Genomic DNA, 71,030 nt, shown 5'->3' with positions numbered 1-71,030 from the left:
ACAATGGATGGGAACCGAGCAGAGCTGAGTGGCCAAACTGTGGTATTAGGCCAAAACTATTGGCTGGGTTAGATGCAGAAAAAAATTATATTCAATTTGCAACCTGATGGAGGTCAGTATAGATGGACTAATACAACAAGTCCCACACACAGCTAGAAGCCCAATATTTTTTCAGAGGTAGATGCAGAAAAAAATATATTCAGTTTGCAACCTGATGGAGGTCTGTATAGATGGATTAATAGAACAAGACCCACACACAGCTAGAAGCCCAATATTTTTTCAGAGGTAGATGCAGAAAAAATTATATTCAGTTTGCAACCTTATGGAGGTCAGTATAGATGGACTAATAGAACAAGTCCCACACACAGCTAGAAGGCCAAATATTTTTTCAGAGGTAGATGCAGAAAAAAATTATATTCAGTTTGCAACCTTATGGAGGTCAGTATAGATGGACTAATAGAACAAGTCCCACACACAGCTAGAAGGCCAAATATTTTTTCAGAGGTAGATGCAGAAAAAAATTATATTCAGTTTGCAACCTTATGGAGGTCAGTATAGATGGACTAATAGAACAAGTCCCACACACAGCTAGAAGGCCAAATATTTTTTCAGAGGTAGATGCAGAAAAAAATTATATTCAGTTTGCAACCTTATGGAGGTCAGTATAGATGGACTAATAGAACAAGTCCCACACACAGCTAGAAGCCCAAATATTTTTTCAGAGGTAGATGCAGAAAAAAATTATATTCAGTTTGCAACCTTATGGAGGTCAGTATAGATGGACTAATAGAACAAGTCCCACACACAGCTAAAAGGCCAAATATTTTTTCAGAGCTAGATGCAGAAAAAAATTATATTCAATTTGCAACCTGCTGGAGGTCAGTATAGATGGACTAATAGAAGAAGTCCCACACACAGCTAGAAGCCCAATATTTTTTCAGAGGTAGATGCAGAAAAAAATATATTCAGTTTGCAACCTGATGGAGGTCTGTATAGATGGACTAATAGAACAAGTCCCACACACAGCTAGAAGGCCAAATATTTTTTCAGAGGTAGATGCAGAAAAAAATATATTCAGTTTGCAACCTGATGGAGGTCAGTATAGATGGACTAGTACAACAAGTCCCACACACTGCTAGAAGCCCAATATTTTTTTCAGAGCTAGATGCAGAAAAAAATTATATTCAATTTGCAACCTGATGGAGGTCAGTATAGATGGACTAATAGAATGATGCTATGCCCAAAAGATTTTACTTCACTAGGTGCAGTAAAAAAATTGGTATTCTATACACAGGTGGTATATCTTGCAACACAGATAGGCTACTCCACTGACTAACACACTCTGCAATAGGCCAAAAAGGATTAGCTTTGCTAGATTCAGCCAAATGCTGTGAAAAAAACTTGCACAGCACTGGCACAGACCTGCCTGGCAAAAACTGATAGGAACTCATGTAACCTAGTCCTGAAAAGGACTCCAATTACAATTAGTCTTTACTCCCACAACCTATCTATTTAAGAGCACAGACCTGCCTGATAAAAGTCGTAGGAAATGCTGTAACCTAGTCCTTAAAAGGACTGCAATCACAACTATTCCCTACTCCCAAGCTATCTGTAGATTTGTGCGAAAATTGGCTTGAAATTAACAAGGTATAGCGCACACAGCAACAGCGGTGCCGTCTAACACGCAGCTGCAGCAGTGAGAAAATGGTGGCGACGGGGAAAATGGCTTGGTCTTATAGGGCAAGGACATGTGACATACACTGCCAATCACACATGCCCTTGCTTGTGTGAAAAAAAGCACTTCGCTCCGTGTGTGCGCTGCTGATAGGCTGACAGATTGCACCTCCCCACTGCAAATGCGGGAAAGAGAAAAAAAAAATAGAGCTCTTCATTGTTCCTGCAGAGATCCATCCCCTGCCCCTCCCCCCGCCCCGCTGTACACTCAAACTGCGTATTAACATTAATTTTCATCATTACTGAGAAAAAATCCAGTTATGATTTTGGTGCACGAACAGTTATCGAACATAACCTCGAACAGCCGAATTTTTCTCAAATTGTTCGTGTTCGCCGAACGGCTCGAACACCGCCCAAAACAGCTCGAATTTGAGATTGGCGAACAGTTCGAGTAGAACAACGCTCATCTCTAGTCATATATTATGATATATATATATAGATATATAATATATATATATATATACACATACATACAGTACAGACCAAAAGTTTGGACACACCTCATTTAAAGATTTTTCTGTATTTTCATGACTATGAAAACTGTACATTCACACTGAAGGCATCAAAACTATGAATTACCACATGTGGAATTATATACTTAACAAAAAAGTGTGAAACAACTGAAAATATGTCTTATATTCTAGGTTCTTCAAAGTAGCCACCTTTTGCTTTCATGACTGCTTTGCACACTCTTGGCATTCTCTTGATGAGCTTCAAGAGGTAGTCACCGGAAATGGTCTTCCAACAATCTTGAAGGAGTTCCCAGAGATGCTTAGCACTTGTTGGCCCTTTTGCCTTCACTCTGCGGTCCAGCTCACCCCAAACCATCTCAATTGGGTTCAGGTCTGGTGACTGTGGAGGCCAGTTCATCTGGCGTAGCACCCATCACTCTCCTTCTTGGTCAAATAGCCCTTACACAGCCTGGAGGTGTGTTTGAGGTCATTGTCCTGTTGAAAAATAAATGATGGTCCAACTAAACGCAAACCGGATGGAATAGCATGCCGCTGCAAGATGCTGTGGTAGCCATGCTGGTTCACTATGCCTTCAATTTTGAATAAATCCCCAACAGTGTCACCAGCAAAGCACCCCCACACCATCACACCTCCTCCTCCATGCTTCACGGTGGGAACCAGGCATGTAGAGTCCATCCGTTCACCTTTTCTGCGTCACACAAAGACACGGTGGTTGGAACCAAAGATCTCAAATTTGGACTCATCAGACCAAAGGACAGATTTCCACTGGTCTAATGTCCATTCCTTGTGTTCTTTAGCCCAAACAAGTCTCTTCTGCTTGTTGCCTGTCCTTAGCAGTGGTTTCCTAGCAGCTATTTTACCATGAAGGCCTGCTGCACAAAGTCTCCTCTTAACAGTTGTTGTAGAGATGTGTCTGCTGCTAGAACTCGTGTGGCATTGGCCTGGTCTCTAATCTGAGCTGCTGTTAACCTGCGATTTCTGAGGCTGGGGACTCGGATGAACTTATCCTCGGAAGCAGAGGTGACTCTTGGTCTTCCTTTCCTGGGGAGGCCCTCATGTGAGCCAGTTTCTTTGTAGCGCTTGATGATTTTTGCAACTGCACTTGGGGACACTTTCAAAGTTTTCCCAATTTTTCGGACTGAATGATCTTCATTTCTTAAAGTAATGATGGCCACTCGTTTTTCTTTACTTAGCTGCTTTTTTCTTGCCATAATACAAATTCTAAGTAAAGAAAAACGAGTGGCCATCATTACTTTAAGAAATGAAGGTCAGTCAGTGCAAAAAATTGGGCAAACTTTGAAAGCGTCCTCAAGTGCAGTTGCAAAAACCATCAAGCGCTACAAAGAAACTGGCTCACATGAGGACCGCCCCAGGAAAGGAAGACCAAGAGTCACCTCTGCTTCTGAGGATCAGTTCATCCGAGTCACCAGTCTCAGAAATCGCAGGTTAACAGCAGCTCAGATTAGAGACCAGGTCAATGCCACACAGAGTTCTAGCAGCAGACACATCTCTTCAACAACTGTTAAGAGGAGACTTTGTGCAGCAGGCCTTCATGGTAAAATAGCTGCTAGGAAACCACTGCTAAGGACAGGCAACAAGCAGAAGAGACTTTTTTGGGCTAAAGAACACAAGGAATGGACATTAGACCAGTGGAAATCGGTGCTTTTGTCTGATGAGTCCAAATTTGAGATCTTTGGTTCCAACCACCGTGTCTTTGTGCGATGCAGAAAAGGTGAACGGATGGACTCTACATGCCTGGTTCCCACTGTGAAGCATGGAGGAGGAGGTATGATAGTGTGGGGGTGCTTTGCTGGTGACACTGTTGGGGATTTATTCAAAATTGAAGGCATACTGAACCAACATGACTACCACAGCATCTTGCAGCGGCATGCTATTCCATCCGGTTTGCGTTTAGTTGGACCATCATTTATTTTTTAACAGGACAATCTCCTCAAGCACACCTCCAGGCTGTGTAAGGGCTATTTGACCAAGAAGGAGAGTGATGGGGGGCTACGCCAGATGAGCTGGCCTCCACAGTCACCAGACCTGAACCCAATCGAGATGGTTTGGGGTGAGCTGGACCGCAGAGTGAAGGCAAAAGGGCCAATAAGTGCTAAGTATCTCTGGGAACTCCTTCAAGATTGTTGGAAGACCATTTCCGGTGACTACCTCTTGAAGTTCATCAAGAGAATGCCAAGAGTGTGCAAAGTAGTCATCAAAGCAAAAGGTGGCTACTTTGAAGAACCTAGAATGTAAGACATATTTTCCGTTGTTTCACACTTTTTTGTTAAGTATATAATTCCACATGTGTTAATTCATGGTTTTGATGCCTTCAGTGTGAATGTACAATTATCATAGTCATGAAAAAACTGAAAAATCTTTAAATGAGAAGGTGTGTCCAAACTTTTGGTCTGTACTGTATATATATATATACACACGATCATATATCTCCTTAGGTACCACACTATCAATAGCAAGTATCTCAATCAAGGACGATTACAATTATCGATGTCTGTTGTATTAAATTCAATAGTAGTTTTAAGATGTATACAATACGAGTAGTATCAAAATATAGTAAATTAATAAAGACTAAATGAATAATACATTATACGTAACCATAATTGTATTCACTGATATCAATATCTGTTAGTTCTCAAGTGCATACAGTACCTTTAAATCTCAATGCCATCCATTGATAGTACTAAGAGTAGAGATGCAAGTGGTAGTATATACCTTGCTATGTGTAGCACGTTTGTCCTAAGCATTGAGGAATTTAAATCATATCATATAAATCTCACATTTCAGTGGTGTATATGGTACTTATGGAAGGAGCTTAGCTTACCCTGTGTATGTCTGGGAGCCCCAAAGCGTTTCACCCTGCTTCCTCTGGGGCGTGTGTGTGGGGTGGGGAGAGCTGGGGGTTAAAGTTCTCTATAGCAGTCAATAAGGAGAAGGAAGAAAATAGAATTAGACTTACCGATAATTCGGTTTCTAATAACCCTTCACGACAGCACCAAAGGAGGAGGATGTCACCCCACCCTAATATGGACAGGAAACACAGAGGTCAAATAGCCCCTCCCTCATCGTTTTTATAAAGGACCACACAAGTATGAATGCTTCAAATTATATTTATTATTATTCAAATTAAACGATTTTTTGGCTAACCAAGCCAGGGATGGAATTACCCGTGCTGTCGTGGAAGGTTATTAGAAACCGAATTACCGGTAAGTCTAATTCTATTTTTTCCAATAACCCCCCACGACAGCACCAAAGGAGGAGTACCAAAGACTCATGTTTAGGGAGAAACAACGGCCTGAAGCACTTTCCGCCCAAGGGCCAAGTCTTTAATGGAAATTAAATGAAGTTTGTAATACTTGGTGAAGGTATGGACTGAGGACCAGGTAGCTGCTCTACATATCTGCTCGAGGGAAGCGTTAGCCTTATCTGCCCAGGAGACGGACATGGCTCTAGTAGAGTGCGCTTTCAGCTTCTCTAGTGGTGAGAGATTTTGGATCTGATATGATTCTACAATTGCTTTCTTGATCCAACTAGCAATGGTACTATTCGAGACTTTCTTTCCTCTGTTCTGACCAGATGGCTGAATAAAGAGGTTTTGATCCTTCCTCCAGGCCTCTGTTTTTTGGAGGTAGTGAAGAACGACCCGCCTTACATCCAAAGAATGGAATTCTTCTTCTCTTTTATTTTTTGGGTTCTGACAGAAGGAGGGCAGGATTATCTCCTGTGATCTATGAAAGTCTGAGACCACTTTTGGTAAGAAAGATGGGTCCAGTTGTAGAATAATCTTATCATCCAGAATTCTCAAATACGGGTCATTCACTGAGAAAGCCTGGATTTCTACCACTCTCCTGGCAGTGGTAATCGCTACTAAAAAAGTTCATTTCCAAGCTAACTTATCCAGCTCTATTGAGGCAAAAGGTTCAAACGGTGGTAGTGTTAGACCTTTAAGGACGATATTAAGATTCCAGGAGGGAACGTGGCTGATTAATCTGGGATACAGACGAGTAGCTGCTGTCATGAACCTATTTTGGCGTCTTGCAAAAAGGTCCACCTCCGGGCGACCTCATCTTCTGATCAGCATGTGGAAAATGTCTGAGTTCAGTTCCCATTCCCCCGGATGGATATTCCTTCTCTCAGAAAATCTGGATGTTGTCTGAGCCTTTTATGTGCAGACCGATAAGGAACGAAGATGTCTTTCTGCCCAAAAGAATATTCTTGTTGAGATACCTTTTAGATTCTCGTACCTTGTACTCCCTTGATGGGAAAGGTGAGCTACGGTAGTCATGTTGTCTGACTAGATCTTTAAGTGTCTGCCAGCAATGACTGGAGCCAATATTTTGAGTGCCTAGTCCACTGCATTTAATTCGTGGAAGTTGGAGGATTGTCAGCTGGTCTCTTCTGTCCAGACCCCTTGGAAGGGGGTCTGGGCGACGACGGCTCCCCATCCAGTCTTGCTGGCATCTACCATGACTGTTATCAGAGGGAACTGAGCCCATGGAACCTCTGTTCCATGGGCTCAGTTCAGGGATGTCTTCACATAATGAGGGATCATGATCTTCCTGTTTAGGGAGTCTGGCGATCCGTCCCACTGTGCGAGAATATAGGTTTGCAACACCCTGGTGTGAGCTTGAGCCCAGGCTACGGACTGGATGCAGGCTGTCATGGAGCTGAGGGCTGACATGGCCAATCTTAGGGATACCTTGTTCCGGGTCTTCAGATTCGTTATCTTGGATCTCAAAAGTATCTGTTTGTCCTTTGGTAGGAAAGAGGTTTATCTGGCGGAGTCCAATAGAACACCTAGGAACGTTTTTTCTGTGGCAGGGACCAGGTCTGATTTTTGATGATTTATCAACCACCCTAGGGTGGTCAGGATTTGGATCGTCCTTTGCAGATCTTCCTGGAGTGATACCACCAAGGGACCTACTAGTAAGAAGTCGTCGAGGTAGGGAATGATGCAGATTTTCTCCTTCCTGATAGAAGCCACTACCTCCGACATATTTTTGGTAAAAATTCTTAGTGCCGAGGATATCCGGAACGGCAATACATTGAATTGGAGATGTAGCGTCTGATCCCCTTGAACCACTGCAAATCTTAGAAATTTTCGGTATGTTGGATGTATAGGGACGTGGTAGTATGCATCCTGTAAGTCGATGGTTGCCATCACATATTCTTGTCCTATCAAGGAGAACTGCTGATTTGATGGACTCCATCTTGAATCTTCGGTAGATGATGTATTGGTTTAAGGGTTTCAGATTTATTAATATTCTGTAAGTGCCGTTTGTTTTTTTTTATCATAAACAGGCGTGAATAGTGGCGTGTGCGTCTTTCTGTTTTTGGGACCGGTGAAATAGCTCCCAAGGATAGCAGATTTCTTAGGCCGGACATCAGGGCGGTTTTTAATCTCGGGGAGGCTAGACGAGTTATTCTTACTTTCCTTGGCGGATATGAGGAGAATTTGATCTTCACCCCTTCTTGAATTGCTTTCAAGACCCATTAACTGGAGCAAATCTTTCACCATTGGGGGAGGTATTTTGTGATTCGTCCCCCTACTGCTCTGGCGTCACCGCTTTTGTTGTCGCTGTCCTTTTGAGAAAAAAAATATTTGTATCTTTCCCCCCTTTGGGGTAGCTCCATCGACCGGACTTCCCTTTCCCCTTGTACTGAGGATTCTGCTCCCAAGGGGGGCGAAAGGGGGTCTTTTTGTAGTGTCTGGGTTCTGGCAAGGATTTCTTTTTATCAGCCGCCTTCTCCAGGAGGTCGTCAAGGGCCTGGCCAAACATATATTATCCCCGGAAGGGAATAGAACAGAGTTTTATTTTGGAGGCCATATCACCGTTCCAAGATTTCAGCCATAGTGCTCGCCTTGTGGAGCTTGATAGGACTGCTGCCCTGGCAGTTACTCTCACAGATTCCGCTGAAGCATCTGCCAGAAAGTCAGTGGCCTTCTGAAGTAAAGGTAGGGAAGCTTGTATCTCTTCTCTGGATGTGCCCATAGCCAGGTGCTCTTCAAGTTGGTTAAGCCATCTTGACATGGATCGTGCAATACACGTGGAGACTACGTTTGTGTTCAGAAGGGCTGCTGTTTCCCAGGATTTTTTGAGAAGGCTGTCCTTCTTGCGGTCCAGAGGATACTTCAGTTGTGAAGAATCCTCGAATGGCAATGTTGTCTTTTTAGCGACTCTTGCACTTGAATATCAACATTAGGTATCTCGGTCCAACATTTTGAGGTTTCTTCATCTACCGGAAACCGATATTTTAATTCTGTTGGTATATTCAGTCGTCTTTCCGGATTTTCTCATTCGTCCAGGATTAAGTCCTGAATGTTTTTATGTATTGGGAAGACCATCTTTTTCTTTGAACGGAGAACCACCAAACATCTCTTCTTGGACCGATCTAGTGGGCCTCTCTTCTTCCTCCTCCATTGTTCTTCTTATCGCTGTGAGGAGGTCTTCCATAAATTCTACTGAGAAATAATATTTCTTATTTTCCAGACCTTCCTCAGCTGGGCTAAGTTCACCTTCCTCTATGAGGTCTTCTGGAAGGGATATCTAGTCCTGGGAGTCCGAGTCTCTTTTTTCTTCCAGGGAAATCTTCCTCTTCTTAACCTTTGGAGGGGAATAAGTGGATCAGGAGAAGGAGGCCAATGAGGATTGAACCTCTTGACGGACTTTCCCTTTGATTTCGTCTATGAAAGACAGCTGCTCTTCCCTAATAATATTCTCCGTACATTTTTGCCATAGATATTTTTTGTTTGAAGAAGATAGCTTTTTTGCACATATAGCACACTTCCGGCTAGACTTATTTCCTCGTGCAGGATCCTTATCCCCCTAAAAAAGAGGGAGAAAGGTAATTAATTGTATAAATTTTAACCTGCACATAGGAAAGGACCCACAGTGCCAGAACTTACTGGGACTGGAATTGCGCTGGGCTCCGCAGACATGGAGAAGATAGATTCTCGACCATCCAGTGTATAATATACAAAATGGATTAGGTCCTACCTTAAGATGTCTTCTGTCCAGGGCTCTTATATAGGCGACTGGACTCAGTGCTCTCCCTTCTTCCCCTGGGGAGGGGGGCGGGGAAGCTCCTCCCCCTTGGTCCAAGTGTGAAGCAGGAACACCTGCGATCACCTGCAGTTTTCTCCCTTTATTTTAATTTTTCTATAGCCTTACGTGTGTGCACGCAGTAAACGGACCGGAAGTAACCTAAGGGACCCTGTTCCGGCATCCCATGTCACTTTCCAGCCATTCCTAGGCTCTTGCGTTCCAGGGTGGAACGCAGACCGGAAGTAACTTAATCCAGCGGTCCGCGTCACTTTTAGGATCCGGAGCGCGTCTCCTCCGCCATGGAGATAGTCTGCGCCACTCCGGAGGCCGCCTGAGAGGGGGGAGGAGCTGGGCAGGAGAGCTCGAGGAGGCCTCCAGCACGACATCCACCGGACCTTACCCGCAGGTGCGGACTTGGTAGGGAGGGGGGTCCCGAGTCCCGGTGGAGACGGGAGAAGCTTACAGGGAGGGGGAGAAGACCGCTCGGTCCCAGCTGCCCGGCTTAAAGGTATGGTTAGGTGTCTGCCGCCGGCACAGAGCACCCTGGATGACCTCTTCATCCCAATAGGGTCAGGAAAAACACTGGAGGGAGGATGAGGGAGGGGCTGTTTGACCTCTTTGTGTTTCCTGTCCCTATTAGGGTGGGGTGACATCCTCCTCCTTTGGTGCTGTCGTGGGGGGTTATTGGAGAAATTAGTTATCAGCAATGATTTATTTGTGCTGGATCACATGTGAAGTGCATGTCACGCCGGCTCCCGGGTAGATGAAGTGTCCGCTCTGGGGAAAAGGGGTCCAGACATTTGTTGGAGAGTGATATAGTGATTATTTGCCTCTAAAGTAAATATGATAATTGGCATAAAGAGAGTGTTTACCATACATGGAGCAATTCTGAAATATAATGTCAGGGTTCTTTGAACCAGGGAACAGTCCCAAACTTTTGATAAGAGGGCCCGTATCATTTATTCGCATATCGCAAGGATTTCTCTGAGAGTTAATGAATAAAAAAAAGAAAGTGAAAAAAAATAAACCATAAAAATAAATAAATACACTTACTGCCAATATAAACCCCTGAATGCTACAGATGGATTAGTTCAGAAAGTCACCTTATCGGAGTATACGTCTAGAATGGACCATTGGAAGCGTTAATATGTGAGGAAATAGTCCGAGGATCTATGGATCCGTCGCTAAAAGTTCTAAATTAAAGACTTGTAAAGTGCAGACGCGATCTGACGTATCCTTCTAAATTATTCCGGTTCCCTGGAGTCCACATCGATTAGTCATGTTAAATTATGCTCTTCCTAGGTTTAATCTCTTCGAAACTAGTAATACTGTTTCATAACAAAACACAAAGATTCTTCAAACAGGCTCAGTCATTACTGAAAAAACTTTCATCATAGATATAATTGTTCTCCAGGATCTTTTCCTAAAGGTCCCCTTCACATAGATTGAACCACCTCCAGAAATCGCTCCGTCAATGATACTGTAATGATTGAATGTAATATTTTAATATTGTGTATTTAATGCAATGTTCAGGGCATCATAAAATCAAACATGATATATAATATATTATTATATCCCCCACTAACTCCTCACACTATAAAGAAGTTAGGAAAAATGTTGAAAGCAATTCAAATCAGAATATTATAAATATAAATTTAAAATACCCACAGGTTTTTAGAGAAAAGCCTCAAAGCCAAAGTGCTCACTTAGTCCTGTAGGTGTTACTGTGCCCAATCTAAAAAATCCACCTGCTTTCGAGTTGTGCCAGTTGTGCAAGGTTTTAAAGTGTCTCGGGAGCATCTTGAGGGATTCTTCGTTGGTGGCTGTTTTTGCTTTAATTGATGTCCCTGATATGTTGCCTCACTCTGATTTTCAATTCCCTTGAGGTGAGGCCAACATAGTACATGCCAAGTGAATAACACTCTCCAGGAAGTAGGTATTTCACTACCTAAGTCTACCATAAAGAGAAGAAGACTTCACAAGAGCAAATGCAGAGGTTTCACCACAAGGTGCAAACCATTAATCAGCCTTAAAAATAGAAAGGCCAGATTAGACTTTGCCAAAAAAAAACACCTAAAGAAGCCGCCCAGTTCTAGAAAAGCATTCATGGGACAGATGAGACTAAGATCAACCTGTACCAGAATGATGGGAAGAAGAAAGTATGGAGAAGGCTTGGAACGGCTCATAATCCAAAGCACACCACACCCTCTGTAAAACATGGTGGAGTCAGTGTGATGGAATGAGCAAGCATGGCTTCCTATGGCACTGTGTCACTAGTGTTTATTGAGAAGCAGCCGGATTAATTCTGAAGTGTATAGGGCAATAGTTTCTGCTCAGATCCAACAAAATGCAGCAAGGTTGATTGGACGGCGCTTTACAGTAAGATGGACAGAGACCCAAAACATACTGCGAAAGCAACTCAGGAGACAAAGAAGTGGAATATTTTGCACTGACCGAGTCATCACAAGATCTAAACCCCATCGAGAAGCATTTAACATACTTAGGACAAAATTTAAAAGGACTTGTCAGCACAGAATGACTGTTCAAACTAAGTCACACCGCTCAATGCTTCACGGCGCGGCCAGTCATTTCTATACACAATCCCACCTGCTTGTTGTCCTTCAACCTCTACCCCACCCCTTCTTCGATAGACAGTTCTGGCTTCATAGAGGCAGAGAAGGGTGGAGATAGAGGGAAACCAACCAAGATGGAAACCATACATTTTATTTATGGTATAGTTAATTTGTCCAATTACTTTTGAGCCCGAGTTGAGGAGGCTTTGCAGAAAAATGGTTGCAATTACTGAACGTTTCACGGGATATTTTTGTTCAACCCCTTTAATTAAACCTGAAAGTCTGCACTTAAATTGCATCTCAGTGGTTTCATTTTAGATCCAAAATTGTGACCTGCAGAGCTGAAATCACGAAGATTCGGCCACTGTCCAAAGATTTCTGGACCTAACTGTATGTGCAGCTTGGAAAGAAGCTGTGTCAGTCTAATCAGGGTCAAGGGTGGAAACTAAGGAGTTATCCTCCTACTAATGAACTTCAGAAGTGTTTTCTGCTAAGGGTATGGTCACATGCATTTGTTTGTTTTTTTACACAATTTTTGGTGCATATTCTGTGCCAAAATCCATAAAAAAAAATTTGTTCGCAACCAGCCTCTTATTTAGAAAAAGCATCTGTGTACTGCAAATGTTGCGTTTTTTTTTTAAGTCTTTTAGAAGTGCGTCATGTCTATTATGCATTTCTTGCAAATAAATTTAAGTAAATCTTGTGTTTTTTGGGCTTTTTATAGTGGAAATGCGTCAAAAAAACATTCCATATTGTAATTTACAAAGCATAAAAAAACACAAAAAATGTGTCAAAAACTGCATCAAAACAATGTTAAAAACCATATTTGCTTTTTTTTTAAAAAAAAAAAAAAGCCCACGTCTTTTACAATATTCCCACAGGTGATTTTTTTAGACAAGTTTTTGGAGCAGATTAAATTCTCATAAAATAAAGAATAAATCTGCTTGTAACAAGCAGTCCCGTTTATGTGAGAAACAACGCCTATAGTGCAAATGTGGCATTTTTTACCCGTGATGGGGAATGGTCGCATGGAGGTTTTTTATAACAATGATTGTGAAGCAGATCCACATCAAAATACTCTGCGTGAATAGAAAAAGGCAATACACGTTTTTTTGTGCATTTTTCCACAAGCTCCAAAAACTAATTGCTGCACCCCATATAATAATCTAAAAGGCATCAAAACAGCACCATAAACTTCGTGTTCTTGCAATATTATGCCATAAATCACATCTTTTAGAAGTGGATTTTTTGGCAATATTTTTATTTTTTACTACAAATAACGAAATTTATACTCTCAAAACACACAAAAATTATGCCCTATAAGTGTTTTCATATTCAAATGAACAGGAAGCTTATGGTGAGCAGATTTGAAGCATTCTCTTAATCTGGAAATTTGGTGCTGAATCTGCACCTAAAACCAAGGGAAAAAAAATTATGTGAACATGTCCTTAGGGACGTTCTTTTCAGGCGTTTTTTGAACTGTTTTGCTCCGAAAAACTCTTGAAAGATTCTATTCCTAAGGGAGGTATAAAGGATACCCCTGAAGAAGCCACTTGATTGTGAAACGCGTGGACATTCCTCTCTCTCCCTTATACCTTTTTTAGGGTTTACTTTCTATAGGTCACACGCTTATTTTTTGATCTGGTATTTATATATATATCCACCTTTATCTGCCTGTGACCTGCAGATTTATCACAGCCATTACATATTGTCCTTTGAACTTATGCTTTAGTCTTTGTATATGTTATATTTGGCTTTTTATTTTAGAACCGTCTTATTCTTATTAATTTGTTCAGCCTTATTCTTGGCTTATGGGGAGTTTGTCTTTATCACTATACAGTGCCTACAAGTAGTATTCAGCCCCCTGCAGATTTAGCTGGTTGACACATGCGGAATTAACTTGGCATTGTGACATTTGTACTGCAGATCAGCCTGGAAGTGGGAAATGCACTGCAGCAATTTTTTTTTTTTTTTAAAAAACGTTAAAAGTTAATTCAGAGTGTCATTTATTATTCAACCCCTCAAACCACAAGAATTCTGTTTGGTCCCCCTAAAGTATTAAGAAGTAGTTCAGGCACCAAGAATAATGAGCTTCACATGTGTGGATTAAAGATCTCTTTTGCCAGCCTTTTCTGACTATTTAAGACCCTCCCCAAACTTGTGAACAGCACTCAGACATGGTCAACATGGGAAAGACAAAGGAGCATTCCAAGGCCATCAGAGACAAGATCGTGGAGGGTCACAAGGCTGGCAAGGGGTACAAAACCCTTTCCAAGGAGTTGGGCCTACCTGTCTCCACTGTTGGGAGCATCATCCGTAAGTGGAAGGCTTATGGAACTACTGTTAGCCTTCCACGGCCAGGACAGCCTTTGAAAGTGTCCTCCCGTGCCGAGGCCAGGCTTGTCCGAAGAGTCAAGGCTAACCCAAGGACAACAAGGAAGGAGCTCCGGGAAGATCTCATGGCAGTGGGGACATTGGTTTCAGTCAATACCATAAGTAACGTACTCCACCGCAATGGTCTCCGTTCCAGACGAGCCTGTATGGTACCTTTACTTTCAAAGCGTCATGTCAAGGCTCATCTACAGTTTGCTCATGATCACTTGGAATACTCTGAGACAGACTGGTTCAAGGTTCTATGGTCTGATGAGACCAAGATCGAGATCTTTGGTGCCAACCACACACGTGACGTTTGGAGACTGGATGACACTGCATACGACCCCAAGAATACCATCCCTACAGTCAAGCATGGTGGTGGCAGCATCATGCTGTGGGGCTGTTTCTCAGCCAAGGGGCCTGGCCATCTGGTCCGCATCCATGGGAAGATGGATAGCACGGCCTACCTGGAGATTTTGGCCAAGAACCTCCGCTCCTCCATCAAGGATCTTAAGATGGGTCGTAATTTCATCTTCCAATAAGACAACGACCCAAAGCACACAGCCAAGAAAACCAAGGCCTGGTTCAAGAGGGAAAAAGTCAAGGTGTTGGAGTGGCGTAGTCAGTCTCCTGACCTTAACCCAATTGAAAACTTGTGGAAGGAGCTCAAGAATAAAGTCCACATGAGACACCCAAAGAACCTAGATAACTTGGAGAAGATCTGCATGGAGGAGTGGGCCAAGATAACTCCACAGACCTGTGCCGGCCTGATCAGGTCTTATAAAAGACGATTATTAGCTGTAATTGCAAACAAGGGTTATTCCACAAAATATTAAACATAGGGGTTGTATAATAATTGACCCACACTTTTATGTTTAAAATTTATTAAAATTCAACTGAGCAACATAACTTTTTGGTTTGTAAGATTTATGCTTCTGTTCATAAAACCTACTCTCGTTTGCAGTTTGAAGGCTCTAACTTATTTGCATCTTATCAAACCAGCTAAATCTGCAGGGGGTTGAATACTACTTGTAGGCACTGTACATACTTCTCTATGGGGATTTGTTCTTGTGCAAAAAAAAAATATATATATACCCTTTTTTTGCATGCAGACTGTCATATTTTCATTTATTTGGGGTTACTGTTTGCCCCAATTCTGTTCTTAGTACTACCAATTTTGATCTGAGTGTCACCAATGCAAGTCTATCGATCAGTGAAAAAAATCCCTCCAAAAAAAACAAAAAACAGACAGATGCCATTTGTTTTTCACAGATTGTTGAGAAACCTCTATCAGTTTTTGTTTTTTTTCATCAGAAAAAAAACTAAAAGAAACTCATAGTAAAAACTGACACTGGCCATACTCAAAAACACCGATAAAATAAAATAAAAAAAAGCAGTTTAGACGCAGGTCTGCTCAAAAAAAAAAAAAGCATGTCACTTCTTTGTGGCAACTACTGGTGTAATCCGCTGCCTGCGTAAATGCTTCAGTTGTTGTTTAAAAAAAAAAAAACACTACAGAGAATGAAAAACTCCTCCAAAAACTCCTGGAAGAAGGAGCGTTTTCATTAGAAAAAGTGTCATTTTTGACAGCCTCAAGAAAAGTTAATATGACCATACCCTTAGTTATCACTATCCAGCAGCATTTATGCAGAGAGGGGGTCCCTTCCACTGGTGATCAGTCCCCCTACCCGCACTGCATTTACATGGAGTCTATAGTGTCGTAATGGCAGTTTGAACCCCACTCCTGTGGCTGGGGGGAACTTCATACAAAATTGTCAATTTTACAATAGACTGTAATTCTACAGTACTCCAGTGTATTGTATAAATAACTATTTATCCAATACTAATAATAAAAGATATAAATAATATTTATTATTTATACAGTACACAACTTTTTTTTATATTTTAAATGTTTTTTTGATATTTTTATTAGTCTGTCTAGGAGACTTGAACCTGCGATCGCCTGGATTATATAATCCAGGCGATCGCAGGTTCAAGTCCCCTAGACCATATACTGTATATACTCGAGTATAAGCCGACCCGAATATAAGCAGAGGCACCTAATTTTACCACAAAAAACTGGGAAAACGTATTGACTCGAGTATAAGCCTAGGGTGGGAAATGCAGCAGCTACTGGTAAATTGGAGCCCCATATAATGCTCCATACATAAAAAAATAAAATACTCACCTTTCCTCGCTGCTCCGGATACCTCCGCATCGCCGTCTTCTCGCTCTCTGCACTGTGACTGCTCAGCAGAGGGCGCGTTGGAAAGACGTCATCGCACCCTCTGCCCTGAGATGTCACAGTCAGAAGACGCGGAAGAGACAGAACCTGCGGAGGAACAGGGAGAGGTCAGTATTGTGCCGGGGCCCTGAGCAAGCGGAGGGGGAGGGGCCCACTCGAGGGCGCTGGACTCCCCCACTCACAAGCCCCATAGCGCACCGGGGTGTCCGACGGAAAGTGGGCCCCCCCGCGCCTGCTCACTTGCCTGGGTGCTGATGCCGGCCCTGGGTAAGTGGGACCCTCACTTGAGTATAAGCCGAGGGGGGCTTTCTCGGAATAAAAAATGTGCTGAAAAAGTCGGCTTATACACGAGTATATACGGTATGTCAAACTGTGGCCAGTGAGCCAAATCTGGCCTGCAGGGTGGTTTTATTTGGCCCTCGACACCAGAACCACGACCCCTATATGGGCCCATTATACTGTATGGGACTATGTGTGGCCTATTATACTGTATGGAGGACTATGTGGAGCCCATTATACTGTGTGGAGGACTATGTGGGGCCCATTATTCTGTATGAAGAACTATGTGGGGCCCCTTATTCTGTATGGAGGACTATGTGGGGCCCATTATACTGTATGGAGGACTATGTGGGGCCCCTTATTCTGTATGGAGGACCATGTAGGGCCCATTATTCTGTATGGAGGACCATGTGGAGCCCATTATACTGTGTGGAGGACTATGTGGGGCCCATTATTCTGTATGGAGGACTATGTGGGGCCCCTTATACTGTATGGAGGACTATGTGGGGCCCATTATACTGTATGGAGGACTATGTGGGGCCCATTATACTGTATGGAGGACCATGTAGGGCCCATTATTCTGTATGGAGGACTATGTGGGGCCCATTATACTGTATGGAGGACTATGTGGGGCCCATTATACTGTATGCTGGTTGGCCCGCAATTTTGTCCAAGTTTTTCATGTTGGCCCTCTGAGTGTTTGCGTTTGACATCCCTGGTATAGACGGACTAATAAAAATATCAAAAACATTTAAAACATAGAAAGAAAAAACTATCTAACAAGCACTTTTCTCCAAGTGTAAATAACAAAATATAAGAAAAATAAACAATTGTTATCGCTGAGTGCGTTAACCTCCGAAACTAATAATCTCATATAGTAAATTGAAAGGGTCAAATCGCAGTTTGTTGTTTTTTTTATTTTATCACCAAGAAAAAGAAATGTAATGAAAGGATAAGAAAGGCGCATGGAGCGGCCCAAGACGGTAACGACGAAAACGACGGATTGTACCGCGAAAAAGACACCTATGTCCTGACAAGAGTGAAAAAAAGGCCATTTTGCTGTGATTTTCCTCCCTCGCTGCCGTCACCCGTTTTTCCCGCACTGCACATGGTGCACACATAACGCACAGATAACGCACTGACTTCTGCGCAGATGGAGATGCCCTGTGATGGTAGCACGGCGTCCACCAGCAGGCGGCCATTATCACCTCGTCCCGGGCGGGACCGAGGGCGGAGATAGGAGAGGGAGGGACGGGGAACTATCCAGGAAATCCCGGGGACCGGACTGGGCCTGCCCGGCAGCAATGTCCGCCGCACTGGGAGCACCGGGGCCCAGCTGGGGGTGATGGCGCCCGGGAGATAAGTGAGGCCGCAGCGATGTGGGGGCGGCTCGGGGCTCTCCTGCAGCAGGTGGTGGAGCCGGTGAGTGAGAATAATCCAGGCCGAGGCTCAGTGCGGCCCCGGGACCGGACATGTGACCCGTCCTGTGTGCTACGTCACAGCCCGGTGCTGTCCGGTAAGGCGAGGTCACGTGACTGCAGGACGTCCGCCGGCTGCTACGTGTCAGTGTGAGGGAAACTACTACTCCCACTGTGCATGCTAGGAGTGACAGTCCTGCAGTGATGTGTGCCCTCATATACAGTGTCAGTTAGAGCCTGTGCCCTCATATGCAGTGCCAGACACAGTGTGAGCCTTCATATACAGTGCAATCACAGTGTGTGCCCTTGTATACAGTCCCAGACACAGTGTGTGCCCTCTTATACTGTGCCAATCACAGTGTGAGCCTTCGTATACAGTGCCAGACACAGCGTGTGCCCTCATATACAGTGCTAATCACAGTGTGAGCCTTCATATACATTGCCAATCACGGTGTGTGCCCTTGTATATAGTGCCAGACACAGCTTGTGCCCTTGTATATAGTGCCAGACACAGCGTGTGCCCTCGTATACAGTTGCAGACACAGTGTGAGCCCTCATATACAGTGCCAGAGACAGCTTGTGCCCTCATATACAGTTCAAGTCAGTGTGTGCCCTCATATACAGTTCAAGTCAGTGTGTGCCCTCATATACAGTGTCAGTCACAATGTGTGCCCTCATATACAGTGTCAGTCACAGCGTGTGCCCTCGTATACAGTGCCAGACACAGTGTGTGCCCTCATATACAGTGCCAATCACAGTGTGTGCCCTTGTATACAGTGCCAGACACAGCGTGTGCCCTCGTATACAGTGTCATACACAGTGTATGCCCTCATATACAGTGTCAGTCATAATGTGTGCCCTCATATACAGTGCCAGTCACAGTGTGCGCCCTCATATACAGTGCAAGTCAGTGTGCGCCCTCATATACAGTGCAAGTCATAGTGTGTGCCTCATTTACAGTGACAGTCACAGCTTGTGCCCTCATATACAGTACTAGACACAGCGTGTTCCCTTGTATACAGTTGCAGACACAGTGTGAGCCCTCATATACAGTGCCAGAGACAGCTTGTGCCCTCATATACAGTTCAAGTCAGTGTGTGCCCTCATATACAGTGTCAGTCACAATGTGTGCCCTCATATACAGTGTCAGTCACAGTGTGTGCCCTCATATACAGTGTAAGACCTTTGTCTGATGTGCCCCTGTCCCATACTTGGGGCTCAAGAATCTAGTGAATATTTGGGTAACTTTAGATCTGTGGTGTCATTTAAAGGGGCACCATCTTTACTTTTAGAGCAGTGCTCTGTCCCCTTTATCCCGAGGATCGTGGGGCACCAGGGGCCGGACCCCCGTGGATCATAAAGTACCGTCTCCTCCTATATGATGGGCGTCTCCAGCAATGTATATAAACCACAGGAAATGTTCACCTCACTGTCTTGTATCTTCCAGCGAGAGGCGGCGCAGGATCTGCTGCAGTCCTTCATACAGCACTGGAAAGGGCTGACCCAGTACTACCTGGAGACCACCGGTACGTGCGCTGTGCCCAATCACATGCCGTCACCACTGCTGTGCCCCCTCTCTGCTCCCCGTAGAGCAGGCGCTCACAGTGGGGGACATTTACTATTGCGGTTGCTGCAGTCTAAAACGTTGCGTTGGCCTAATGGGTGCCAAATTGTGGCATTAAAAGTTCAACATTTGGTAAATATGGAGTGGCGGAGTTAAAGGGGTATTCTCATCTCCAAGATCCCATCCCAATATGCAGCAGGTGTAATAATAATAATATTAGCAAATACCTCCAATTAGAAATGTAGTATAGTTCTTCTGATTCGCTATGTCCATTACCCCATGTGCAAGACATTGCAGTAGCTTAGGTATCCATGGTTATGACCAATCATATAGTGATAGTTAGTTGTTAGTGGTCGTAACCATGGATACCTAAGCTACTGCAATGCCCTGCACATGGGGTAATGGACATAGCGAATCAGAAGAACTATACTACATTTCTAATTGGAAGTATTTGCTGATAGTATTATTATTATCATACCTACTACATAATGGGATAGGATCTTGGAGATGGGAATACTCCTTTTTATAAAGATTTGGTGCAAATTGCACCTTTTTTTTAGTAAATTTGGTCTCGTATGTCTTTGTTTCGGTCTCTAACTGTTGTGACCAGAATAAATACCGGGAACATTTACATCAAAGTGATACGTCATATCCTGTAATACCGGAAGCCACAACGCCGGTGTGAACAGAGTTCTACACTCCTGAAGGCGCTGTGTGCATCAGGATAACTACACGCAGCAGCCACATGACATATTCTATACTTTCCCTGCAGACGAGTCCTGTCCAGCACGTAACACGGAGATCCCCTGGCGGCTCCGACAGCTTCTGGACATCCTTGTATATGAGGAGAATGGATCTGGGAACGGAGAGAACCCTGAGGATGGAAATGGCAGCGGAGCGGCCGACCATACGGGACCCTGCATGGAGTATCTCCTGCAGCACAAGATACTGGAGACCCTCTGCACCCTGGCCAAGGCCGAGGTAGGAGCCATAGATGTGCTGCGCCGGCTCCTTCTCATCACTGTAAGCAAAGACCCAAAGGAACATGTTAAAAAAAAACTATCCTAAGGGCGCGTTCACACCTGCAGACTTTCCACTGTGGAAATGTGGCAGTGACATCGCTGGCTGCACCAACATCCGCAGCATCAATCAGTTCTCATTATATGCCGCTCTTGTGTATTCACGTCGCCTGCCGCCGCGCTTCATCCCGGCAGGTCGCAGAGGCCGGGGGCTTCACTTCTCAGGATTGTACCACTACATTTTGCCTTAATTCACTGTTTGCTTGTTGTAACGTTGCGTTCTCTTTTTCTTACCCGCAGTACCCCCCTGGGATGAGGCAACAAGTTCTTGTGTTCTTCAGTCGACTCCTGACCAAGGTGCAGCGCCCCCTGCTGCACTATATTAATGTTCACCGACCTGTGCAAGTATGTTTTGCTTAGTTGTGTACTGGGCTGGGGGGCATTCAGGTGGTGGGGCTTATAGCCAGAGTTATGCCAGATAGAGCAGTGTGATCCATCACTGCATGGAACACGTCTCCTCCTGAGTCCAGTGGTCTCGGCTCTACACCACTCTATCTGACACTCAGCATTGTGCTTGGTGATGTAAGGCTGCTTGCAGCTGCTCGGCCATGAAGCTCCCAGCGGGGTACCAGAGAAGGTCTGGACTCTGCAGTTATGGGGTCAGCCAAGCGGTGGTGACTTTTCTGCCCTCTGCTCCTCAGCATTCAGCCCCCGACTCTGTAACATTACAGGGTCTCTACTTCGTGGCTGAGTTTCTGTGGTTCCTTCCACTTCTCAGTAATATCACTCACAGGTGATGAGGGAAGATTTAGGAGGAAGAAATGTCATGAACGGACTTATTACCCCCTTGGCTCCTATTACAGGACCGCGCTGGTATCAGTGAGCTCTGCACCACCAGTCGCTCTGTCACATGTTAATAAAGGCAGACGGCACAGCGGGGGGCCGGATGTTGTACACCGCGGGTGGGGGGCGCGAGGGGCGGGATGTTATACATCGAGAGTAAGAGGCCAGATGTTATACACTGGGGGGGTGAGGGACTGGATGTTATACACTGGGGGGGGGGTGGGACTGGATGTTATACACCGGGTGGTGAGGGGCCGGATGTTATACACCGGGGGGGTGAGGGACCGTATGTTATACACTGGGGTGGTGAGGGACTGGATGTTATACACCGGCGGGCGAGGGACCGGATGTTATACACTGGGGGTGAGGGACTGGATGTTATACACTGGGGGTGAGGGACCGTATGTTATATACCGGGGGGCGAGGGACCGGATGTTATACACCGGGGGTGAGGGACTGGATGTTATACACTGGGCCGGATGTTATACACCGGGGGGTGAGGGGCTGGATGTTATACACCGGAGGGGGGGGTTGGGTGAGGGGCCGGATGCTATACACCGGGGGAATGTGGGACCACATGTTCACCGAGTGTAAGAGGCCAGAGGTTGGGTGAGGGGCCGGATGTTATACACCAGGAGTGAGGGGCCGGATGTTATACACCGGGGGGCGAGGGGACAGATGTTATACACCAGGGGGTGAGGGACCGGATGTTATACACCGGGGGGCGGGGGGGCGCATGTTATACACTGGGGGGCGGGGGGGGGGCGCATGTTATACACCGGGGGCGAGGGACCGTATGTTATACACCGGGGGTGAGGGACCGTATGTTATACACTGGGGTGGTGAGGGACTGGATGTTATACACCGGCGGGCGAGGGACCGGATGTTATACACTGGGGGTGAGGGACTGGATGTTATACACTGGGGGTGAGGGACCGGATGTTATATACCGGGGGGCGAGGGACCGGATGTTATACACCGGGGGTGAGGGGCTGGATGTTATACACCGGGGGTGAGGGACTGGATGTCATACACTGGGGGTGAGGGACTGGATGTTATACACTGGGGGTGAGGGACTGGATGTTATACACTGGGGGTGAGGGACTGGATGTTATATACCGGGGGGCGAGGGACCGGATGTTATACACCGGGGGTGAGGGACTGGAGGTTATACACTGGGGGTGAGGGGTCCGGATGTTATACACCGGAGGGGGGGGGGGGGGTTGGGTGAGGGACTGGATGTTATACACCGGGGGCGAGGGACCGGATGTTATACACCGGGGGGTGAGGGACCGGATGTTATACACCGGGGGGTGAGGGGCTGGATGTTATACACCGGAGGGGGGGGTTGGGTGAGGGGCCGGATGCTATACACCGGGGGAATGTGGGACCACATGTTCACCGAGTGTAAGAGGCCAGAGGTTACACACTGGAGGGGCCGGATATTATACACGAGGGGGCCGGATGTTGTACACTGGGGGGCAATGGGACTGAATGAAAAACCTGAACTTATTGATGCAGATGTGTCCCAATACTTTCGTCACTGGGGTGTATAGTCCCTGTGGGCAGATGCATGTACTGCTCGGTGCCCGTCTCTCCAATATGACTGTTCTCTTTCCTTTCACAGAAGCTGATTGCTCTGGGGGGAGACACTGTTGGGGTCACCGCACACAGGGAGGAGTTGCAATTCCTTCTTTCCATCTGCAGCAAACTGGAGAAGGATCCATCATTGTTCTGCCACGTCCTAGAGGTATCCACAGGCCTAGTGTCACCTCTGCCAGCCGCAGAAATCCTCTATAGGTTTGGTATTGATGACCTGTCATTAGGATAGGCCACTGATATCAGATCGGTGAGGAGCGGACTCCCAGACCCCTACAGTGAGCTGATTGAGGGGTCATCCGCTTTGTAGTTAACCAGGCACAGCGCCGTACATATCGCAGTGGCTGTGCCGAGTACTGCAGTGTAGTCTGCTGATCGGCGGGGTGTTAGGGGTTGGAATACCTCTGCAGTCTTGCATGGAATGAAGTAGAGGTCTGGGTGTATCTTGACTCTGCAGTAGAGTAAGTCGGTCTGTGTGTCTTTATGTTACAGAGTGAGAACGTGAAGGCCGCCCTGTCTGCTGCGAACGAGGAGGAAGGAGCTGCGGGATCCAGCAACCAGAAGCCTAAGCAGTCCGTGTTGAAAGCTCTGCTCCGACTGTGCCTGTGCCAGGTAACCTAATGCCCCGCAGCCGGGTATGCCCCACCGCTGGCAGAGCTCCACACATGTGGGATATTGATGTGTTACCATTGCATCTGAGGGTCTTCTGAAGACCCCTGTCATTGGCATCATGGACACCTATGTAGCTCAGCCACAGGCTGGGCTTCATAGCAGATCGTCATTTATACTATATGCTGCAATACTGAAGTATTGGTGTATATAATACAAGCGATCAAATAATTGCAGATTTAAGTCCCCTAGGGGAACTAAAAAAAAAAGTGAAATGTAATGAAAAAAAGTTTATACAAAAAAAGTAAAAAAAACATAAAAAATCAATTTACCCCACAAGTTTCTCCATCCAAAAATAAAGAAATAATAGAAAAAAATAAACATTTTTGATATCGGCAAACGAACTAATAATCTGTATGATAAACATCAAAAAGGCGAAAGAAAAACGTCAAAACTGTGCAACTACTCTAAAATTATTTCAATAAAAAAAAATATATATATATATACAGTACAGACCAAAAGTTTGGACACACCTTCTCATTTAAATATTTTTCTGTATTTTCTTGACTATGAAAATTGTACATTCACACTGAAGGCATCAAAACCATGAATTAACACATGGAATTATATACTTAACAAAAAAGTGTGAAACAACTGAAAATATGTCTTATATTCTAGGTTCTTCAAAGTAGCCACCTTTTGCTTTGATGACTGCTTTGCACACTCTTGGCATTCTCTTGATGAGCTTCAAGAGGTAGTCACCGGAAATGGTCTCCCAACAATCTTGAAGGAGTTCCCAGAGATGCTTAGCACTTGTTGGCCCTTTTGTCTTCACTCTGCGGTCCAGCTCACCCCAAACCATCTCGATTGGGTTCAGGTCTGGTGACTGTGGAGGCCAGGTCATCTGGCGTAGCACCCCATCACTCTCCTTCTCAGTCAAATAGCCCTTACACAGCCTGGAGGTGTGTTTGGGGTCATTGTGCTGTTGAAAAATAAATGATGGTCCAACTAAACGCAAACCGGATGGAATAGCAAGACACTGCAAGATGCTGTGGTAGCCATGCTGGTTCAGTATGCCTTCAATTTTGAATAAATCCCCAACAGTGTCACCAGCAGAGCACCCCCACACCATCACACCTCCTCCTCCATGCTTCACGGTGGGAACCAGGCATGTAGAGTCCATCCGTTCACCTTTTCTGCGTCGCACAAAGACACGGTGGTTGGAACCAAAGATCTCAAATTTGGACTCATCAGACCAAAGCACAGATTTCCACTGGTCTAATGTCCATTCCTTGTGTTCTTTAGCCCAAACAAGTCTCTTCTGCTTGTTGCCTGTCCTTAGCAGTGGTTTCCTAGCAGCTATTTTACCATGAAGGCCTGCTGCACAAAGTCTCCTCTTAACAGTTGTTGTAGAGTTGTGTCTGCTGCTAGAACTCTGTGTGGCATTGACCTGGTTGTTAGAACCTTGCTGTTAGGTTTTTTTTCCTTTGCTGGTCACATGACCTTGTTGGCCTATTTAATCCTGCTCCGCCCTTCTGGCTTTGCTGGACTTCATTGTATATCTACCTTCTAGCTAGCCTGTGCTCTGTATCTAACTCTGTTAGTTTGCTTGGTCTACGGACCTCTATGTTCTATCTATTTTGTTTGTTCGTCTGTCTGCTACTATTTCTGTTAGGAGGTGTCCCATATTCCTCCCAGTCCTTAGTACTTGTAGGGATTCCCTCCTCACATCTATAGGTCTCCGTACAGACTAGATTAGGACTTTAGCAGGTCTGATCGCAGGATCAGGTTCCCTGTTACATCGTAGGGATTCAGCTGAGTCTTATAGTAGGGACAGATCTCCTCTCTTTCCTTAGCTTTGGTAGCAGAACATAACAGTAAGTCCAGCCTGCAAATTCTCTAAGGAAAGATTTCTTTTTTTTTTTTTTTTTTTGTTCCATCATGGTGTCGGTTCAGGATTTGGCTAAACACCTGCAGGGACTCTCTCTGGAAGTGGCCGAGCTCCGTCAGCACGTGAGTAACTGTCCTGGAGCATATTTCTTGGAGCCTAAGGTATGTTTGCCGGATTTATTTTTTGGTGAACATCGAGAATTTTTTTCATTTAAAAATGCTTGCTTATTGTATTTTCGTTTGAGACCCAAGTCCTCTGGGGATGAATCCCAGCGCGTAGGGTTCATAATGTCACTTTTGCGCAAAGAGCCTCAGGAGTGGGCCTTTTCTTTGCAACCTAGTGATACATGCTTCAGATCAGTGGATAGTTTTTTTTCTGCTTTAGGACTATTATATGATGATCCTGACCGTGTGGCATCAGCTGAGACTGAGTTGAGACGTTTAAAACAAGGATCAGGTAATGTCGAAAAATATTGTACTCATTTTCGTCGTTGGTCCACTCAAACAGGGTGGAACGATTCTGCTCTGAAAAGTCTATTTCTTGCTGGGCTCAGTGAAAGGGTTAAAGACCTGCTAATTGCTTATCCTACACCCGAGGATTTGCAACAGGCTATGCAATTAGCTATACGGGTGGATAGAAGACTGCGTGCTAGGGTTAATGAGAGCAAATCCTCTGCTATGTCAGTTTCTGGTTATGATAATGTGTGTACTAACAGTGGTGAACCGATGGAGATTGGATCGGTGGCACCTCGCTCTCAAGAAAAAGACCGTCGTTTTTCAGAAGGCTTGTGTTTCTATTGCGGAAAATCTGGTCATTTGATTAAAGGCTGTGAGCTTCGTATGAAGAAAGAAAAAAAAATGGTCAGTCACGCCCGTATTGCCTGTTTAAATTCCAAGGGTATATTTTTAGCTGCTTCCACGATTGCTCAGGAAAAATTAATGGAATTTCGGGTGTTTGTTGATTGCGGGTCTACACTGAATGTAATTGATGGGGGATTCGTGGAAAAACTCAATTTAAAACCTGAACCTTTATCATCCCCCATTGCTGTGGTTTCTGTGGATGGTTCCCCTTTGAAGAATATTACTCTCAAGGTCAGTGAATTTCCTCTCACTATTAATGGTGTTCACCATGAGAAATTGGATTTGGTAGTGTTGAATAACTTGCCTTCTCCAGTAATATTGGGTTTGCCCTGGTTAAAATTTCACAATCCTGTACTGAATTGGTCTACCAGTGAAATTAAATCCTGGAGCCATAAATGTTATGACAAGTGTTGTAACGGGCGTATTGCAGCTTTGGATAGGGGAGAATTGCCTGTTCCTATTCAGGATTTTTGGAGAGTTTTTTCTGAGAAGGAATCGCAGGTTTTGCCTCCCCATAGAGACTATGATTGTTCTATTGAAATTGTCCCTGGAGCGACTCTTCCTAAAAGTCGTTTATTTAACCTTACTATTCCTGAGAGAAAGGCTTTGGAGGAATACATACAGACAAGCTTGGCCGCCGGTCACATTAGGCCCTCTAAGTCTCCTGTGGCGGTTGGATTTTTTTTTGTAAAAAAAAAGGACGGCGGTTTACGTCCTTGTCTGGATTTTCGTGAGATTAACAAAATTACGGTACGCAATCCTTACCCACTGCCATTGATTCCTGATCTGTTTAACCAGTTATTGGGGGCCAAGTGGTTCTCTAAAATTGACCTTAAGGGGGCATACAATCTGTTGCGCATGAAGGAGGGTGATGAATGGAAGACTGCTTTTAACACTCCTGTGGGTCATTTTGAGAATCTGGTTATGCCTTTTGGTCTTACTAATGCTCCTGCATTTTTTCAGAATCTGATTAATGACATCCTTAGACCTTTGATCGGTAAAAATGTGGTTGTGTATTTGGATGACATTTTGATTTATTCGCCAGATCTGGAGTCTCATTGGCGGAGCGTACGTGAAGTATTACAGTTATTAATGGACAATTCGCTTTTTGCTAAGCTGGAGAAATGTGAGTTCGCTGTACAGAGAATTAGTTTTTTGGGCTACATTATCTCCAGCAAAGGTTTTGAGATGGATCCGGTTAAGGTTCAGGCTGTGCAGGAATGGCCTAGGCCTATTGGTTTGAAATCGATACAGAGGTTTTTGGGTTTCGCCAATTACTACAGAAAATTCATAAAAAATTTTTCTAGTATTGTCAAACCTCTGACTGATCTCACCAGGAAAGGTGCTGATGCGGTTCAGTGGTCTTCTGAGGCCATTGAAGCTTTTGTGTATCTCAAGGAGAGGTTCACCTCTGCTCCCATCCTTATGCAGCCTGATGTTACTAGGCCGTTTTTGGTTGAGGTTGATGCTTCCTCTGTGGGGGTTGGCGCAGTATTGTCTCAGGATAACGGGGATGGATTACATCCCTGTGCCTTTTTTTCCAAAAATTTTTCGGAGACTGAACTGAATTACGATATTGGTAATCGGGAATTATTGGCTATTAAACTCGCATTTGAACACTGGCGCCACTTCTTGGAAGGTGCGGAATTTCCCGTTCAGGTTCTTACGGATCATAAAAATCTGATATATCTTGATGCTGCCAAGCGCCTGAATGCCCGTCAGGCTAGGTGGGCACTGTTTTTCTCGCGGTTTAATTTCTCCGTTACTTACATCCCTGGTACTAAGAATGTTAAGGCGGATGCCTTGTCTCGCAGTTTTTCTCCCATAGTCGGTGCTGAGAAAGAGGAAAACATTTTACAAGAAGGTGTTGTGATAGCTGCTTTAGACTCCGTTTTGGAAGATGAGATTCTTAAAGCTCAGGAGAATGCCCCATCTAACACTCCTCATGGGAGGTTGTTTGTGCCTGGGACCTTTAGGAGAGATTTGTTTGTTGAGTGTCACGAATCTCGGTTGGCAGGTCATCCCGGAATCTCTGAGACCAAGAGACTGGTGGGTCGCAGTTTTTGGTGGCCTGGATGGCAGAAGGAAGTCATTAAGTGGGTGCGCCAATGTACTATATGTGCTAGATCTAAGTCCTCACATACTCCTGCTGCGGGGTTGCTTTGTCCTTTGGAGGTCCCCAGTGCTCCTTGGACACATTTGGCTATGGACTTTATAACTGACCTTCCCTCCTCTGAGGGTTTTACTGTCATCTGGGTGGTCGTGGACCGTTTTAGCAAGATGTGTCACTTGGTTCCCTTCGTCAAACTGCCCTGCGCTAAAACTCTCGCTAAGGCCTTTGTCAAGGAAATTGTCAGACTTCATGGCGTTCCTACTGACATTGTTTCTGATAGGGGTCCTCAGTTCGTGGCTCGTTTTTGGCGTGCCTTTTGTGACAGGTTGGGAATTCATTTGTCGTTTTCGTCCGGATATCATCCTGAATCTAATGGCCAGACAGAAAGGAAAAACCAGGATGTTGAGCAGTTCTTGCGTTGTTTTGTGGCAGACAATCAAGAGGGGTGGTCTGAGTTTCTGCCACTTGCCGAATTTGCTCTGAACAATCATACATCTTCTTCTGCTGGTTGTTCGCCTTTTTTTTGTTGTTCTGGGAGACATCCGTCGTTTGGGTCGTTCTCCAAGTTGGGATCTGCCGTGCCTGAGGAGGAGAATTTTTCCGGTGATTTGGAAAGAGTTTGGACGGATGTGCGTGGTAATCTTCAGGAGGCCAACAGAAAATCTAAAGACTACTTTGATAGGAAACGACAGGAGGTTTTGTTCGCTGTTGGTGACATGGTTTGGTTGTCCTCTAGGAATCTGCGGTTGAGGATTCCTTCTAAGAAATTGGGTCCCAAGTTTGTAGGGCCCTTTAAGGTGCTTCAGGTTGTCAACCAATCTGCTGTTAGGTTGGAGGTTCCTACCTCCTGGAGAATTAATCCGGTCTTTCATGTCTCTCTGTTAAAAAAAGCTGTTGTGTCGGATGGTGACGCCTCTGCCTCTGTTCCTCCGGTGGTGGAGGACGGGGAATATGAAATTTCTCGCATCCTTGACTCTAGACGGTATAGAGGTAGTTTGCAGTATCTTGTGGCCTGAAAAGGTTTCGGACCCGAGGATAACTCTTGGGTGAGGTCAGATGATGTTTCCGCGTCCAGACTTATCAGAGCGTTTCACAGGAGATTTCCTGATAAGCCTGGTCCTAGGGGATCCGGAGGATCCTCTTAGAAGGGGGGGTACTGTTAGAACCTTGCTGTTAGGTTTTTTTTCCTTTGCTGGTCACATGACCTTGTTGGCCTATTTAATCCTGCTCCGCCCTTCTGGCTTTGCTGGACTTCATTGTATATCTACCTTCTAGCTAGCCTGTGCTCTGTATCTAACTCTGTTAGTTTGCTTGGTCTACGGACCTCTATGTTCTATCTATTTTGTTTGTTCGTCTGTCTGCTACTATTTCTGTTAGGAGGTGTCCCATATTCCTCCCAGTCCTTAGTACTTGTAGGGATTCCCTCCTCACATCTATAGGTCTCCGTACAGACTAGATTAGGACTTTAGCAGGTCTGATCGCAGGATCAGGTTCCCTGTTACATCGTAGGGATTCAGCTGAGTCTTATAGTAGGGATAGATCTCCTCTCTTTCCTTAGCTTTGGTAGCAGAACATAACACTGGTCTCTAATTTGAGCTACTGTTAACCTGCGATTTCTGAGGCTGGTGACTCGGATAAACTTATCCTCAGAAGCAGAGGTGACTCTTGGTCTTCCTTTCCTGGGGCGGTCCTCATGTGAGCCAGTTTATTTGTAGCGCTTGATGGTTTTTGCAACTGCACTTGGGGACACTTTCAAAGTTTTCCCAATTTTTCGCAATGACTGACCTTCACTTCTTAAAGTAATGATGGCCACTCGTTTTTCTTTACTTAGCTGCTTTTTTCTTGCCATAATACAAATTCTAGCAGTCTATTCAGTAGGACTATCAGCTGTGTATCCACCAGACTTCTGCACAACACATCTGATGGTCCCAACCCCATTTATAAGGCAAGAAATCCCACTTATTAAACCTGAGAGGGCACACCTGTGAAGTGAAAACCATTTCCGGTGACTACCTCTTGAAGCTCATCAAGAGAATGCAAAGAGTGTGCAAAGCAGTCATCAAAGCAAAAGGTGGCTACTTTGAAGAACCTAGAATATAAGACATATTTTCAGTTGTTTCACACTTTTTTGTTAAGTATATAATTCCACATGTGTTAATTCATAGTTTTGATGCCTTCAGTGTGAATGTACAATTTTCATAGTCAAGAAAATACAGAAAAATATTTAAATGAGAAGGTGTGTCCAAACTTTTGGTCTGTACTGTGTATATGTATATATATATATATATGTATATGTATATATATATATATATATATATATATATATATATATATATATATATATATATATAATATAAAAATCCCTATAATTCAGTATCACCATAATCGTGCTGAGCTGGAAAATCATGTTGTCATGTCATTTATACCGCACAATGTACATTGTAAAATCCATTTGGTTTTTCATTAAAGGGGTTGCCCGGCCTTGGGCTACAAGTCTGCAGTCACACTATGTGACTACAGACTTGTGAATCCTCACACTGGGTGCGTTGAGGATGCTCCGGTCATGTGACCTCAAATATACGGTTTACATGTTTCCAGCCACATCCCGACTAGACGTATCCATTGAGCACGTCTAGTTGGCATGTGACCCGCATGAATGCAAATCGGAAACTTGCGGTCACACGCCCGGCGCTGGCACTGCAGAATCCTGACAGTGTGCAGAGCGCGTGATGTGAGGATTCACAAGTCTGCAGACACATAGAGTGATGCTGGACAATGTGAGGACTTGTGTAATGTGAGGACTTGCTGTCTTGCAGTCACAGACAGGCCGGCTGGCAGTGCGTGCGAGGGAGGCGCTCCTCGGGGTCCTGCGAGCAGCCCAGCAGGAGGGTCCGGCACGTCTCATTGCTCAGAGTGACCTGAGCCAGCAGGTGGTACAGCGGCTGTGCGAGCTACACAACCAGATCCCCCTGGGCACTCACCCCTGTGACATTACAGCTACAGACGGCACAGACTGGAGGTCAGAACTGCCCCCTACATACACTACGTGACCGCCTTGATTTGGTATGCCAGTCTCATGGTCCTAACTCTACTGCCTTCGGCTTGCAGGACTGAAGTCGGCAGTGAAGATTACAACGCCATGTCCCCCGAAGTGTCGGCCATAAGGAGGTTCCTGTGCTGGGTGGAATACTGTAATTGCCTCTTAAAGGAGTCCCATAAGGTAAGGTCATTCCACATATCGACCCCTTAAAGGGGTTTTCCATCTTTTGAGCCTTTTTTTACTTAAATAACATGTGTGCAGGGCTAAAAATCATTTTTGCAAATAGGTTTTTATTAAAAAATTTGCACCGTTTAATTAGAGGAGCTCACTTACAGATTCTCAGTTATCTCATTCTGCAGCCAAGCAATAGAAGCTATAGAAAGCAAACGGTGCAAAATTTATCCCAATTACCTACATTTAAGTAAAAATAAAAAGTGGGCAACCCCTTTAATCCTGAGCACTGTTCTTTATCCGTAGGTGATCTCTGCGACAATGGCAGACGCCATAACAGAACACTATCTGAGAGCGATTCTACAAGAGGAGCTCCTCCATGTGTTAGTATCTATGTACAGACCTATACAGAGCGAGTCCGCTACTACCGCGGAGCTGCCATGACTGATGCCTTTCCTTCCCAGGTCGGAGCTCCGTATCCTGCGCAGCACTGCTCTGCTTTCTGCGGTGCTGCAACGCCTTAACCCTTCACCACTAACCCAAAGACTTGTCAGTTTCCTCCTGGGAGAAGACAGAGGCCCAGAGAAGAGGATCGACCATACTCCTCTGCTGCGGACCCAGCTCATCCAGAGGTGCAACCACCTGTCTGACGAGGTACCACGTCCAGCCGTCCGTCCTGTACAAATGGAGCAAAATGTGTTTATTACTAGGATACGCCAACACGTTTTAGGATCAGTGAGATACTCCGGGCCCCCCACTGACCCTGTGTACTTAGGGGTTTCAGTGCTGATCTAGCCCCAGCCTTGTAGAAGGTGTGGCCCCAATGAAGTGAATGGGGCTGACTTCATTCTTCGGATCGGTGGGAGTCCTGGAGGTTTGGACCCCCGCTTATAACAAAGTGATGGCATATCCATTCATTTTTAAGATGGGTATACCCCTTTAACAATTTATGTTCTATAGCAATTAAAGGGGTATTCCCATCTCAAGATGTAGTAGGTGTAATAATAATAATCGCAAATACCTCCAATTAGAAATGTAGTATAGTTCTTTTGATTCACTATGTCTCTTTTCTTATGTGCAGGGCATTGCAGTAGCATAGGTATCCATGGTTACGACCATTCATATGGTTACAGTTAGTTGTTAGTAATCTTAAGCTACTGCAATGCCTTGCACATGGGGTAAGCCACATAGCGAATCAGAAGAACTATACTACATTTCTAATTGGAGGTATTTGCTAATATTATTATTATTACACCTACTACATATTCGGACATGATCTTGGGAGATGGGAATACCCTCTTTTAATTTTCTAATTGCAAATTATCTGTTAAAAAGTGGGAAACCTGTGCAATCCGCTCATCATAAACTAGTGAGATTTTCCAGGATGATGCATGTCACAATCGATTGGCTGAACGGGACATTTTGTGGGTTCATGTTTGCTCAGATAAGTCTCACGACGCTGCGACTCTTTGAGGACATTCTTCAGTTTCCAGAGGAGATCTGCATGTACAGCCTGGTGCTACGTAACCTGGAGTCAAGGGGCTACCTGTCTGCTGTCCACGAGGAGAGCCGAGCACAAGACGGGGAAGCCTTCGAGGGGACAGAGTGAGTGGATGCGTCCGTTACTGAATATCTGGGTCTCCTGTAGACCATGAAATCATAACGCCCATCTCATTCTGATAATGGACAGTGAGCTGGAAGAAGACCCCTACTTCACGGACGACTTTCCAGATACCGGCCTGAGGATCCATAGTGGAAGCCAAGATGGAGGTGGAGGATTTCCAGGAACGGAGCAAAGCGTCAGGAGGTGAGGATAGTGGAAGGGCGGAGATGGGCGTGCAGGGTAGGGTGGGCTTCAGTACATGCACCATGCTCCTGGGGGGTACATTGAATTTGCACTTGTGTTTTCCAGCTTCCTATCGCTTGTTCCGGAGGAGATGAAATCTTCGGACTCGGGGTTTGACACCTACCTGCAGGACGCCCTGGTACAGGTGCGATGTCGCCATACCGTATCATAATTTCAGCAAGGAAGACATGTGCGCCCCACAGTCATAATAATTAATTTTCTCCAACATTTTGGGGTCTTATCATACACGCGCTTTTAACAGCTTTTAAACATTTTCTCATTCGGATATTAAAATGAAAATTAGGAAATACTTCTCTATTTTTTACTTTTTTTATTTTAGTTTTTTTTTATGACAACAAAGAACCAATAAAAAACATTTTAAATTGTGTTTATATAGAAATTATTTTTAAATATTGGACATATTTTCTTTTCAATGGGGGCTAGAAACAGTGATTCAGATTAGCAGTATCTCTTTTTTTTTCGATTTTGCTTTATTTATTTATTTTAATTTTACTTTTTTATTTATTTCACACTGTGCCCCCCCATAAGGTCTTAAAAAAAATTTGGTATGGGTGGAGCATCTTAACATATTGATACATTCTTTTTTTGCTGATTTCCCCTGTAACTGGGTCCAGGCGCTGGGTTTTTCTAAAGAGTCTTCAATGGCGGCTTTGATGTCTTTTTTTTGCGTCCGTTCCACTGCCTAGCTCTTTTCACTTCATTTTACACCATAGTTATAGGTGAGTTTTTGGGAAGCCCCCCAAAGAATGAACATGCTGCTTTTTTTAACCACTTCAAGGTTTCTGAACCCTTAAGCGGTTACAAGAAGTGACATAAGACGGAACATGTGCACAGCAGTGTCATTTTGATATCACTTCTTGCAACGCTTTTTCAGGCGCAATCCGCCTGAGAAAAATGTTATGTGCAGATACTTTTACAGGGGAAATTCAGCTTCCTGGCTGCATAGTAGCTTCTGCTCTCTCCCTACACCCAGCAATCTCATGATCACTGGGTCCGGAGGAGGAAGCACTGTCAGTGCTTCCGAATCTGTATACACAATCGCTGGTTCAGCGACTGAAAAAGTAAACATAATAATAAATCATGTTTCTCTTCTTTCTGGGGAGTCTGGCTGTGTCTGACAGCCGACTTCCCCCACTCAAAGCTGCACCATCTTGTGTAATCTCTCTATTGCTCCCACAGTACCGAAACTGCTGCCAGCACGCGTCATCTTGGGGATGGCCGGTATCACCACAGCCGCTCTGTGCAGGTCACCCAGGACAGGACGAATTCTACGAGGGTCTGTTCCTTCAGGTTCTACTTGACCGTTTGGGGAGTCTCCTGGACCAGGTAACGCTGCCTTTATGTACTGTATTTCATATATAGATTTTCTATCAGCACAGACATAGCGGGGGAAAGTGAAAATCAATCAGTGTTGTCCTAAAAATATTGAAGATTCAATTTATTTATCAGGATAATGGAGGAAAGCACGATCTTCAATATTTCTGAATAAAACATTTTTTTTACTATTACATTACACCTTTTAGATTTTTATGATGCTTTTTCTTACACTGATTTATTTCCTTCCCACTGTGTCCAATTTTAGTTTTTTTTTTCCCATTTTCCCACCCCTTCTTCCAAGGTCCAAAAAAATAATTTTTTTTTCACTTTTCTGTCCACATACGTTGATTTTTTACGGTACAAGTAATCATTTTTAAAGACCGCATTCATTTCACTATTCAATAAACTGGAAAACAAAAATTCCAAGTGCTGTGAAATTGTGAAATAAAAACAATAACGATTCCGCCACTGGTTTTTGGGTTTTCGTTTTACCGCAATCATCGTACTCTAAACATGACCTGACAATAAGATTCTCTGCTTCAGTACGATTACGGCGCTACCAAAACTGTATATATTTTTTTATTATTATTATTACTATTATTATTTTAGTGGTGAAAAAAAATCTGAAATTTGTAATAAAAAAATAAAATAAATAATAATATTAATAATTTGGGTTTGTGTCGCCATTTTTCTGAAACCCATAACCCTTTAATGGAGCCATGTGACGACTTGTTTTTTGCGTGGTAAGCTGATGTTTTTATTGGTACCATTCTGGGTTGGATACAATGTTTTAATCACGTATTGTTTTTTTTGTTTTGTTTTGTTGAGATGAGGCAACTAAAAAAAAAAAACAGCATTTTCTTTATTTTATTTTGATGAATCTGACTTTTTTTATGCGCCGATACTGAATATATTTCATTTTTATAGGAGGAAAAAAGGGAGGTAATTTTAATGTTTAGGGTTGGTTGGTTTTTTTTTTTTTTTTTTTTTTTTTTTTTATATTTTCTACATTTTTTTTTTTCCTTTTTACATTTTTTTAGTCCCCTTAGGAGTAAATTCATGTCACATTACCAGGAATATAACCCGCCCTGCACTAATCTTCTGCCTTTCAGCCATACGAAGTGAATCTACAGGTCACCTCTCTGCTCACCCGTATTGCCCTGTTCCCTCACCCACACATCCAGGAATATCTTCTCAATCCTTACATCACCCTGGCCCCCGGTGCGCGGACCCTCTTCTCTGCGCTTGTACGGGTGAGTATCCAGGAACAATCTGCAATCACACAAATTTTTTTAAAAAAAATACATAAAAGATCCATAAATTTAAGAAAAGACATCTTTGGGTCATTTTTTTTATTTATTTGCTTTAATAATAAATATTATAATTATTATATTATTTTTTATATTCTATTCTATATTTTTATATCTTTTATTTTGTGTATATATAACAGGGTGGGCCATTTATATGGATACATCTAAATTAAATGGGAATGGTTGGTGATATCAGCTTCCTGTTTGTGGCACATTAGTATATGGGAGGGGGAGGAAACGTTTCCAGATGGGTGGTGACCATGTCGGCCATTTTGAAGTCGGCCATTTTGGATCCAACTTTATTTTTTTCAATGGAACGAGGGTCATGTGACACATCAAACTTATTGAGAATTTCATACGAAAAACAATGGTGTGCTTGGTTTTAACGTAACTTTATTCTTTCATGAGTTATTTACAAGTTTATGACCTCTTATAAAATGTGTTCAAAGTGCTGCCCATTGTGTTGTATTGTCAGTGCAACCCTCTTCTCCCACTCTTGACACACTGATAGCAAAACCGCAGAAGAAATGCTAGCACAGGGTCCAGTATACGTTGTTTCAGATGCTGTTCATCTGTGTCGCGATCCACCCGCAGCTGTTAACATGTTAAATGCCGCTGTCCATCTCGGACAGCGGCATTTACCATCGCCGCACCGGAAGCGCGTCACTTACCCCTCTCATCGGTGACCCCGTCACGTAATCGTGGTTCACCGATGGGTGGGCATGACAACGCTGGGTCTGCAGCAGACCCCAGTGGTTGTCCTGTAAAGATCGCTATGAGCGCCACCTAGTGGTCGGCGCTCATAGCACAGGACCATTTCTGCTACATAGAGATGATCTGCTCATCACCTCTATGTAGCAGAGGCGATCGGACAGTTGCTGCTTCTAGTCTCCCATGGAGACTATAGAAGCATGCAAAAAGTGTAAAAAAAAATGTTTTTAAAAATATAAAAAAAAAATATATAAAAGTTTAAATCACCCCGCTTTCGCCCCATTCAAAATAAAATACTAAAAAATAAACCCCACATACACATATTTGGTATCACCGCGTTCAGAATCGACCGATCTATCAATATAAAAAAAAAATTAATCCGATCGGTAAACGCCGTAACGATAACATTTTTTTCCAAACACCAGAATTACGTATTTTTGGTCGCCGCAACACTGCAATAAAATGCAATAACGGGCGATCAAAACAGCGGATCTACCCCAAAATGGTATCAATAAAAACGTCAGCCCTGTGCGCAAAAAATAAGTCCTCACCCAGATCCTGAAAAATGGAGACGCTACCGGTCTCGGAAAATGGCACCATTTTTTTTTTTTTTTAGCAAACTTTGAATTTTTTTTTCACCACTTAAATAAAAAAGAACCTATACATGTTTGGTATCTAAGAACTCGTAATGACCTGGAGAATAATAATGGCAGGTCAGTTTTAGCATTCAGTGAACGTGGAAAGAAAAAAAACCAAAAAACAACTGTGGAATTGCATTTTTTTGCAATTTCACCGCACTTGGAATTTTTTTCCCGTTTTCCAGTACACGATATGGTAAACCTAGTAATGGCGTTTAAAAGTACAACTCGTCCCGCAAAAAATAAGCCCTCACATGGCTATATTGCCCAAAAAATAAAAACGCTATGGCTCTGGGAACAAGGGGAGCAAAAAGTGAAAATGCAAAAACGGAAAATCCCAAGGTCGTGAAGTGGTTAAAAATGTTGCACTATTTTGCTTTTACAGGCTTTTTGCTGCCCTGGCTGAAGAATGAGTTAACTGAGAATCCTTCAATGAGCTTGTACAATATTTATGAGTCTTTTTTATGACCACAGCTAAGCTGAGCTTTCACGTGATCATAAGGCAAAGGGATACAAGGCCGCATGACATGTACCCCCAGCCTTAATCAGCTTAAAGAAGGTCTGGGAAAAAAATAAATAAAAGTGTTACAAACTTGTTGCCAGAATGCGCTTCCTGATGGATTCTCAGTTACCTCATTCTACAGAAAACAATGTGCAAACAGTGCAAAATTATTAATGAAACCAAATTGCAAAAATTATTTTTATACCAAAATACATGCAGAAAAGTAAAAAAAAAAAGCCCCCACCAGCAGAATTTTACCCTTTAGTCCAGCACCACCCGCCTCTACGGAAACTTTCGTATCTCAACATTATTATAGAACCCTATGTGATCAGTGATGTGTGTATTTGCAGCCCCCATTCCCTCAGTGTTTGTCGCCCCCTCTTTTTCTGATTTTTGGCTTTGTCGTTACCTGCAGGTGGTTGCCGACCTTGCTCAGCGATCTCAGCGAGTCGCTAATTTCCAGGAGATGCTGCTCATAGTCAGAAGACAACTGACGGGGGAATCTTCTGCAGAGCCGTGAGTACATCATCTTCCTCCATATCATACTCCATCGCCCCTAGTGACGCTCTGCCTTGGACAAGGAGGTGACGGAATAATCTGAGTGTCTTAAAGGGGTTGTACCATTTAAGAAAAAATTCTCCATATGCTCAATTTTCTGTAATAATACAAACTGTCCTTTGCTCACCCTCCCAGGGTCCAGCGCTGAGTCTCCGCCACTGCTTCTGGTCTCTTATTATTTGGCTGCAGCTTTGATGTCACCTTGACAGCGCTGCAGCCAATCACCAAGCTTAGTGGCTCATCCTGTCTACATGAGGGGAGCAGCTAGGCACAGTGATTGGCTGCAGCGCTGTTGAGGTGACAAATTTATTAGGGCTGAGCTGCAATTCCAGACACGGGCCATGGACTGCCGAAGTGTTTTCCATAAATCACCTTCTAGCTTCTGTGTCAGGGGTCCCGATTTCCTTTAATAGGGTCCCATGAAATGGGATATATTGTTAATGTACAACCTACCGAAACTGTATGGCAGAGCTGAGATTTATGTCATAAATCTGGACTATTTCTCCCCGCAGGTTGGGACATGAAACTCTGTGCAAAGGCGTGGTGGTCCTGGAGGAGTTCTGCAAGGAGCTGGCGGCGGCCGCCTGTGTCACCCACCAGCCTCTTGGCATCGGACCCTAATGCTGCATGGAAAAAGCCATGAATCCAAGTGCAATAGCTCGAACGCCTCCTTTGTGGGTGCTCGTCTCTTTTTTAGCCTATATGTGCCTTATTTCCGGGGCTTGGAGGAGCAGGGCCTCTCCTAGTTTGATCATTTTACGGACTTTTCACAATAATAGGGTCCACGTCTCTCCGGCTCTCCTGCCCCCTGGTGCCTGTTCCGGTAGGTGCTGCGGAGTCTATACCGCGCTGCTACGTCTCAGGATCATCCCATGTGTTTCCTCCCCCGTTGTTGTGTGTTGCAGTGTTTTTGGGTGGGCCGCTTATCAATTGCCACCTATCAGTTTGGACATTTCGCCCTCCTTCTTGCATAGAGGTACCGTGCTCTTTTAACCCCTTCCGTCCTTCCTTCGAGCCCCTCTTTGCTGTATGTACATAAATGTATTTACGTGGATTTTCTTCTTTCTCCAGCCGTTATGTGACATGGAAAAAAAAAAAAAAAAGATTCCTAATTATCAATAATTATTATCACCAACTTATATTTGTTATTTATGGAGCAAATTATGCAAAAAAAAAAAACAACAATTGGGTAGAATTGGTATAACCAGAAAAAGTTTCCGGAAAGAGTCTTTTTGCCAAAATTAAATCCAGAAAATAGACACAACGTTGGATAAGGAAATTATTAAAAAAAAAAAAAAAATAAATCTTGTCCCATGATGCCCCCTAGTGACCAATAAGATTATCGTGTTACCGATATGGCACCTGATCGGTTCCTATGAACAAGCGTTTTGTAAATTTTCATAAATTGGTAGAAGATAAAAAAAAAAAAAAGTTCTCTGATTTTAGGGTGGTCCTACAAAACAATCAGGTTATTACCCAATGAAATCAATGTAATGCACCGATGTGGCAGAGAAGAGCTGCTCTGACTGATAGGGGGTAATCCTACTGTAACATAGAATAAACTACAGTTTCCGCCTGATTTTTCATATTTAGCAGGCACTTGTACTTCTGCAGATCGGGGGTGGGGATGGGGGGTGGGACTGGGTCCAAAGACCCCAACAATTGCGCAGCTCAGCAGATAGGAAGCTACGCAGTCCCTGCTTTCTATACAATCCGTACCTGTCCCTGCGCTCTTCTCATGGGGCTATTGCACGAGTGTTGGGTGTTTCAAGACTTGGACAACCACTGATGTGCAGTCAATGAAAGTGTTTGCCGAGTATGAAAAATCGGGCAGAAAGTTTATGTCAAATCAGATTATTGTGTAGGACCCCCCAACAATGAGCCCTTACTGAGGGGGGCGCCATACCCATCAGATATCTGTTGGCCAGGAGCTCGTTCGGCTGTCGGCCATTTCTCCCGACTCCCCGACACGGGTGCTCGTCCGTTCTTGCATTTTCAAAAGGCAGCGGATTATATATATAACATTAAAGATTGGACGTTAAAATTCCAACTCACCAATTCTTACCTCCCTTGACATCATCATCATCATCTGTCCGGGGTGAGAGGCAAGAGACCCCCATATGCTTTAGACTGACAATATCAGTGGGTTTGCCTGGCCGTCTGATGTGTACAGTAAGGCTCCTGATTCTTCCCCGACAGACTGTCGGGGGCAGAGAAGGATCCAGCGTGAAAATTTCATGGGGAAAAGAAGGATCCGGCATGACGATGTTGGGGGGGAAGAGAATCCAGCGTGACGACGTGTGTGTGTGTGGGGGATCCGGCATGACGATGTTGGTGGCACAGAAGGATCTGGCGTGACTATGTCGGGGGGGGGGGGGGGTAAGGATCTGGCGTGATGATGTCAGGGGGGGGGAGGTTCCGGCGTTACTATGTCCGAGGGGGGAGGATTCGGTTGGGAGGATCCGGCGTGATGATGCCAGGGGGCGGGTGGGAGGATCTGGCGTGACTGTGTTAGGGGGGATCCGGCGTGACTATTTCGGTGGGAGGGGGGAGGAGGATGCGGCATGACGATGTTGGTGGCAGAGAAGGATCTGGTGTGACTATGTTGGGGACAGAGAAGGATCCGGCGTGACTATGTCGGGAGGGGAGAGGGGGGTAGGATCTGGCGTGATGATGTCAGGGGGGGGGGGGTTCCAGCGTCACTATGTCCGAGGGGGGAGGATCCAGTTGGGAGGATCCGGTGTGACTATGTCGGGGGTAGGATTCGGTGTGATGATGTCGGGGGGAGGATTCGGTGTGATGATGTCGGGGGGGGATCCGGCGTGACCATGTCCGGGGGGTGGGTGGGAGGATCCGGCGTGACTATGTTGGGGGGGATCCGGCGTGATGATGTCAGGGGGGGTGGGAGGATCCGTCGTGACTATGTCGGGGGGGGGGGGGATCCGGCGTGACGACATTGGGGACAGAGAAGGATCCAGCATGTCTGATTTCGGACTGCTGATCATTTTTTTTCTTCCTCCTGTGATAAGCCACCGCCACAGGAGTCTGGAGAACACAGGAACGCTTGGCAGATGAGGGAGCCGGGAGAGACGGCTGTTGGGGAACCGAGGTGGTTGGACTGTTAGCCGAATCCACGGATATCAGCAGCTTAGACCAACTTCAACCTAATGTGGATGGGGCCTTAATACTGCACCCGATTAAATGGATGAGCTATCACTGACATGGCAGCTCTTACAGAATCAGAGGGGCTCTGCTGTGATTAGTAGGGGGATCCCACTGTAAAGCATTCACTATAGTGAAGGATTACTGGATGTTCACTTTTGCTAAAGCATAATTATCTTTATTTATGACAAGGCAGGTGATAGGAGACACATCACAGTCTTGTGCAGTTCTCGGGTGGCGTTCCCGCGTACATGAATGGCACATTTACATAGTGAAAGTACAACACAGCGGTGGGGAGTTATGGCAGAGCGAGGCTCAAACGAGGACGCGCACAGATTGGCAGTGGTTTCTTGCATGCACCAGTCCATATCGTGCTGCAAGGACCGACCAATGCCATAATCTACATATACACCCGTAATTACTCATGTTGTTGTAAGGCGGACATATTTTATGAATGGCATAAATCTCATAAATGAGCCAACATTATGGCACATTATGATTTACTACAGCTCACAGGAAAGCCGGCTGTAACATAGGTCACACGTAGGCCGCGTCCACCAGATCTGGATTTACAATAGCCAGATCCAGCCGCAGTTGTGCGGATAATCTGCATCATAATTAGTGGCTTTGCTACAAGGGATTGTGGATTTTCAAACATGTCCATATGGCACAAAACTTCCTAGGCACATATCAAATCCTGTATGAATTCCCAGCTTGTGAATATGGCCATAGTGTAGGATGGCAGGCTTTTAAAGAGTATCTGTCACTTGCCATGAATATGTATTTTTTTTACCTGGTGTAAATGCCGCTGTTCTCCTGAATCCGGCGCTGTTTTTCTTTTGTTCCTGCGCCTGTCCGTTCCTGAGAGATGGCCTCTTTTGTCCCCTGTGTAAAAATATAGTCTTGCTAGCCATATGGGTGTGATCCTCAAGAAGAAGCCGCCCACAGAGTAGAGGACCACACCCACTTGGCTTAAAAGACTGCAGGGAAGAGGAGGCCATATTGCAGGAACAAAAGAAAAGCAACGCCGGATTCAGGAGAAAAGCGGCATCTAGCTTAGGTATGTAATTATATGTTTGGGGCCGTTCCTAATTAAAGGCGTCTTCCTTAGTCATTTATGGATTATATACAGGATATGCCATAAATATGGTTTTTACCTTTGGGGAGGGCGTCTAACTCTATCTTAAGTGCCCCAACCCACTTCTATCAGGCAGAAAATGTGTAAATAAATTGACAACTGGGTGTGGCCATTCCCATTGTTTGGGGGCAATGACTTGTCTCCAAATCCCCCAGATCTCAGTCCTGTTGATCATCTGTGGGATCTGCTGGAAAACCAAGTCGGATCCATTGAGGCCGCAGCGAGCAACGTACAGGACGTATAGGATCTGCCGCTAACGTCTCGGGGTCTGGTGGAGTTTTGGCGACATGAGAGTAGTTTTAATGTTATGTCAGATGGGCTATGCTGTTTATCCGTTCACACTTGATCCGCTTGTCTCGCAGACTCAGCTGTGTAAGGGCAGCAGGGTGTTGTTTTTCATCGCTTGCTCCAGTCTGTCCTTCAGAGCTTCATTCTCAACTGCAGCCCAGCGGAGACCCCCTATTCTGACCACAGGCGGTTCACAATCATGCAAGACCCCCATGATATTAAAACACACTCCATCTGCGTCGTCTCCACCTTGATGCTGAACTCCTAAGATGCCGCATGACATGGATGCATCGCGCAGCAGATAAAGCAGCGGATCAAGAATGCCGCCGCCACGTGCCGTGCAGACGATGGTGGGCAGACGAGCCGGATCTGCGGAGCTTTGTAGGATCTGGAACTCTCCAGCGACCACACACACCAGGAGCGGCCGCAGGACTAGGAACGGCGATGGGCACAATTGTGGCAGGATAGATGGATGTGAGGGCAGGCGGAGGTAGGCCAGAGCACGCTGGATGAGAGGAAGGATGTCTCTGCAGCGCAGAGGCAGCGGAGACACGGTGTCCCACCATGACGCCTGGAGAGATTCCTTGTCAGCCGAGGTAGAAGACTTCAGAACCCCACCTGCAGAAAAAAAAGTAATTGGTGTTACTGAGGATCGCCCAACTCTTTAAATAAAAAAACGCCCTTAGTCTTAAAGGGATTGTCCAGGACTTCTATATCAATGACCGATCCTCAGTAAAGTCATCAATACGATTCACTGGATACTTCACCGTGGCAGATCGGTGGGAATCCGGCGCTCACTGATCCCCGCTGCAGCCGGACATACGCAGGGCATATAGCGGGATCAGCACAGCGCCATACACGGGGTAGTGGCCGTTCTCAGGTACTGCAGCTGATCGGTGACTAGTGTGTACGGTCTGAATGAAGATCGCACATGCACAGGGCTGCTGTGCTCAAAGCCACGGACATTGCATGGAGCGGGACATCACATCACTCTTCGTGCAGCAAGGAGGCTCGGGACCCCCGTCCTAGGATAGTTATGGGGGTCCAAGGCCCTCAGTGATTATGCAACTAACACCTATCCTGGAGGTAAGTGAGAAATGTATAGGATAATATTTGGATTTTAGCAGGGACCAGTTTGGCACTAAGGGATGACATATAATAGCACAAGGATTTATTAAGGCATCTCGTCGTTGCCCCTTTAAATACACCATAGTGTCTATAAAGTAAAGACTATACACAAGAACCTGACACCTACCGGTTTCCTGAGCGAGGAAGACAAACCGGACCCAGGAGGCGCCCCTCTCTTCTACCAGCAGCAGGGTGCGGGCTTGGCACAGAAGTCCCGTCTCCTCCGCCACCTCCCGGCACAGACCTTCCACCAGACTTTCCCCCCTCTCCAGCCGCCCGGCGGGTAGGTACCATCTCCCGCGGCACTCCGCCTTGGCCTCCTGCATCATCAGCACCTCATTCTGCAGAGAAGGTCACAGGTTAAAAAAGGTCCATCTGAAGGACTGCCAACACAACAGTCCACGATCGGTGGGGGTCCGACCATAGGGACCTGCACTGACTGTCAGAACGGACAACTTTTATGAAATGGCGGTGCACACGCTCGACCACTGCTCCATTCATTCCCTGTGGGGCTGTGCATTTTTTTGCATTAGCCCAATAGAGAATACATGGCGTAACGGTCCGCCATCCTGTCTAAGTGCTACATCGGGGATAAAAATTCTTCATTCTTCCGATTGTTCCAAAAAATATCTAATTTTTCATTTTAGGGTTTTTATTATACCCCATATTTTTTTTTATTGCATTGAAATGTACTGAGCCTCATACATGCCTATAGTTTGGGTCAGGACCGTGCTTCATGGATATCTGATTTTGCTAAATAAAAAAAAAAAAGGCACGTGCTATTTAGTAAGAAATTAAAGGGTTAATCCAATCTTCGTATATATGGATGTTTTCAGATAGAGCTTGTAAATACGAGCACTTTTGCAATTTACCGCTTATTAAAATTTGCAGGCGTTCGGGAGATATTAACACTTTTCCTTTACTTATTGCCTAGGAGACCGACCACCTCTGCAGCGTTGCTTGTTAGCACTGCTGCGAAGGTGGGCAGGATTGGGAGGTAACAGCGCTCTCCAGCTATCCTTTGTCAGTTTTAAACCAGCTCAGTATAGAATCTTGTATATAAAAAAAATGTATAATAACTCTAATAACCTAAAAAAAATTAAAGTTATAGCAGAAAAATAAAATTCAGGTGTCAGAGCAGCGTATGTAGAGGCGGCGCCCTCACCTGGTCGTTCAGTAGGATACCCATGACGATATAACACACATTGTGCCTTAGTCTCAGGGGCTGCGGGCTCTCGGGGGCCACATCACATTTGTCAGGGAGCGGGACGGCGCCTCCATCTAAGAGAGTTGTCAGCTCCTCCTCCAGACCCGAAGACATGTCTGAAACACATGAAGAACGCGATAATCAGGACACATAACTTATTGTACAGGTGAGCTGCTGCAGATGCTGCGGCGCTGCTTATCCTCAGACAGGACAAGAGAGAATCAGCTGGAGGAATCCTCTGTCCTCCATAGACCTCTGCCCAGCGGAGTCGTCTCCTGTCATTTTTAGGCTTCTGCACCCACCAGGACTTTTGTCACTCAGCTTTCCCAGACCCCTGATTGGCAATCTGTGCTGTAATACAGCCATAATCACGGGAAAGCTGGGTGAGAGCCCTGGCGGAGCAGTGACCATGACCAAATTGGTTGTCACCCAGTATGGTCTGCAGCTCAGCATGCTCAATGATGGGAGTTGTAGTCTCGCAACAGCTGGAGAGTCACAGCCCTCACTCTGCTGCAGTCTCATCCTCCTACCTCATGTCTCCAAAGCCGGAAGTAGTGGGCAGGCTGCTCTCTGCACCCATTGGTCACTGTGGATCCTGCCTTACTTTCTGATTGGCGGATGTAATTTTCTATACACAAATAGGGTGTGGCTTCATTTAAAGAGACATGACCCCAGGGCAGAGACTGTTAACCAAAAGGGGAAATGTCAGCATGTTTTTAAATAGATTTTTCTTGTCCAATTCAGTCTTATGTTCTGCGAAATATACAAAATAAAAATTACCTGGAAATATGAAGTTTGTGAGCCGTTCACTCAGGGGCGTACATAGGATTCATGGGGTCCATAGCAGAAGTTCAAATTGGGCCCCCCCCCCCAAAAAAAAATGTAAATAATTGTCGGGGTCACAGAACAGAAGATCCCACAACCTTCCATCCTTTACATAGTAATTTTCCTCCTGCTGACGTCCCCTCTTTCATTGTCCCATAAAGTGCGATACCAACAAAAGTGTCCCCCAAACACAGTATGATACCCCCATGGTGAATTCCTCCACATGCGCAGTATAATGACCCTACTGTACCCCACCTCAACTCCCAGGGCAAAGTATGCTGACCCCAGCACAGTATGATCCCCCAATGGTGAGCCCCTAGAGCTAGAGAGGATGGTAGGTAATAAGGGAGGGTGTTATACATAATAAAAGAGGAAACTATATAACTAAGGACGGCGCTATACATAATAAGTGAGTACACTATATACTAAGGGACTGTGCTATACATAATAAGTGAGTACACTATATACTAAGGGACTGTGCTATATATAATAAGTGAGTCACTATATACAAAGGGCGTATGCTATACATAATAAGTGAGTACACTATGTACTAAGGGACTGTGCTATACATAATAAGTGAGTACACTATGTACTAAGGGGCTGTGCTATACATAATACAGCTACATTCCTGTATCTGTATGCAGTGTCGGTGTGCTGCCCTGTTTTACAGACGCATTGAGCATGTCCTATTCTAATCCACAAAATCGGATCAGAACAGGACATTCTCTGACTCTCACAGATTTCATTCTCAGATCCGTGATTTTCATGGATGTGTGAATGGATCTATAAAACTCTACGAGTCCGTGGACCATCCCATAAAACAATCTGACATTTCACACAAATGTGAGAATGCAGCCTAAGGGATTTTATAGATAACATTATCACTCCAAGTCACACAGTGCAGATACAGAATAATATTTACATCCAGGCACTTACTGCTGACGTCTCGTCTGATCAGAATCGGTTTCTGCTGCTTCTTCTCCATCTGGTCAGACCTTCATGTCTACATCTCCCAGTCACGATTCGTCTTGTCATGATGATCTCCAGCCTAGATAATAACAAGGTCACATATATTGTATATATACATGTATCTCCCCCTCACTGCGCCCCTGAATACAGATCTGTACCCCCCCATTAATATACTATTAGCCACTTAGTAATCAAAATAAAAAGTGATAAGCAGCACTGTGCCCCCCATTAACTGTAATCTCCACCAGCCAATAACATAAATTATTCAATCTCTGTGATTCTCCCCAATTAACTGTAAGGCTATGTGCACACGGAAAATATACAAGCACCCCCATCATTGCTATGTCCCAGCACCTCCCGTCATTGCTCTCTACCAGCACCCCCAACATTGCTCTGTCCCAGCACCCCGGTCATTGCTCTCCCAGCACCCCCGTCATTGCTCTCTCCCTGAACCCCCATCATTGTTCTCTCCCAGCAACCCCCGTCATTACTCTCTCAGCACCTCCATCATTGCTCTCTCCCAGCAACCCGTCATTGCTCTCACCATCCCCGTCATTGGTCTACTAATCCCCATCATTGCTCTCCCCGCCCCATCAACCCCATCACTGCTCTTCCCAGACCCATCAGCACTCTCCCCAACCCCATCAGCCCCACAATTGCTCTCCCCAGCCCCATCAGCCCCGCTATTGCTCTCTCCAGCCCAATCAGCCCCATTATTGCTCTCCCCAGCGTTTCAGTAAAAATAAAAAATAAAAACACTTAACTCTCTGCCCGTTCCCCCGCAAGCTGCAGCATCACTGCTCTTCCAAGCCCCACCATTTCTCTTCCCAGACCCATCAGCGCTCTCCCCAGTCCCATCAGCCCCACCATTGCTCTCCCCAGCCCCATCAGCCCCACCATTGCTCTCTCCAGCCCAATCAGCCCCATTATTGCTCTCCCCAGCGTTTCAGTAAAAATTAAAAAAAAAACACAACTCTCTGCCCGTTCCCCTGCAAGCTGCAGCATCACTTCTCTCCCCAGCCCCACCATTGCTCTCCTCAGACTTATCAGCGCTCTCCCCAGCCCCACCATTGCTCTCCTCAGCCCATTCAGCCCCACCATTGCTCTCCCCAGCCCCATTATTGCTCTCTCCAGCCCCATCAGCCCCATTATTGCTCTCCCCAGCGTTTCAGTAAAAAAAAAACAATAAAAACCACTTACCTCTCTGCCCGTTCCCCCGCAGGCCGCAGCATCCTTGTTGTCTGCAATTTCCTTCCTCACACAGGCCCACGCTGCATGATGACGTCATCAAGCAGCGCGTGCCTGTGTGTGGGAGGAAGCGGCGGGCAGGAAGCAGAGGACGGATCTCTGCAGCTCCGCTGCCATTCTGTCCTGTCAGCAGCGGAGCAGGGAGACGCTGCACCAGCAGCGGTATGTCCGCCCCTGGACTGCTATGGGCCCCCCCAGCTCACGGGCCCCATAGCAGCCGCGTGGTCTGCCGCCATTGGTGGTACGCCACTGCGTCAACTTACTAGGAAAACTTCTAGCAGGTTATATCTGTGCATCTACCACAGGGGCACAGGTTGTGCTCGGCAAGTGGCTAAGCCACAACTGTAACGTCACCCAGTCCATTATATGCGCCCACACAGAAATAGCACCCCTGGTGAAGCTCTTAGTGTTCCCCATACTGATACATATTACTTTTATGCCCCCTTACACACAGCATGATGCCCCCACTGTGCTGCACCCATACAGCCCTCACCGTGTATCACCCACACATCATGGTGACCCCACAGCGCTGCTCACACACATCATGGTGACCCCACAGCGCTCCTCACACACATCATGGTGACCCCACAGCGCTCCTCACACACATCATGGTGACCCCACAGCGCTCCTCACACACATCATGGTGACCCCACAGCGCTCCTCACACACATCATGGTGCCCCCACAGCGCTCCTCACACACATCATGGTGCCCCCACAGCGCTGCTCACACACATCATGGTGCCCTCACAGCGCTGCTCACACACATCATGGTGCCCCCACACACACATTACAGTGCCCCACACAAACCCTGATGCCCCCTAATTGCCCCCCACATATCATAGTGACACACACACACACAATATGCCTCAGACAGTTACAGAGGGCAAATACCCTCTGGATGGTGGAGCAGGGAGCTAACAGCAGAAAGCTCCCTGTTCCACCATTGTATTTAACAGAATCTCTGTCATGAACACACAGATACAATTGGAAGTTGGACCATCTGCCGACCTCCCAGGACAGGTTACCAAATCTGGGTATAGATAAATGCCAACTGAACCCGCTGATTTAGTCACCTACTCACTCTGTAGGGTGGTCCCCGACTGTCACCAGACAGCAAATGTCCAGGAAAGAAGGATCAGCAAATTGGAATTAAACACACCTGATTCTTTCTTCTTACAACAGATGAGCCCCCCCAAGATCCATTACTCCATCCACAATGAGAACTCGTGCACGCTCGGCTGAACTGAGTGTACTTTACTGGTATGTCGGGAAAAATCGCCAACAAGGGTATAGCAACCTTAAAGTGGTTTTCCGGTTTTGAAAAATGCTTGCCTCCCCCTCCCCCCGGGCTGCAAACAAACTGTGCTATACTCACCCTCTCTGGGTCCAGCACTGAATCTCAACTACTCCTGGTGTCTAATGTCTGCCCGTTGACAGCACTGCAGCCAATCAGTGAACTCAGTTGTTTGGTACAAGCTTCTCAGACCTGCTGAGCTCACTGATTGGCTGCAGCGCTGTTAACATGACCGGGAGCAGGGGCCAAATCTCAGAGCTTGACCCGGGTAGGAAGAGTAAAGCACAATTTGTTATTTTTTTTAAGCAACTGCAGCCTGAAACCAGAAAACCCCTTTAATATCATGGTTTATAGACTGGTCACTCATGTATCCGCTGGTGGAGAACAGTAGAGAAGAAAGTGTGGAGGAGTCAAATAATAGAATTAAGTCCTTACCGGTAATCCGGTTTCTAGAAGCCTTCCACGACAGCATTGGAGGATGTTGTCCACGCCCTATTGGGGGACAGGAACATAGAGAGTTTAAAAGCCCCTCCCCACTGTCAATCCCTAGTGTTTACCAAGATCACCTGGAAAAATGGTTACCTGACAGTTATATGGAATCCATAGGGAGGGAAATTCGTGCTGTCGTGGAAGGCTTCTAGATACTGAATTACTGGTAAGGACTAATTTTATTTTCTCAATACGCCTTCCACGACAGCATTGGAGGAATACCAACGATATTTTATTAGGGAGGGACAATAGCTTGAAGGACTTTCCTACCAAAGGCTAAATCCCTAGTGGATGATAAGTCTAATCTATAATGTTTAGAAAACGTATGAAGGGAAGACCATGTAGCTGCCCTGCAAATCTGCTCAGCAGAAGCACCCGCTCTTTCGGCCCATGAAGTTGATGTGGATCTGGTACAATGAGCCTTTAAGGCAATCGGTGGATTCATTTGTTGGTTGTTATAGGCTTCCCCAATTGCTTTTTTGATCCAGTTTGCTATAGTGGATTTAGTTGCCTTCCTTCCTCTGTTCTGCCCTGAGTGCTGTATAAATAGGTTCCCATCCAATCTCCAAGACTCAGTTTGTTGAAGATAATAAAGGACAGCTCTGCGGACATCTAGGAGGTGGAACTCTGCTTCCTTTGGATTGGAAGGATTCTGGCAGAAGGAGGGAAGGATGATTTCCTGGGAACGATGGAAGTCCGTAACTACCTTTGGGAGAAAGGAAGGGTCCAGGCGAAGCGTAATTCTATCTTCGGTCACATTCATGTAAGGTTCTCTGATAGAAAGGGCCTGAAGTTCTCCTCCTCTCCGTGCTGTGCTAAAGTGATGGCTTCTAAGAAGGCAGTCTTATGAGAGAGAGAGTCTGTATTGTGCTAGAGGATAGAGGCTCAAAGGGAGAGAGGGTTAAACCCTTGAGTACCACATTTAGATCCCAGGATGGGACCTGAGACTGAATTCTTGGGTGAAGTCTGAGTGCTGAAGTTATGAATCTCTTGATCCACCTATGAGAGGCCAAATCTTGGTCGAATATGGAACTTAGGGCTGAAATCTGCACCTTAAGAGTGCTGGGTTTGAGACCCAACTCCAATCCACTCTGTAGAAAATCAATGATCCAAGCAATGTTGGGATGTGAGGTATCAGGAATATCCGGGGCGTACCATGATAGGAATTTTTTCCATATTTTGCCTTATATCGCGTTGGTTACTGGCTTCCTACTCTGTTGAAGAGTTTTTATAACTTCTTCTGAGAGACCTTTGGATCTTAAGATCTCGGCTTCAGTAACCAGGCTGCTAGGTTTAGCCACTGAGGATTGGGATGGAACAGGGGCCCTTAAGAGAGAAGGTTGTTGACCTCTGGTAGTATTACCGGACCCTCTAGGCAGAGTTCTGTGATGGCCCCGAACCAAGGCCTTTTGGGCCACAGAGGGGCCACCAGAATTGTTGCCACTCTCTCTATCCTGACTTTCTGGATGGTTCTTGCTATCAGCGGTATCGGAGGAAACGCATAGACCAGCTTGAAATGCCAGGGATGGGCTAATGCGTCCAAATTCATGGCACTGTCTCGTCTGTCCAATGAAAAGAAGAGGGGAAGTTTTGCGTTTGACCGACTGGCAGAGATCTACCTCGGGGAGACCCCATTTTGCTACCAGCGACTGGCTGGATATCTTTCCTGCTTAGAAAGTCTGCTTGAACGTTGTTTGAGCCTTTCAGGTGGATTCCTGAAAGTGATAGATGTTGTTCTGCCCAAAAAAATATTCGGCCTGCAATCTGTTTTAGGCTGTGTACCTTCGTAGCTCCTTGATAACGAAGGAAGGCAACTGTAGTCACGTTGTCCGAGAGAATCTTGATGTGAGAACCCTGGATTAGGTTGACTGCCGCTCTGAGCGTTTTTTCTACCGCCATTAGCTCCCTGAAGTTGGAAGATCTGGCACTGATCTCGGGACACCATCTGCCTTGAAAGGGAATCTGGGCCAGCCTTGTAAACTGGTGTCAGTAGTCACTGTAATTAGAGGGTCCTGGGTCCAAGAAATCCCCCTTTGCAGATTTCGGGAGCTTAGCCACCAAGAAAGAGAAGCTTTTATCCGACCCGGGGTCCTGAACCGTTTGTTTAGTGAATCCCTTTGTCTGTTGCAGGATCTTAGGATATGATCCTGGAGAGGCCTTCAGTGGGCCTGGGCCCACAACACCGACTGGATACAGGCTGTCATAGACCCCAATACAGACATTGTCGCTCTCAACGTTGGATTCTCTTGGTGTCTGAAATTTGAGATTTTGGATCGGAGAGCTGTCTGATGCTCCAATGGTAGAAAGGACATCTGTTTGTTGGAGTCCAGTAATACACCAAGGAACTTCCTCCTTAATGAAGGGAGGAGTTCCGATTTTTTTAGGTTTGAAACCCAACCTAAAGACTGAAGGGTTCTTAAGGTTATAGAGACGTGAAGATTGAGAGTTGCTACTGAAGGAGCGACAATCAACATGTCGTCCAAGTATGGAATTATGCAGACTCCCTGTTTCTGGATGAGTGCAATGACTTCTGCCATAATCTTCGTAAACACCCGGGGTGCTGAAGAGATGCCGAAGGGCAGTATGTTGTACTGGTAGTGGACTGTTATATTGTCCCTGAGGACTGCAAACCGCAGGAACTTCCTGTGTGATGGATGAATCGGCACATGGTAGTACGCATCTTTTAAATCTATGGTCGCCATGACGAAGTCTTTCCCTATTAGGGGAATAGTTGATTTTATAGACTCCATCTTGAATCGTCTGTATTTGATGTGATGGTTTAGGGACTTCAGGTTGATTATGATGCATGGGGTCCCTGATAGTTTCCGTATTAGGAATATTTTTGAGTAGTGACCCGTCCCCTCCCGGCCAGGGGGAACCCGAGACACCACTCCCGAATTCCGAAGGTTTTTTAGGAGTTCCTGAGCCCCCCCGAGAAGGAAGGGACGTGACCCTCAGGATCTGAGGGGGGCAACTCTCAAATTCCAAAAGAAGACCCTGCTCAATGGTATTGAGGATCCACTGGTAGGAAGATATTGCCCGCCACTGGGGAAAGAAATTCGAGAGATGCCCCCCTACACGGACCAAGTCATTGCCTGTCCAGCTGCTGGTGTTGTTGCTGGGGTACAAGGATGTTGCAGCCCTTGCCACCTTTAGGATAGCTCCAGCGCCCAGATTTTCCCTTTCCTCTATACTGTGAGGGGTGACTTTGGGAAGGCCGAAAGGAACGTTTCTTAGTCTGTTTCTGATCGGGAAGGGTTTTCTTCCTGTCCGAGGCCTTTTCCAGGATTTCATCCAGGGCTGGGCCAAATACATATTTTCCTTGGAATGGAATGGAACAGAGCGTGACTTTAGAGGCGACGTCCCCACTCCATGTTTTGAGCCATAGTGCACGGCGAGCAGTATTGGACAGGACAGCTGCCCTGTCCACGATCCGGACTGACTCAGCCAAGGCGTCCGCTAAGAAACCTGTGGCTTTTTGAAGGAGAGGGATGGAGTCAAGCAGGTCTGCCCTGGACGTGCCCTGAGACAGATGTTCCTCCAGTTGGGTCAGCCATTTGAAGAGGGATCTGGCCACACAAGTCGAGGAAATATTGACTTTGAGAGAGGCAGAGGAGGTTTCCCATGATTTTTTAAGGACGCTTTCCATTTTGCGGTCCAAAGGATCCTTTAATTGGGACGAGTCCTCAAAGGGAAGTGAGGTTTTCCTCACTACCCTAGCCACCTTGATGTCCACCTTAGGGACTTCCCACTCAAATCCTTCACCTTCTAACGGAAACCTGTTTTAATTCCGAAGGGGTGGTGAGACGATTTTCCGGGAACTCCCATTCCTGTCGGATGAGATCCCTAATTACCTCATGGACTGGAAAACCAGTCTGCTTCTTGGTTTTAAGACCCCTAAACATCTCGTCCTGAACAGAACAAGGAAACTCCACTTCCTCCAGCCCCATAGTGCCTCTAACTGCGTCCAATAGTTCCTCTAAGTTGTCCGAGGTAAAATAAATCTACCGGTTTCTACTGTTTTGGCAGGCCCTATGGATGCCAATTCCTCAAAATCATCAGAGGCTGAGCTACTAGCGTCCATAGAGACCACATCTGAGTCTAATTCTTGGATCTTCCTCTTCTTAGGGGGGAGAGGGCCAGGAGGAGGAATAGACAGGTAGGGCAGCAAAGGAAGCTTGGACCTCCTGTCTAACCACCTGGACCTCCTGTTTAACGAGTGATCTAAGCTCCTCGATCAGTGAGGGGTTTTCTTCTCTAATTATTTTATCCATACAGGGCTGACACAACTTCTTCTTATAGGATGAGGACAGCTTTTTTTTGTACAGATGCCACATCTATGGGGCTGGTCTTTATCCTTCTTAGCGGCGGCGGCCTTGTCTTCCTAAGAAAGGGGAAGAGAAGGGGACCCATGTAACTAGAAGGAGGGGAGATCTAATGACATCTAAAAAAAAAAAGGAGGCCGAGATAACCCCATAGTGACCACCCAGGTACTACTCACTGTAGCCGAGGGCATGCTGGGCTCTGCAGATGCAGGGGTACAGGACCTATCACCTTCCATAGTGGGAATAGCCTTACCTTTTGGTGTCTTCAGGCGGGTTTTAAATAAAACCGTGCCTCCCAGCAAGGGACCTCAGTCCCCTCCCCTTTCTGGTCACTTTAAGGGCCAATCCAGGGTTGGTATGGGCCTTGATGGTTCTGGACACCATTCAGCGTCCCACGTGGAACGCCCCAACCGGAGCGATGGGACTCGCAGCGACGTCACCCGTTGCGCGAGCCCAAACCGCCCGTCGGCTCAGGAGCGCCCCACCAACACACATCTCACTGTGGAACGCTCAGGCCGGAGTGGCAGGGTCCGCGGCGACGCCACTTCCGGTGCGCACGCCAACGTCACATCCGGTGCGCACGCGGGGATGCCCCGTGCGCGCGGCAACGTCCGCGCTCCAGGAAAGAGGAGATACCAGAGAGCAGGAGCGGCCTCCGGCATGAACGATCCCCTGGCTTGCTTTACCCTCAGTGGGGCGCAGGAAGCCATGGTGGTCCCCAAAGGGGAGCAGCAAGGAGGGAGCACCCCGACACAGGTAAAAATACAGCGCAGCGCTGCCCTGCCGGCCCGACAGTACTGCAGGATCTCTCCATGCCCCAAGGGGGCAGAAAAACACTGGGGATTGACGGTGGGGAGGGGCTTTTAAACTCTATGTTCCTGTCCCCCAATAGGGCGTGGACAACATCCTCCAATGCTGTCGTGGAAGGCGTATTGAGAAATATGTATTATTAGGAAGGAATGTAACGCTACAATGGACACGGTGGCTTCATGGAATCTAATGCTGAAGTAATAACAGTTTTGAATAATGTGCATACCTCATCTGCTGCAGAACCTTTTTTTTTTCCCCCAAAAAGCTAGAGAAACTTCTTGTTAATATATTACTTCTAGGTGACTAACATCTAATGCACTTTCACCCTAGGAGGCTAAACCCCGTCACCTGCAGCCTCCATATGGCAGGCGGCCTCAATACGGCCACGCCTTTCCGCAGTAAACATTGCCATTTACCATTTTTAAAGGTTCCATAAAAACAGCAGAATGGCAGAGGAGAATCACAGAAATAAATCAAGGAGTTCTAATTAAAAAAAAAAAAATTCAAAAATCACCCAATTTCCTCTGTTAAAAGTAAAGGGGAAAAAAAAAAAAAAAGGGTCAAACCCCAGAATTGTGGGTTTGTCACATCACTTGTTAAATGGAATAAAAAAATAAATAAATAAAATCGAAAGCATCATATGTACACGAAACTGGTATCAATATAAATGTCAGTTCACCACGCAAAAAAACAAACAAACCATTGTACAATTTCATTTTTGCTCACTTGAAGACTAAATATGCAACATTTTAAAGGATCATTTGGCTTTTTGTTCTAAAAAAAAAAAAAAAGTAACTTTGCAGTTAACAGTTAAAAAAAAAAAATCCTATTTTCTCAGGAATGGAAAGATTTTAAATTTTATAACTTGTCTAGGTTACCAGCCACCTCTGCAATCTATCAGCGGTCGCAGAAAAAGGAGCACAGCGCTTACAAGCTCTTTGCTATACAGCCTGCTTGCGATGCTCAGGAGGCTTCAGTGCCCTTGTGCGCCTCCTCTTCTACATTACTCATTTCGGGCTCGAGGCTCAGCCACGCCGCTGGCCCGAACAGTCAATCATCGGGGGAACACCTCTCCCAGAAAGCCAGAGAAGCAAGGGAGCAGTTTGCTCCTGAAGAAAATTCCGGGGGGGTAAAAAAGTGAATGGGTCGGACCCCACTCAAAACATTGCTGGCCTATCCTAGAGGCTATTAATATTTAAAAAACCCTTTCAGGGGTGATTGCTCCCACCTCTCCCTGTTCCTCAAAAAAAAAAAGCACACGGACCACAATATAAGCAAAAAAAGAACAAAAATTTATTTTCTGGTGCATCACAAAAAAAAAACAGGACAGACAAGAAAATATATAAAAAGAGGTCAGAAACATGAGGCACTTGGTGACGTCTCCTGGAGCAGGAGATCTGATAACAGACACTTGACATAGGGACACTTTGATCGGTGGGAGGACAGAGCCTGCGGCCAGCAGACGCTCAATTTGGCACTTTGTTAAATAAAATAAAAATTCTCCATGTTTACCAGCAATGGGATTCATCTCTGGGGAATGATTAAGTTGCTTCTTTAAGTGGCCCCATAACAAGTCCTATTATAGAGCAGACGTGTGACGCATGTACGAAGACAAAGGCGCGTTGTGTTGTCTCCTGCATTGTGGTGGGATGAGAATTCAGCCGGACAAAGAACAAGTGCAAACTTCTCTACCCAGGACCGTCAGCGCCAGTAAAGAGGTCATCAGCTGTGGGGTTTACATGGCTATGACAGCTGCGCGGCAACCAATATGGCCTCCCAACGTAAAATTTAAAGGGGCGCTCCAGGGAAAACTGGTAACAGAGGCCGTTGCATGGCACTTGGATTCTCTTTGGTAATGTCTTAGTCCTCGTGCATCGCTCCACCTCTGCACTGCATCGCTTTAAAAAGTAGTCAAAAGTGGCCGACCTGAGGACGTATGTACTGGAGGATCCGGCTTTTTTTTTTTTGGGTAATGAAGCTTCGGTCGTCAGTGTAAGACAAGGATGTGTTGCCCAATTGCAACAGTGACGCGACGATGCATTCGTTCTATACATCACAGCACTAAACGCAGTTTCACTTGCTCCCCACTTTACATAGAACGTCCAATTATTGGGGGGCAAACGCTGCATAAGGGGACAAGTCAATGAACGGAAGGGGAAACCATTTCTGTAAGAGTGACTGATGAAGGCAGGACTGTGGGGACCCCCATTGGTCCAGAGAACAAAAACTCAGGGTGCTCCCTCTCCATTATAGAGGGTGGGCACAGTTCTCTCCCATCTACCACAATGGAGAGCTTTCACCCATATTAACGGGTGATTTTGTGCCCATGTTACCAGGATCTCACTCGGGGGTCTGAGCCCTGGGGGGAGATGAAGTGCACTGGGGGCGTGTGAATGTACTTGGAAGTTACCGCCTTTGCACATTGCCACACCCCCAGTGCACAACCAGCCCGATTTCCATATCTTCTATGGAGGGGGCTGCAAATACATCTGCTGGGCATAGCTGTCCTCGCACCCGCCCTGTAAATTAGGCCTGACCTATATAATGAGACATCGTATAATACGACCCCTTAGTATTTACCCTGCATTTCTCTAAATCAGAGAACACATTTTTCCGGAAAACACTTCTTGCTCCAAAATCTGCAGCAGTGGATCTGTGGCATATAAAGGAAGGATTATAATTCTCCACGATCCACTTATGGCATTAAAAACTGCACTGGTGTTTTTTGTTTTTTTTCCCTAGTGCAGCTTAGTTTCGTCGGCATAGGCATCAATGCCCCTCTCAGTCCAGACCCCCACTGATAAAGCAGGAATGTTTTTTCTCCAATTCATAGGTTGTGTTGACCATGAAAACATTTTACATGGAAAGCTCAGATTTCTATTTGCACGGATTTTGCAGATTCCGCACGTCGTTCCTAATCCTACAGATTATTCCCTTATCGTCGATAAAAACATATTATCCTTTAATCTCAATAATCGTAATGAATAGAAGTAAAAAGAACAGAAATTACACGCTAAAATAAATTAGTGCATCGTGTGTGCAGAGTCTGGCTGCATGTATGAACGGCCATCGCCCGGCGGGCACCATGGCTGGCACCGGTCAGTTACCTATGGGGTGTGCCAGGATGGCAGAAAACCATGTGCAAGCTGCAGATACAGCCCCATTCACATGTAGGGAACGGATCTTCACAGACAGGAGTAACAGAGGTGGGAGGGGGACACCTGTGCTGATCCATGGGGCACATACCTGTGCAGGGATCATGGTCGCAACCCGTACAACAAAAAGGGAGGAAGAAAGACACCAAACGGGTAAGAGAAGAATTAAGACCATGACACTCCGGACCCTCAAATGCAAGAGGGGATGGCCAATATGGACACCTAGATTAATGGTGGACATACTGTGGGTCCGGCGCGGACATGACGGGGACCATAAGTAGGATGATGACCACAGAGGATGAGCGTAGTGCAGACTGCAGCCCTCTTACATATTTACAAGAGCTGTGACACCGTAAACCTTAAAGGCACAGCTGGCGTGAACATTAAATGAGGTCTAAAAATTCAGTGTTTTCAGCTTGGACTTGTCGGCCATTGCAGCCCCCGGCTTTTTACTCGCCCTCTATAAATCACATTTCTGATTCGGAGTGCACCACCTTCTTCTTTGCTCGGGATTTGCTGCTCCGGACAGATGCCTGTAAGGAGAGAAGAAGTGGTGAGGACGGACGCCATGTCAGTGATGCCCCTCACCCACCGATGCGGACGTCACATGTGCTGAATCACCCCTTTAACACATTACTGACATGTGACGTACCGGTACATCATATATGTCGGCTCCCTGACTTTGATGCGGGCTCGCATGCATCTTTCATGGCAGATGATGTCTGAATAATTAAGCCATCATCGGCCTCTAACAGCCGAGAAAGGAGCGGAGGGTTGAATGTCCCTGTCATTCTGTATAGCGAACATAGTTAAACAAAAATAAATAAAAATAATTTGTAAAGTTGCATTTTTCACCTCTCTAGTTAGCGTCTTCTTCTTAGACACCCTCAGACTCTGGCTCCTCTGCATGGGTTTCGGCGGTAGACCCCCTCTCGTTCTTGCGGACGTCCTGCTCTCGTTGTCTGACCACCTTTCATCCATGGAGTCACTGTCGGCTTGGGACTGAGTTGTATAAGCTGTGTGACAAGTGTTCGTAGACATTAAACAGGTCGTCCACCTTTGGGGACAATAATGTTTTTATTAAATCCATGTATTTGGGGCTAAAAATCATTCTAGCAATTGGGGTTCACTAAAAATGTTGCACCGTTTTGCTTTTACAGCATTTTTTGTTTCCTGGCACGCTGAACTTTGATGTGGTCTGTGGTCAGAAATCAGCCGAGAGAAAGGTCAGAAAAAAGACAGATAAAAGCGATACAAACTCCCAGTCAGACCGTCATAGTGAGCTCACTGATGGATTCTCTGTTAGCTCATTCTGCAGCCAGCAAGAAACAGTGTAACACAAAGGCTATAGAAGGCAAAGCTTAATGAAACATAGTTGCAAAAAGGATTTTTAGCCCCAAATATATGCATTTAAGAAAAAAAAAAAATGTATACATTATAAAAAAAAACAAACACAAACTCACCAATAGGGCGGCGATGAAGCTCATCGTCAGGGTATAGGGGATCTCTGTAGTGTATGGGGGCGTCATCTGGGAGATCCCTCAGATCTTGCATGCTGAAGCTGCGGAGTCGTCCAACCAGTGCGCCTTGTCCCTAAAAAGAGAATATACACTGCTCAAAAAAATAAAGGGATCACTCAAATAACACATCCTAGATCTGAATGAATGAAATATTCTCATTGAATATTTTGTTCTGTACAAAGTTGAATGTGCTGACAACAAAATCACACAAAAATCATCAATGGAAATCAAATTTATTAACCAATGGAGGCCTGGATTTGGAGTCACCCCCAAAATTAAAGTGGAAAAACACACTACAGGCTGATCCAACTTTGATGTAATGTCCTTAAAACAAGTCAAAATGAGGCTCAGTATTGTGTGTGGCCTCCACGTGCCTGTATGACCTCCCTACAACGCCTGCGCATGCTCCTGATGAGGCTCAGTATTGTGTGTGGCCTCCACGTGCCTGTATGACCTCCCTACAACGCCTGGGCATGCTCCTGATGAGGCTGAGTATTGTGTGTGGCCTCCACGTGCCTGTATGACCTCCCTACAACGCCTGGGCATGCTCCTGATGAGGCTGAGTATTGTGTGTGGCCTCCACGTGCCTGTATGACCTCCCTACAACGCCTGGGCATGCTCCTGATGAGGCTGAGTATTGTGTGTGGCCTCCACGTGCCTGTATGACCTCCCTACAACGCCTGGGCATGCTCCTGATGAGGCTCAGTATTGTGTGTGGCCTCCACGTGCCTATATGACCTCCCTACAATGCCTGGGCATGCTCCTGATGAGGTTCAGCATTGTGTGTGGCCTCCACGTGCCTGTATGACCTCCCTACAACGCCTGGGCATGCTCCTGATGAGGCTCAGTATTGTGTGTGGCCTCCACGTGCCTGTATGACCTCCCCACAACGCCTGCTCCTGATGAGGTTCAGTATTGTGTGTGGCCTCCACGTGCCTGTATGACCTCCCTACAACGCCTGGGCATGCTCCTGATGAGGTTGTGGATGGTCTCCTGTGGGATCTCCTTCCAGACCTGGACTAAAGCATCCGCCAACTCCTGGACAGTCTGTGGTGCAACGTCACGTTGGTGGATGGAGCGAGACATGATGTCCCAGATGTGCTCAATCGGATTCAGGTCTGGGGAACGGGCGGGCCAGTCCATAGCTTCAATGCCTTCATCTTGCAGGAACTGCTGACACACTCCAGCCACATGAGGTCTGGCATTGTCCTGCATTAGGAGGAACCCAGGGCCAACCGCACCAGCATATGGTCTCACAAGGGGTCTGAGGATCTCATCTCAGTACCTAATGGCAGTCAGGCTACCTCTGGTAAGCACATGGAGGGCTGTGCAGCAGTCCAAAGAAATGCCACCCCACACCATTACTGACCCACTGCCAAACCGGTCATGCTGAAGGATGTAGCAGGCAGCAGATCGCTCTCCACGGCGTCTCCAGACTCTGTCACGTCTGTCACATGTGCTCAGTGTGAACCTGCTTTCATCTGTGAAGAGCACAGGGCGCCAGTGGTGACTTTGCCAATCCTGGTGTTCTGTGGCAAATGCCAAGTGTCCTGCACGGTGTTGGGCTGTGCGCACAACCCCCATCTGTGGACGTCGGCCCTCATACCACCCTCATGGAGTCGGTTTCTAACTGTTTCTGTAGACACATGCACATTTGTGGCCTGCTGGAGGTCATTTTGCAGGGCTCTGGCAGTGCTCCTCCTATTCCTCCTTGCACAAAGGCGGAGGTAGCGGTCCTGCTGCTGGGTTGTTGCCCTCCTACGGCCCCCTCCACGTCTCCTGGTGTACTGGCCTGTCTCCTGGTAGCGCCTCCAGCCTGTGGACACTACGCTGACAGACACAGCAAACCTTCTTGCCACAGCTCGCATTGATGTGCCATCCTGGATGAGCTGCACTACCTGAGCAACTTCTGTGGGTTGTAGGGTCCGTCTCATGCCATCACGACTGTGAAAGCACAACCAACATTCAAAAGTGACCAAAACATCAGCCAGAAAGCATTGGTACTGAGATGTGGTCTGTGGTCCCCACCTGCAGAACCACTCCTCCGTCACAAAAATAGAGCGGATTGAGATCGGCTAACACCCCGCAGCGCTGTACTGCATGGGGACCGGAATATCACGCGATCAGCTGGTACCGAATTCCCTGAGCAGTCGCGGGGAGGGGGGGGGGGGGTTAACCATTTTCAGCCCAGGTGTAATACTGGTGTTGGTACCTTGGTGGCGGCGTGTACGGCCGCGGTAGCCGCTATGTTTAGACCTTTCCGTCCGAGCGTGACGACCGATTCGTAGCTCCGCTCCTTCGCCTGCACAATATAGGAGTCTATTTCCTGGTGAAAGAAATAAGAAACAGGTCAGAGGTGCAACGTGGATACGCCAGGAGAGCGAAACTGAGGGGTCCGCCGCACCAAAGACTCTTCCTGCAGCTGGTCTGTGAGGCAAAAAACAGGTCAGACGCAGCTTCTGGAATCCAGGAGCCTCGGGGCAGAGCTGTACCGACGACGGACGTCTCTTACATGGGAGAGAGGCCGGGGAACACCAAGCATACAGAGCAAGATCATCACCGTGCGGCAAGAGGTACAGGAACTACAAGTACCAACATGCCCAGACAACCAGCACAAGCTATGCTGGGATGAGTAGGGAAATCAGTGGGAACGAAAAATAAAAGTAATTATCACGCCCTCTCCATGTAACCAGCTCTCCCCTCAAGATCCCCCCTCCGAAGAAACCAGCTCTCCCCCCAAGATTCCCTCCAATGCACCCCAGCTCTCCCCCAAGATTCCCTCCAATGCACCCCAGCTCTCCCGTGTAGCCAGTGCGCCCCCCCACACCCCAACTCTCCCGTGTAGCCAGCGCGCCCCCCCACACCCCAACTCTCCCGTGTAGCCAGCGCGCCCCCCCACACCCCAGCTCTCCCGTGTAGCCAGCGTGCCCCCCCACCCCAGCTCTCCCGTGTAGCCAGCGTGCCCCCCCACCCATGTAGCCAGCGTGCCCCCCCACCCGTGTAGCCAGCGTGCCCCCCCCACCCCAGCTCTCCCGTGTAGCCAGCGTGCCCCCCCCCACCCCAGCTCTCCCGTGTAGCCAGCGTGCCCCCCCCACCCCAGCTCTCCCGTGTAGCCAGCATGCCCCCCCCCCCCGTGTAGCCAGCATGCCCCCCCCCCCGTGTAGCCAGGGCGCCCCCCCACCCGAGCTCTCCCGTGTAGCCAGCGTGCCCCCCCCCCACCCCAGCTCTCCCGTGTAGCCAGCGTGCCCCCCCCACCCAAGCTCTCCCGTGTAGCCAGCGTGCCCCCCCCCCACCAGCTCTCCCGTGTAGCCAGCGTGCCCCCCCCCCACCAGCTCTCCCGTGTAGCCAGCGTGCCCCCCCCACCCCAGCTCTCCCGTGTAGCCAGCGTGCCCCCCCCCACCAGCTCTCCCGTGTAGCCAGCGTGCCCCCCCCCCCCCACCAGCTCTCCCGTGTAGCCAGCGTGCCCCCCCCCCCCCCACCAGCTCTCCCGTGTAGCCAGCGTGCCCCCCCCCACCAGCTCTCCCGTGTAGCCAGCGTGCCCCCCCCCCACCCCAGCTCTCCCGTGTAGCCAGCGTGCCCCCCCCACCCCAGCTCTCCCGTGTAGCCAGCGTGCCCCCCCCACCCCAGCTCTCCCGTGTAGCCAGCGTGCCCCCCCCCCACCCCAGCTCTCCCGTGTAGCCAGCGTGCCCCCCCCCCACCCCAGCTCTCCCGTGTAGCCAGCGTGCCCCCCCCCCACCAGCTCTCCCGTGTAGCCAGCGTGCCCCCCCCACCCCAGCTCTCCCGTGTAGCCAGCGTGCCCCCCCCCACCCCACCCGTGTAGCCAGCGTGCCCCCCCCACCCCAGCTCTCCCGTGTAGCCAGCGTGCCCCCCCCACCCCAGCTCTCCCGTGTAGCCAGCGTGCCCCCCACCCCCACCCCAGCTCTCCCGTGTAGCCAGCGTGCCCCCCCCCCACCCCAGCTCTCCCATGTAGCCAGCGTGCCCCCCACCCACCCCAGCTCTCCCATGTAGCCAGCGTGCCCCCCACCCCCACCCCAGCTCTCCCGTGTAGCGGGCGCACCTTCTGAACTTGGGTACAAGAACCTGGAATTCCTGACAATATAAAGACAAGTGGAAAATAGATTTTTTATTCAGAAATGTAGGAAAGCCAGGAGCCGCCTGTGTGGGAGCAGTGACGGCGGAGCGATGATCGTTCCTCACCGCTAACCCTGCCCCTCACCCTTCTGTACATCAGGGATTACCAGGGACAAGATATCCCCGTCCAGTATATGTGGGATCCTGTATAGGAGGACTGTTCCTAATCTCTCTGTATGCAGCACACACCCTACAGCACAGATGTCCTACGGCGCCTCAGGGCGGGTACACGGGAGCGGAGACACATACAGTATACGGTACCTTTTCCCGCAGGGACAGCACAGGATGCACACATTTCCTGTACAGGAGGCTGGCGCCACGTGTGTACGGGGACAGCAGCCACACCACAAAGGCCATCTTAATCTCATAGTAAAATGGAAACCTGTCCGGGGAAAAAATAAATAAATAAAAATGAGTGAAAAGAGCAGCAAAAGAACAGTGGGGGAGGTGAGAGAATAATATATTATAGTATGTGCACAAATGTTTAGTTATAGGGGTTATCTGGTCTCAGAAGAAAAGTCTGCAGGCAGTCAATGTGACCGTAGACTGCTGAATCGTGACAGTGTGTGGTCACATCCCAACTAGTCTTACACAGCTTCTCTCAATAGAAGAGAGTTGAGTGCAGGAGACTAGTTGGCACATGACTGCAAGTATGGAAACATACGAGTATGAAGATCAGCTCATCACCAGGGTGCTGAGCATATGGAAATGTTGGGTAAAAAAAAAAAAAAAAAAGACAATCTAAAGAGCAGGTGTCACCAAGTCAAAAGCGATCAGTTTGTACTTTTATTCCCACTGCTGCCCTGAATATATATATATATATTTTTTTTTAAAAACCCAGAGATATGGGCTTTTTTATTTAGTCCTAATTTTTATGGTCTTAACTAGGGGGGGAAAGGGTGCTCACAGGATCCTCAGGGGCAGGTCTTATGGCTCTTCTGACTAATTACCTTGTGAGCCACACCCATTTGGTAAAGACCAGAATAATTAATGGTATATTAAAAGGCCAAAATCTATGGCGGATAAAGGGGAGAAAAAAACTGAATACACAGGGGAAAAGAGTAAAATCTGATCCTCTTTATCTGTGTGTGCAGAGTAATTTAATATACAGGATCCCCAACGATAGCTCTTTGGGATCTGAACAAGCAGCTGTAGTGACAGTCCCATGAGTATGAAGACCCTCTTGGATCTCCAAAATAGCAGGGATCTCATAAGTATAATATTGGAGGTTGGGAGGACTCCTCATAGGTTCCAAGCTAAAGTCATTCACTGATATATGTCTCCAAGACGGAGAGTCTCTATAAATCCTTACCAGGAGAGGAAAATGTCTGTAAAGGTTTCTACTGTCATGAAGAGGGCGAAGACGATCCAGTACATCATCCATCGCACCTGAGAAGACAAGAAGGTGCGATACGTGGTGGGCATATTCCTCATGTATGGAGCAGACTCAGGGGCTGAGCCCGCTCCATACCTGGCATTTGCCGATCGTTTAACCATAGAGGTGCCACATTCAATCACTGACAGCGGCATTTAAATACCCAAGTTGCTGGTGCCCGCGTGGACCTGTTCCCAGTTTCCCACCATCTCTGCCGGCCAAGTGTGGTTGTGCCGATGAGCTGTCACAACAGTCGGGGACCTGCTGCAGACCCCCCCATTGCCGCCATCATGGTCCTAATATGAAGCCCAGCCACGGTAAGTAATTTTCACTATATACTAATGGCAGGTTCCAGTCCACTACTGGGATTAAAAAGTAAAATTAAAAAAAAACATTTTGGAACACTCCCTTTTTTCAGTTTTAAAACAAGGAAATAAAAAAAAAAAAAAAGATATACTTATATTTTTAATATATATATATATATATATATATATATATATATATATATATATATATATATATATAGTATTGCGGAGTCTGTAAAAGTCAGATCAAAATATATTAACTAGTACAGTAAAAAATAGAAAACCAATTAAAATGTCAGAATTGCTGTTTATTTTGGTCACCGCACCACCCAAAAAATAGAGGGATCAAATCATTATCGGATACGTGAGTATACGGATACTCACGTATTCTCGGACATTCTTGGTCTTCACAGCTTTGTATGACGAGTAGGCGGGATACAGAAGCCCGAATATGAGCCTGGGGGGAGAAGAAAGAACCAGACGATTTATAAGCATTGCCCTGAGGAGGGGCAGACGCCCCCGTCCTGTATACAGCGTACACAGGGAGATGTTACAAGCTGCCGCACAAGCCGGGGTCCACGCTCCGCAAAGAATCCACAACAGTCATTAATCCGGTGCCAGCAGTCAGACTGTACAGACCAAGCACTGCCACAGATCCAAGCCCCCCGCAGTCTGCGCCCCCGGACCCTCATTTAAATGTATATATTAGGATGAGAAATTACATGGAAAAAAATGGATTAATTTGGGAGGATTGGGCCCTATACAAATGAGAACCTGAAGACCCAAAGAGCAGAATCTGCCACCTTAGGCCGTGTACATGCAATGCGTTCTTTTGCTGCACTTTCCCCCCCTCATGATTTTTGAAAATTTTTGCAAAACAATGCGTTTCCCTGCATTTTCAGAAAATTGCATGAAAAAAAAATAACTAATCATGTGAACACAGCCTAAGGAATAGTGAGCCAGAAAGACTGCAGTACTACTAATGGCCACTATACCATGTTTGGCACTGTGCCACCTCAATCAGATGATCGGTAGCGGTGTCGGGTCAGACCCCCCCCATTGATTTCATAATAAAGCCGATTCTGAATATACATCCTCACTATTAAAGTCCCGGGAAAAACCTTTAAAGGCCAACACCACTTGTAACCTACAAGATCAGGAGCTGGAATATTTAACCCTATCCTAGAAAACCAGAGATCGGGCTGGGAACTGCAGCTTTAAAATATGGCTGCTACGTGGTCGTGTGAATAGGCCCTTAGACTAGAGATTCGGAATGGACTTCCCCTTTAAGTAAAATGTTTTACGGAGCAAATAAAAAGTAATTATAAAGTAAAGTGAGGGCTAATAACACTAAAGGAGTAAAAGCCTTACGCCTTCTCGGTAATTTGGCAGCTCCCATGTGACTGGATTACAGGCTCATACCAGCGAGGACAGCGCAGGTAGCGTCACGTTACGGGCACACCCAACGACACCAAACACTCATCACAAAACACAACGTGCGACTAATGCATCATTAGAATGGAAATGTCCGCAGTCACCTGCTGAGCGACCTCTTCCCTCTGACTGGGGCCACGTGATTGCACATGGGGCACGCAACGACCCCAATCCCAGCCTGAGGACCCTCGCCCACTATGAATATTTATGGTAGAAAAGCACTTTACTCATCTGACATAGCTACTTTCACTGGCTTTATTTAAGCCGCTCCTGTCCTTAGTGACGGAAATCCTTTTAGTTAAAGGGATTTTCCAGGAAAACTCTATATTTAGGTGCCCGGGATTTGCAGATGAGGGTGAGCTGACCCTCATCATAAGACCCTCAATGCACCTTTTCCAGACCCCAATTATAGTTCATTCTCAAAGCTGAAAAAAAAATCACTTAAAGATAAATGTCCTCACTTTAATATTGCCTCTTTAGAGAGGAAGAGGAGTAGAACTCTATAGCGCCACCAGTTGGAAGCAGCAATCCTACAAGTCATGATCGACTCTTGTAATAGGACTTAGGATAAAAGCCAAATCAGAATCTCAATTTGCAGACAAGGTGTTTCGGGGTTGTTGCCCCTCATCAGTTCAAAGTGGGAGATCTGATTTGGTAAGGTGAGAGGCTCTGGACTAGGGTCTAAGGGGTAACTCTTTGTGGAGAGTGAGGTTACCCTTTAGACCTCAGTCCAGAGCCTCTCACCCAGCAAAATCAGATTTCACACTTTGCACCGATGAGGGGCAACACCCCCGAAACACCTTGTCTGCAAATTGAGATTCTGATTTGTCTTTTATTCCAAGTTAAATTGCAAGGGTCGATAGTGACTTGTAAGATCGCGGCTTCCAACAGGTGGCGCTATAGAGTTCTTGCCCTATTCCTCATTAAAGAAGCAATTTTCACGGCGAATAAGCCTCCTTACATTGGCAGAGCCGGTATGTCATTCCTCTCTGTAATAGTCTGTTGTAGCAATATATATGTGTGATGCCTTTATAGAGTAATGATGGCGGCCCCATCTACTAAGCTCCGCCCAATCCAGCTGCAAAACGCATCACATGATCCGGCAGTGCTTCTTCTAATTGGCCGAGAAGCATAATGTGACAACGGTGTAGGATGCCCTGCTTCCTACATATCTAAGGTGACAATGCCACTGATCTGCCGGCTGAAGATGATCACATAAGCACCGTGCCCCTGCGCTATTGACAAGGCGCAGCGCCACACATTTGTGGTGGCTAGGCCAGGTACTGCAGCCCCGTGACCACTGACAGGACACATGGGAAGGGGTCCAGATCTGACCCTACAGGGACCCCATAGAGGGAGCACACACAGTGGAGGGGACCCAGTACAGGACTGACAGGAGGATTAACCCTTAAGTACCATCTCCCTGTATGAGGAGGGGGAGGGGGAGCACTCAGCTTCAACAGATCCCACAATTCTGTATATCTGCCACCATATTAGGCACAACTGCCATTCAGGAAAGTAGGACAGCTGGGTGCCAGCCCCTGTGAGAGGCGGACAGGCCAGGGAAAGCTGGGACTGATAGTTCCCAAGCCTGCCTAGGTGTATAGTGATGGGACAAGGGGCAGGAGAGGGATACTCACACCACCGTCCGGGAGATAATCCAGGACACCATCCTCCTCGCCGTCAGCCGCTGCGGGGCTCTCTACACTTCCTCTTCCGGTCTGTGTGGCAGCAGAGACTCAAAAGTTGGAAGAAAACAAACTTTAGCCAATCAGGAAGAAGAGTGGGCGTGTTGTCCCCGCCTACTACAGAGTCGCCAAGGAGACGCATCGTGGGTTACTGATTGATAGACTGTCGGTTAGACCGGTCAGTGCGGACTGTATCACTGCACGGGGGGGGGGGGGGGGGAGTTCTGTGATGCCCCCTGTCCCTGACATGCAGTGCTCTGGTGCCCCCTGTCCCTGACATGCAGTGCTCTGGTGCCCCCTGTCCCTGACATGCAGTGCTCTGGTGCCCCCTGTCCCTGACATGCAGTGCTCTGGTGCCCCCTGTCCCTGACATGCAGTGTTCGGATGCCCCCTGCCCCTGACATGCAGTGCTCTGGTGCCCCTGTCCCTGACATGCAGTGCTCTGGTGCCCCCTGTCCCTGACATGCAGTGCTCTGGTGCCCCCTGTCCCTGACATGCAGTGCTCTGGTGCCCCCTGTCCCTGACATGCAGTGCTCTGGTGCCCCCTGTCCCTGACATGCAGTGCTCTGGTGCCCCCTGTCCCTGACATGCAGTGTTCGGATGCCCCCTGCCCCTGACATGCAGTGCTCTGGTGCCCCCTGTCCCTGACATGCAGTGCTCTGGTGCCCCCTGTCCCTGACATGCAGTGCTCGGATGCCCCCTGTCCCTGACATGCAGTGCTCGGATGCCCCCTGTCCCTGACATGCAGTGCTCTGGTGCCCCCTGTCCCTGACATGCAGTGCTCTGGTGCCCCCTGTCCCTGACATGCAGTGCTCTGGTGCCCCCTGTCCCTGACATGCAGTGTTCGGATGCCCCCTGCCCCTGACATGCAGTGCTCTGGTGCCCCCTGTCCCTGACATGCAGTGCTCTGGTGCCCCCTGTCCCTGACATGCAGTGTTCGGATGCCCCCTGCCCCTGACATGCAGTGCTCTGGTGCCCCCTGTCCCTGACATGCAGTGCTCTGGTGCCCCCTGTCCCTGACATGCAGTGCTCTGGTGCCCCCTGTCCCTGACATGCAGTGCTCTGGTGCCCCCTGTCCCTGACATGCAGTGCACGGATGCCCCCTGTCCCTGACATGCAGTGCTCGGATGCCCCCTGTCCCTGACATGCAGTGCTCTGGTGCCCCCTGTCCCTGACATGCAGTGCTCTGGTGCCCCCTGTCCCTGACATGCAGTGCTCTGGTGCCCCCTGTCCCTGACATGCAGTGTTCGGATGCCCCCTGCCCCTGACATGCAGTGCTCTGGTGCCCCCTGTCCCTGACATGCAGTGCTCTGGTGCCCCCTGTCCCTGACATGCAGTGTTCGGATGCCCCCTGCCCCTGACATGCAGTGCTCTGGTGCCCCCTGTCCCTGACATGCAGTGCTCTGGTGCCCCCTGTCCCTGACATGCAGTGCTCTGGTGCCCCCTGTCCCTGACATGCAGTGCTCTGGTGCCCCCTGTCCCTGACATGCAGTGCTCTGGTGCCCCCTGTCCCTGACATGCAGTGTTCGGATGCCCCCTGCCCCTGACATGCAGTGCTCTGGTGCCCCCTGTCCCTGACATGCAGTGCTCTGGTGCCCCCTGTCCCTGACATGCAGTGCTCTGGTGCCCCCTGTCCCTGACATGCAGTGCTCGGATGCCCCCTGTCCCTGACATGCAGTGCTCTGGTGCCCCCTGTCCCTGACATGCAGTGCTCTGGTGCCCCCTGTCCCTGACATGCAGTGCTCGGATGGCCCCTGTCCCTGACAT

At 46.8% G+C, this 71,030-nt stretch overlaps 3 protein-coding genes across 4 annotated transcripts; 1 reads left to right on the top strand and 2 right to left on the bottom strand.

Annotated features, from left to right (window-relative positions):
• The first annotated feature begins 17,943 nt into the window (after positions 1-17,943).
• On the top strand, positions 17,944-39,906 carry FHIP2B (FHF complex subunit HOOK interacting protein 2B). The gene is made up of 17 exons (XM_073654051.1): positions 17,944-18,163; positions 19,607-19,685; positions 20,496-20,704; positions 21,043-21,147; positions 23,213-23,335; positions 23,677-23,796; positions 31,474-31,676; positions 31,766-31,877; positions 32,175-32,251; positions 32,333-32,522; positions 33,313-33,473; positions 33,559-33,675; positions 33,781-33,859; positions 34,915-35,061; positions 36,165-36,305; positions 38,629-38,729; positions 39,284-39,906. The coding sequence occupies exons 1-17, from the start codon at positions 18,119-18,121 to the stop codon at positions 39,390-39,392; spliced, it is 2,118 nt and encodes a 705-aa protein (XP_073510152.1). The 5' UTR covers positions 17,944-18,118; the 3' UTR covers positions 39,393-39,906.
• Positions 39,907-42,089: 2,183 nt separating this feature from the next.
• On the bottom strand, positions 42,090-46,291 carry NUDT18 (nudix hydrolase 18). Of its 2 annotated transcripts, none has more exons than XM_073654049.1 (4): positions 46,225-46,291; positions 45,653-45,810; positions 44,615-44,828; positions 42,090-43,977 (listed from the first exon to the last, which is right to left on the bottom strand). In XM_073654049.1, the coding sequence occupies exons 2-4, from the start codon at positions 45,806-45,808 to the stop codon at positions 43,436-43,438; spliced, it is 912 nt and encodes a 303-aa protein (XP_073510150.1). In that variant the 5' UTR covers positions 45,809-45,810; positions 46,225-46,291; the 3' UTR covers positions 42,090-43,435. The 2 variants fall into 2 exon arrangements, with proteins under 2 accessions (XP_073510150.1, XP_073510151.1); XM_073654050.1 differs by having other exon boundaries at positions 46,124-46,229.
• A 10,635-nt stretch (positions 46,292-56,926) lies between these two features.
• Positions 56,927-69,333, bottom strand: REEP4 (receptor accessory protein 4). Its single transcript, XM_073654048.1, has 8 exons — positions 69,216-69,333; positions 66,526-66,598; positions 65,774-65,850; positions 64,723-64,843; positions 62,543-62,656; positions 60,274-60,403; positions 59,666-59,826; positions 56,927-59,343 (listed from the first exon to the last, which is right to left on the bottom strand). The coding sequence occupies exons 1-8, from the start codon at positions 69,245-69,247 to the stop codon at positions 59,278-59,280; spliced, it is 774 nt and encodes a 257-aa protein (XP_073510149.1). The 5' UTR covers positions 69,248-69,333; the 3' UTR covers positions 56,927-59,277.
• Positions 69,334-71,030: the final 1,697 nt, after the last annotated feature.

Source organism: Phyllobates terribilis, unplaced genomic scaffold, assembly GCF_046119375.1.
Source record: "Phyllobates terribilis strain yellow unplaced genomic scaffold, ASM4611937v1 Scaffold_11__3_contigs__length_659146591, whole genome shotgun sequence".
In the NCBI taxonomy this organism is placed as follows: domain Eukaryota; kingdom Metazoa; phylum Chordata; class Amphibia; order Anura; family Dendrobatidae; genus Phyllobates; species Phyllobates terribilis.
This window is presented reverse-complemented; position numbering and strand designations above follow the sequence as displayed.

What these genes read in the sequence shown, in the direction of transcription:
- FHIP2B (XM_073654051.1), top strand. Translation starts at nt 18,119, where the DNA reads ATGTGGGGGCGGCTCGGGGCTCTCCTGCAGCAGGTGGTGGAGCCG. An exon ending in TCTTAAAGGAGTCCCATAAG is followed by an intron (nt 31,878 to 32,174) that starts GTAAGGTCATTC and finishes CTTTATCCGTAG; the next exon opens with GTGATCTCTGCGACAATGGC. An exon ending in TCTTCTCTGCGCTTGTACGG is followed by an intron (nt 36,306 to 38,628) that starts GTGAGTATCCAG and finishes CGTTACCTGCAG; the next exon opens with GTGGTTGCCGACCTTGCTCA.
- NUDT18 (XM_073654049.1), bottom strand. Translation starts at nt 45,808, where the DNA reads ATGTCTTCGGGTCTGGAGGAGGAGCTGACAACTCTCTTAGATGGAGGC. An exon ending in GTATCCTACTGAACGACCAG is followed by an intron (nt 44,829 to 45,652) that starts GTGAGGGCGCCG and finishes CCTTCTCTGCAG; the next exon opens with AATGAGGTGCTGATGATGCA. An exon ending in CTTCCTCGCTCAGGAAACCG is followed by an intron (nt 43,978 to 44,614) that starts GTAGGTGTCAGG and finishes TTTTTTCTGCAG; the next exon opens with GTGGGGTTCTGAAGTCTTCT.
- REEP4 (XM_073654048.1), bottom strand. Translation starts at nt 69,247, where the DNA reads ATGGTGTCCTGGATTATCTCCCGGACGGTGGT. An exon ending in ATTATCTCCCGGACGGTGGT is followed by an intron (nt 66,599 to 69,215) that starts GTGAGTATCCCT and finishes TTCTCCCCCCAG; the next exon opens with GCTCATATTCGGGCTTCTGT. An exon ending in ACAGACATTTTCCTCTCCTG is followed by an intron (nt 64,844 to 65,773) that starts GTAAGGATTTAT and finishes TTCCCCGGACAG; the next exon opens with GTTTCCATTTTACTATGAGA.